The 60181-nt window shown below is 34.6% G+C and overlaps 1 protein-coding gene across 2 annotated transcripts; it reads right to left on the bottom strand.

The window, feature by feature from the left end:
- Positions 1–271: 271 nt before the first annotated feature.
- On the bottom strand, positions 272–43626 carry LOC118191755 (E3 ubiquitin-protein ligase MARCHF3-like). 2 transcript variants are annotated; one of them, XM_035362605.2, is made up of 6 exons: positions 43344–43626; positions 25586–25969; positions 21049–21176; positions 12063–12283; positions 794–1001; positions 272–366 (listed from the first exon to the last, which is right to left on the bottom strand). In XM_035362605.2, exons 2-6 carry the CDS (start codon positions 25962–25964, stop codon positions 346–348), a joined length of 957 nt encoding a protein of 318 aa, XP_035218496.1. In that variant the 5' UTR covers positions 25965–25969; positions 43344–43626; the 3' UTR covers positions 272–345. The 2 variants fall into 2 exon arrangements, with proteins under 2 accessions (XP_035218496.1, XP_035218495.1); XM_035362604.2 differs by lacking the exon at positions 272–366 and having other exon boundaries at positions 451–1001; positions 43344–43625.
- Between the last annotated feature and the right edge of the window lie 16555 nt (positions 43627–60181).

Below are 60181 nucleotides of genomic sequence, written 5' to 3' on the forward strand. Positions count from 1 at the left end.
TAAGCTGTATTGTGAGAAAATACAATTGCTGAATACGAATTCCTTTCTCGTACACAAATTAGTAAAGATTAAATTTCGAGGCATTAGCTGCATTCGGTGGTAAAATGTTTTTGTTAAATTTTAAACTTTAATATTCAGTATGAAGTGATTAAAAAGATAGCGATTATTAAATTCATTGCATCTAAACATATATAGTTCTGAAATTCTAAATATTTGAAAATTCTTACAATACTTTTTGTTTATTCAATTTTTAATACAAATTCAGTTTTCCTTGTTTCAAATAATCATGTTTTTTTTTTTTTTTTTTTTTTTTTTTTTTTTCCATACTTTCACATCCGTTTCCAGCTATGAAGTGGTTTCTGGTATCTGAAAAGTAGAAAACTGTAAAATCTATTACCAGAACAACAATTAATAAATTTGAAATTTATTTTTAATATCTTCGATATGCTTTGTTTTTCAGAATTTATATAAAAGTAGCATTTTGCTTTGTAATATAAAAATTGTTTATTACTAAAAAGAAATTTTATAAATAATCCAACATTTTAAACAGAAATTGTAGGTCATTATTTGATAAAGACAGTTTCTGTTACCTGAAAGTATGTTTAATGCTTTTAAATAGCTTTAAAATCTCGCAGTTTCAGTATAGATAGAAAGGGCATTAATAACCATTTCACAGAAATAGAACAATTTTAAAATTATTTACAGAAGTAAAATTACTAAATTAAATATTTATTTCCGGACGCTCTGATAAAGAATAAGGAAATCCAGTAGAACAGGTTAACTGTTCACTCACATTTGTGAAAACCGCTGGCAAACTGGTAGATAGTCTGTTTTCCAGAGTAGATATCCGATTTGAAGAATTTTCACGGGCTTGAGGAATAACTTGAATACCCTGCAAATTGTTTCCGCAACTGTCATCGTCTGTAGATACTCTTTGAACTCTCAGCAATCTAACATTTTGATTCCTGCTACGCCATCTCATGTAACCTTTCAAGTGATATCTGGGAAAGAATAATGAAAGCACATTAAAGTAAATATATCCTAAGAATATATCTTACACTGAATGAATTTACGTAAGTTTTACTGCTAACAGCTAAATAAATGTATCTGAAACAGAGTTTTCCAAACTTTATTGCATCACTCTGTCTCCAGTTTGAGACGGTTATTTGCAATATCCCTTCTGCTTTCTCTTTAATACTTACATTTAATATGGGATTAGTTAAATATTAATTTATGTAATATTTTTTATTTCTTTGCAAAAATTTGCCAATAAAAATTAATAAAATTAATATAATATTTTCTTTGTAATGCAAATACAATGTTGAAATAATACAGTTGTAATAATACAGCATCATGCTAGATAAATAATATCTAAGAGATGGTGCTGGCGAATTTTGTTTAAATTTCTATCAGTAAGATTAAATTGCTCATCAGATTAAGATTTGTTAACAGAAGCCGTAACACCATAATTATGTAAATCGCCTACATGTTTAAGAGCATACAGGCGATTTCTCTTTGTAAAACGTTAGCACAGAGTACTAAGGTCTCATTCCACTAAATACGATGTTGAGATTATTTGAGGGAAGACCTACAACGCATAATTTGTTTTTGTACGTAACATATTTCTTAATTTTTCTCGTGGATAAATTATATCTTATCTTGCTATGTTATAAAACTGTTGCCGAACCTACTGACATCTAAACCAGTAGACAGTTCAAAGGCCTTAAAAGGAGCGAAATTACTTCCTTCAAGAAACTCTGATCTACAAAAAAGACTATATATTAATATGAATTTCAAGATAAGGATACATGTTAAAAAAACTGAACGTGATTAAACTGCTTAAGATAGTAGCATACTTTTTTTTTTTTTTTTTTTTTTTTTTTTGTTCAAACTGATTTCATTCTCATATAGGCCAGATGTGGATAATAAATGCGATTATTACAATGTTGAAAATGGTAAGGGATATAAAATTCTTTGCGAAATTCATTTATAAGACTGATTTGTGAAATAATGCATTCAAAGAATTTAAATATCCCCTGAAATTATAGACTTTATATTAAATATAGCAATGTATATGAAGTTTCAAAATTTTATATAATGAAACAGAAAATATTTATATGGGGTAGAAAATTTCTTTCTGCACAAATTGAGCAGATGGAATTTTTCTTGCGATGAATTTTACGTACAGTTTCTTTGGCTCTGGAATTTATCCTCACGGCTTTTATTTTAAAGATAATCGTTGCAGTAAATTATACGCTTTCAAATTTTAGGAAGTAAATGTTTAAGTACATTACAGGTTAGTACTGCGACACAAACAACATTTTAGTCAGCATTATGTCCTTATAGCAGTATTGAACTAAGTAAATGCTGACTGTGAAATTAGGAGAAGACATCAGAATAAACTTTACTGATTATTATGTAATATTTTGTTTTATAAAATGATAGTAAATTATTCTGCAATAGATTTTACTGTCTTTATTCTGGAATTGGGGGAAAACTGATTTTATATTGATGATGATTCGTTCTCTATGCATTTGTACAGTAGTTCTCTGCACAGTTATTATGGTAGATTAAAATAAAGCACACAAAATCCAGCTACCTAAGGGAAGAGACGCATTCGTGGAGGATTTTCTAAATAAAATTTGCTCGGTTACTTTTGTTTCAAGGGCAGATCACATTTCCATGAACGCTAAAGTTTGGAATGAGATAGGGATATGTAGAGTCTAAATAGCTACATTCTTAAATCTCGTGTTGCATGTTTAGATTTGTTTTTCTTGCGGAAATACGAATTTTCCATCTAGTCAGGTGATTAGTTTTTTTTTTCTTTTTGGAAGTTTTACTGTATTATAACCAAGTAAATCATATTGTTTATACCATTAATTAATACATGCTTTTCGACTCTGCCGCGGTCAATACAGCCTCACTCAATCGCGAATCCACCTGATTGTTCAACTGTCGGAATTAAATGATTTAGATCAAGAGCTGTGTTCGGTTTCCTCCAATCCTACCATTAATTAATTAATACAAGCTTTTCGACTCTGCTTGGCCCCGCTGAAACCTTATATTATCACAGATCCATTTCAACGTTTGACTGCTAGAATTAAATGGATTAAGTAAAGATAGAGTGTTTCATTTCCTTCAATCCATATCATGATATTCGTTGTCAAAAACATTAAATTTACACCCATCGCTGAAAATGATTTCACTCTTTAATTAAAATTTACGCGAAAACAAATTTCTATCTTTAATTAAGTATCTTTTCGGTAATAGTAAAATCTCTGAAAGTTAGAGAAGGATTTCTTTCTAGCTACTGAACGTAAGGTCTGTTTAGTGGGAGAGGCTATGGAAAGGGATACCTTCGGAAATGGCCCACAAGCGACTGAGCAGTAAAGTCGCTGAACACAAGTAGTTTGTACCTGCGTTCGATTCCAGATTAAAAGGCTCGCTACAGGGGTGTTTTTGCATAGGCACTTATTTGTAACATGGATATGAGCTATTCCATTCCTGAAGATAATTTTTTTAGATAATCAAATTATCTAAACACATAAGCCTAGTCAAATTTGTATATTTTATGTCTGTTGTTTCTACCTTGATTTTGTAAGTCCTAACATGTGGAACCGTGCTATACAAATAGTATTTCATTGCAAACAAGTAATTGTATTCCTTTATATATGTTGTATGCACCTATATGTATGGCTTTTATGTTTATATATATTTTATGTATTTATCAGCGTTCGGGAATTATATCACCTATTCTAACATCGCGATAGTATTATCAAGCTGTCCTTCCAAATGTGAAATGCAATTAAATCAACAGCCCTTTTTTTGCCAATGTAATTAGTTTAATATTTGAAATAAACTCCGATCAGTCGTCTCCTGGCCTCAAGGGATGTTTCGGCTTCATAGATAGTGTTAAGCGCGGAAGAAATATCTGTTTTACAATATTAGTAACCAGGTGACCGCGTCCTCCGTCACTTGTCTGTTGCTTCCAGTTTATCAAAATTAAATGGGAAGTTTCATACGTAGGTAAATACATGCTAAGTTTTTAGAAGAAATATATATCTAGTAAACTATCTAAAATGTTAAAACAGTATTAATTCTTTTCATTACTTCGACAACAAAATGATTTGAAAGCATACATAGTGGACTGCATAAATTTGGCCATAACAGAGTTTTACAAGAGTTCTTTTCTTATATAAAATAAACTGATCAATTGTATCCGTATAGAAAACTCCACTCAAAAATGACAGCCATTCTATATAAAGAGCTTCATGTTCTTTAGATTAAATGCATTAATAACTGCTAATCAAGAGAAATAAAGGATATTTTAAGTTTTCAAAAGACTAATTTACCGAAAACTGTCGATTACCTTCAATGGACTGTATTGATTGAACAAGGCAAAACACACAAAAATTACCTGGAAAAGGGCAAGAATGCCTTCATGAAAGATTTCCCAAGGAAGACGGTTTGTATTCATGTTACACATAGGCAAATATAATGAAACCATATGTAAAATGCCTATTTAGATGCATAAATCAGAACTCTTCATGAAGTGCTTTGTTGCTTGAGCAACTCATCATGTTGTAGATGTGATTACCTTCGAAAATATTTTTAAAATTAGTTGCCAAGGCCCTTTCAATGAAAAAATTAACTTGCGTTATATTAGAGATCTAATATGGAGGATTTTAATTCTCATGTGTCGAATTTGTTAGTATGATTCCACAAATTTTTATCGTAACCTTGAGACACAAAAGAACATTGCGTGATTTAAAGGAGGAAAGGCTTTTGGCACGTTTTAAAATGTATTTAGCATACGTTAATGTATTCTGAGTACCGCACGCTGAATTCTGAAACTGTGAATACATGTGCGTTGCTTTGCCTTTTCCGCAGATTTTATCACTTTTTATTATTTTTAGTTTGAAGTCCATGACTTGAATTCGAAAACAACCATTTTTAAGTTATAGAAGTAAATTTTAAAAAATTCACAGGCGTTATTTATGTTTTCATCGTTTTCCTCATATTACTACCGGACATAAATTATTCTAATATACTTGTGCTTAAAATTAAGTTACCCCTTAGAAAAGGCATATTAAGCTAAAAAGAAAATAGCTACAAAATTTGCATACATAACAGCTGCACCCACGCTCAAATTAGCTAGCAGAAAAAATATTGCATACCAGCATTCTTTAGCAAGGAAATGTGTTAAGAACGGCTTGTTTTGTGTAGAAGCCTTATCTCCGCATTACGGATTTCAGAACGAAAACTGAAATAATCAAATTCTGAGAGTTTAACTGGACCGGTTAGATATTTCAAGTATTCACACAATAGCACTTACTAATTTATGAAACGAATTTTGTGAAACATTAAATGCGTAAAAAAATGCTTGAGGACTTATTTACGTTTAAACCTCAAGGTAAAACTCAGATGCATGAATTAAGGATAAATATGTTTAGACATACATCCCCGATATTCCCTGATACATTCCTGATTTATAAAGGCACTCAACTTTTTGCCATATTTATTAAGTTAAAAATGAACATAATTCGTTGAAATTAAGTACAGTTGGACCTCGGATCACGGACGCCTCTCTTCATGAACAAACAAATCTCGAGTGACGAACGTTGTCTCGAGTTATCAACATTCAAGCCAGTAACAAATAACTTTCAAAGGTATTTTGAGGTAACTACTGTCACAGAATTAACATTTAGGTCTTCTAGAAACATTTTAATATTTTCCGATGCTTAACACACATTAACAAAAATTGACAGCTAGTGACTTACCGGACTATGAACTCGGCCTGGAGGATACTGTCAAATTGTGTTGCAGACAGGTATTTTTAAGGGCTTTGGGCACTCGAGAGTTTTGTTATCTATGATATTGTGTCTTAAGGTCAAATTGTGTCACAGGCAGTTATTTTTAAGGGCTTTGGAATTCAAGAATTTTGCTATCTGTGATATTGTGTCTACATAAAACTATGAGCTTGGAAATTAACACTGAAGAGTTACTAGAGGGACTAGAGGACCATAAAAATGAGCTCAAGAAAGATCTAAGCTGTCATACTTTTAAAAGTAATAACAAAAGGCGATTGTGAAAAAGTGTCATCGGAGGAAGGGAAAAAGATAACCTAAGTTTTCGATCACCAGACTCGCATAAGCTCCCGCCCAGACGGTTAGGGGAGTAAACCGCTGAGTTGGCTTCCGACCCATGTATAGATATATCCATGCAGAATTAGTTAACAACTCAGCGGGAGTTAACCACTAGCTGCTAGGCCGCAGCCCTGAGCAGCCCCGGCTGAGCAGACGACATTTATAAAATGCAAAAAAGAAATGTACATGTGCATACAAGGCACTTGAAGAAGAGTACAATCAAAACATATGTACATACATATAAATACTAACTCAGATACAGATATATATATACACACTTACATACATGTATATTCCTAAACAAATAAAAGTATACATACTCACTCATATTCATATATACATATACGTTATCATGATAGTTAAAGTTTACATGAAGCATGCCATTCAGGTACGCGTGATCCTTAGTATAAATTAGGTACCATTAATACAAGTGTGTGTGTGTATTTAATTATGGCAAAGCACACTAGGGCTATCTTTTTAAGGGGAGGGATGCCTTCGTGGAGGACTTTCTAAGGGAACTGGCTCGTATACACGTTACAAATGGGAAAACCACGAAAACACCCATGCAGCCAGCCCGTTCGCGGGATTCGAACTTCGGACCGAACTACCAGTGTTCAGTGACTTTACCGCTCGGCCGCTGCTACCCCGCACCATTAATAAAAGATATAAACATATACAGATACAGTACAGCATTCAGATACAGTACAAACTTTATGTATGAAAACCTGGCACAGTATAAATACAAAAATTACATATTGAACATACATATCACAACTCTGTTGCTGACATATTGAACTAGCTTATATTGTTCTAACGTGCATACTGCTATGCTTTGCAAAGCAAGTAATCTATCTTCAGGTTAATAAATGTTCCAGTTCAAGAAGAGTTAATGCCATACTGAAGGTGCGATGTCTATTTCTAAGAGAACTGCTGCCTCGGGTGCGTCCCAGGTGGTGCGCTGCTCTCCTGGAGGGTAATAGTGGAGGTTGAACCACCATGATGTGCCCGAAGGGGGAGTGGACTAGAATGAGATTGAGTTCTCGATACGGGGAATGCCTTAAACTTCTTCTTCTTCTTCTAAGAGAACTGTGCTTAGAAATGGCATTGTTAGAACCTAATGTGTGTTAGACACGACTCAAGTTTGTACTTTATGGCTACTATCTTCCAGCGTCAGAAGATTGCTAGTACATTAGTCAATTATTGTTTTCAGTTTCCGCTGGGCAACTCTGTTACTTTGTAGATTCTGGAACCAATTTGGCCAGAAGCAGACTGCGATACCGAAAGACGCGGGTTCGAATCCCGGAAAAGGTATGGATGTAAATTGTCTGTCTCTTCATAGGAGGTAACCGTGGCCGCCTATTAAGGTGCCTTCATAATAAAATGACCACCAGTTCTGGTCTTAGTAGAGGCGAAAGCCTAAGAATGTCTAGTGCCCACCATTATATATATACTGCTGGTTATCCAAATTGCAACACTAAAAAGACAAGAGATATCACAACAAAATTTATTTAGTAGATAACATGTTGACCAAGTATCAAATGATTAAATTTATAGACTTCTGTGAAGTGCGGTTCCTTCCAGAATCAGTAGCCAGAGTAGCCGCCATTGTTGGAGATCACCGCTGCCACACGCCTCGGCATTGATTCAAAGAGACTGGATGTGTTCTTGGGGTACAGCAGACCAAGCAGCTTCCACACGTTGCCAAAGTTGATCTGGTGTGGCAGCGTGGGATGTAATCTGGGTCAATCGTTCAGCAACCATGGACCATATGTTTTCTATCGGCAAAAGATCCGGAGAGCGAGCCGGCGAGGGAAGCAATTCAATCTGGCGATTGACGAAGAACCCTTGGACAATGCGTGCCACGTGTTGTCGAATCATTATCCTGTTGAAATATGGCTGTGGGCAAGCCCTTAAGGTAAGGAAGGGCAACTGGCTCCAACCCCTCGGAGATGTAGCGCTGGCTGTTTAAAGTACCGGCAATGCGTACTAGAGGAGTGCGAGAGTGATATCCAATACCGCCCCATACCATAATACCCGGTGCAAGACCAGTGTAGCGTTGCATAACGCAGCTGTTCAGCATCCTCTCTCCACAGTGTCTCTAGACTCGAATTCGACCATCGTGGTGTTGCAGACAGAAGCGTGACTCGTCAGTAAAGACAATTTCATTCCATTCTGCCGTCCACATCCTTCTTTCATCGCACCACTGGCGGCTGAGACGTCCGTGGTTCTGCGTCAAGGGTAGAAGAAGCAGTGGATGTCTTGCGGACAGACCACTCTGCTGTAAACGGCGTCGAATGGTACGCGCAGACACTGGATGATGCGTTACAGACTGAATGTGCTGTGTTATGGTTCGTGATGTGACTGAGCGATCCATCACTGCCATGCGCACAATGTTCCTGTCATCACGTGAAGTGGTGCACTGAGGTGGATGCGATCGAACACGTCGGTCCGTCGTACCCTCCTGCATCCAACTGTCACATATCCGTATTACAGTTGTTTTGTTTCGTCCAATACAACTACTGATTTCTCTGAAAGATAATCCGCACTCTCGGGTGGCCGCTATCCTTCGTCTGTCGAACTCGGATACTTGATCAAACGATGATCGCTGTTTACTACGCGGCATAATTAATCGTTTTTTTTTGAAAAAAACCAAAAGATAAACACAATTGCCGAACTTGAAATCGTCGAAAACTCCAAGCCTTAAATAGCGCTTTGAAGTGGTGCCACAGGCGCGCGTGATATGCATCTGCGCTGAAATTCTAATCATTTGCATATCTCACCTCCGCTAATGCATGTTGTAAATTTCATGTTATTTGCATGCTTCCTTCAGGGTGTTGCACTTACGGTGGCCAGTAGTGTATATATATATATATATATAGATATAAAGATTCGTGTATGTTTAGGAAAGATACAAAGTTTCACGTAATGATATCACTGTGATAAAGCAAGATACAAGAAAGTAGTTTTAATGACAAATTTCCCTTTAGAGATATTTTAAAACGTGGACAACAAATTCCGCTGAACAAATTTTAAGTTAAACGGGGGACCAGTGGAACTTAAGCAGAATCAAGTGGCGCTAAGAAACAAAGAAATTATAAAATGTGCTGCGGCAAAAAGACAATTAACAGCCGTTTTGTGGAAGAAAACGTTTCATCTAAGCAATAAAATCTCTTTTCTTCTCTTCATCATCAATTTCCAGTTATATTGAGGCCCACAAGGGGCTAGGCCATGAATACTGGTTGTTCCGACCTAGTTTTCGAATAGAGACGAATGGGCTTGGCTGCATGGACGTTTTCGTGGTTTTCTCTATGTGTAACATGGATACGAGACAGTTTGAAAGTCCTGTACTAAGTCATCCCTCATCCTAGGCATGCAGTCCTAATGAACTATCTCGATAACTCGCATAAACGTTTCTAAAATCACAAAAATGGTATTCACCAATATGGAGACATCTTCAATGACTACTGGACTCTACTGGAACTGGAACGCACTTGGGTACAGGTATCTCTCCGAAAAAACTCCACTGTTCTACAGCACTAGATCGCACGTTTTAGCATTTCCTTCATACACGCGGTCCTTTCAGGCAAAATTAGACTGTTCTTGTGCAGAGAAGGTCTCCTGATTACTTACACAAAATCTTTAACAACACTGCCTTTTCTGGAACTTCTCATGGACGATCCAGAACACTCACACAAGAGGATGTACGGAAACTAGCATTTGATGTTAGCTGAAGTCCACAGACGAGTTCATTCCTAAATTGATTTTCAGGAATAATACCAAACACTGACACTAATTACAATATTACTGTTGTGGTTAGTAGTCGAACCTGCTATCTAAAGCCCCTGTTGTAATGCAGGGCTGAATTGAACTCCCGACTCAAGTTATAAAGGACAACATGAATTTTAATGAAGAACATGACTTTAACAGGTGCGGTTAAAAACCATCTGGGAAAAACAATGATTTCTCAGTCAAGAAGTTTCAGAAAGTTTTACGACAGGAATGTGCTAGGTCAACACCACACCTAAAGTGGTCACAGTCCCCATGTGCAAATTCTCATAGTCCCAGCAGGAAGGTCCAAGCAGCCGATGCTCTTCCGAAATCTCCTTTGCTTATGGCTCCAAGAACTTGACTGACTCTCGGTGTCGCTAGTTCTCTGCTAAATTGGAGGGGGTCCTTCTATGGTAGGGAACAACAAAAGGAGAACACATTCTGACTCCGCTGAAAGATTTTCTATAGCAAGAAATATTGGGGTGACCTTGGACGGTGGAACCAGAATAAGTAACAATGTGACCTTGTTTCAACTGGATTGCTCCCTCTGGTATGAAAGCGGCGTGATTGCATTCAGAGTCTGATTCCCGTGGGCGAAACCAGACAAGTAACATTTATGCTACCTTGTCGCAGTATCATAGTGTGTATGTGATTATGGCAAAGCCTCGAGGGCTATCTGCCTCTATCATAGAAAAGTGTAAATTTTATAATTTTAACAAAGCTGAATTTCTAAATTCAAAAATACCATAATGTGAATTTTTCTTATTTACAGCATTTTTGCAATTAAAAGTGTATTTAGAAATGTATATTAAGCATGACAACTCAGGGAAGATAAAATTGTACATGAACTTGAATACGCAGCTGACTGAATGAAATTGTCAACCAAATGTCAGTTTGTGTTTGCTTCGCTGTGATTGGTCCATTCTGCTGCCATATTGGCATAAAGGTCCCAGTGTGCTTTGCCATAATATGCTATCTACGCTTATTCGTACGGTTACAGTAAAATTAAATTTTCGTCTATTTTAATTTGTTTAATACTATGTTTACTTTTTCCTCCTTAGATTTAGTGATTTACATTGTTTTTGTGCTTTGTCCATTGATTTTACGATGAACGCGTATATGAAGTAGGGCCGTAACTTTTAAATAAGCAATCATCTGTGGTTCAGGGATGGATTAAGCCAATTCGTATTAACTTCTATGAGGAAAATAGCTTCGGATGACCATAATTAATTTTAGATGAATATAAAAGTGTACGTAATATTAACATAGAACGAAATTATTTAAATTAAGAATAATAACTTCGATCAACATAATACAGGCAGTTCTCCTTTAAATCGGGCTCTGGCAATTCATATTCTGGCGAGTTTTTAAACTGCCGATATTAATTTTTGGATCTGTCACCAGGGTGGCACTGTTATTAGTACGGATTTAAAAATCTGATTGCGCTGCAGCTGGAGTTCTGAAAGACTACTGGTTTCTCGTATTTGGCTGCATATAGGCCTTAATGTCAGCTAAGTGCAGAAGAAGGTGTTTGTGGTAATAAGCACCGGCATAAGTCCTTGTCTTTTTTGAAACTCTAGAGTTTGCGAAAAAGGTACAGAAACATCTGTAACGGCATAGTGTAAATACTTACCGAGGTTAGTACATCAACTATGCAAAACTTACCGAAATGAAGGTTTTTTTTTTCCCCTGTCTTTCTGATAAGGAGTTAAAGTGTTGAAAACTTTGAATAAGAACTTTGAAAATTAAACAATGCACTTCTAAAGTATTTTAAGTTTCGATATAATAAAGATGGTAGCTTGTCTGAGGATTCGTTTACAGAGCAGGCTGAAGTGTTTCATTCAGAAATGAAGCTAGATTACTACTGTGAATGTATTTTTTTGTTTATTTAAAGTGAATTTTATTTCGGATTTCACAGCAATATATATTTGGAATAATTTGACCAGTTCGAGGGTTAGACATATGTTTATTGCTAAATATAACATTTATTCTTCTTAAATGTGGATCTTTCTTTTCCGCCATTTTCTGTGGTTTGGCAGTCAGTCCTAAGACTGCCAGATTTAAGGAGAACAATCTGTATCAAACTCAAGAAAGTTTAAAATAATAAAAACCAGTATAATACTAGAATTTTTAAAATGAAAAACAAACCTGAAAGTTAGTATATTCCAGATAGAATACATAGTTACGAGAAAGGTTGCTAGCGCCATGAGACATCCTGCTTCAAGGCTGTTGCCCCACGCTACTTGTTTCTTAGCTCCTTCCACACAGAGGAAACTGCTTACGACTGCTAAAGGTGTTAGCAAAAGGAAACACGTCATGTCCCCCATAAGAGATCGACGTTGCATAAGGTTCTCATCACTGCGAATATACTTTCAAAGATAAGAAGATTATTAATACACGAATATTAGAAAAACTCTACAATAAAACTCGACTGAGAAAACGACTGTGCCAACTAGTCTTAGTAAAGTAATTTAGCATAACATTTTATTAATCAGGTTTCGAGTAAAATACGAACATTAATACACTAGTATTGTCTGGAAAAAAAAAGTGCTGTAATTCAAAAATATCGATGTAAAATTCTTATACAAATTTTAATCTGTTTCCAGAGAAACTAAAACTGTAATTTAAAAAATAAAGAGAACTGACTTAGATATGTAAAAAAAACTACATCTGAAAATTCAAGAGACTTATAAAGAAGTGTCGTAAAAGATGAGCTAAGCACAAAACTGTACGTATTTTTCCTCTAATATAGACTCGAGATTATTTTATATCTCTTGAAATTTTTGAATTTTTTCCGTTATAAGACAACATGCACTAAACAAAGTTCTACAAAAATTTATTTGTATCAACGCCTGATATTGACCACCGTTAAATTAACTGCGTTACTTTTTATCTCTTAATACAGTATTTTTGTTTTCAAATTCATTAGTTAGATTATAGCACGCAAGGGCTTATCTGTATAAGGAAAAAGGAATGCCTTCGTGGAGGACGTTCTAAGGGAAACTGGCTCATATTCATGTTATACATGGGAAAAATCACAAACTCATGTTCATGCAGTGAGCCCATTCCCCGGGATTTCAACCCGGCTCGACTGCCAGTGTTCCCTGCACTTACCATTCGCCTACTGATGGACATTTTTGTTTTCAAAGTAAGTTTTGTAAGTAACAAAACGTTCACGAAGTATATCATTCTACTTCGTTCTTTGTTTATTGAAATACCTAAACTACCAGATGTATTATTTCTTAGGTTCAAAAAGTATGGTGTTCGAAATAACCTGATGACGGAAATGTGCGTTTTTTTTGGAGAAGAATCAAGTTAGCTCATACATCTTTGTCCATGCGTGTTGTCCTATAACGGGAAACATCCGAATTAACTTTCATTTACTGAATTTTGGCTGAACAATATGAATACATCTATATCCAAAATGAAAAACAGTGATATAGAAAACTTCGAATTTAAACGTATTTCAAATGTTCATATCTACTGTAGATTAAAACAGTCGTTACATTGTTTTATTTGGTTTATTTGAAAAGGGCAAACCACATGAGGGGGTACCTGCCTAAGTGAAGTAGTGCCTTCGTGGAGGTCTTTCCAAGAGAAATTGGCTCGTATTTACACGTTACACATGGAGAAAACCATGAAAACGCCCAAACAACCAGCCCGTTCGTCTGGAATCGAAACCAGGTTGAGCTACCACTGTTAGTGAATTTATCGCTGGGCTGCTGGTGGGCTTTAGAATCTTCTAAAAAACTGAAAAGTAATGCAGTCAAACTCTTGATTTACTGGAGTACTCTGGGAACGATATCCATGATTTTCTCAAAATTACGTTAATACGAGGGCAGTTAAAATATCTCAGAAAACACGAATGGTTTGGTTTATTGAGATTACAGCAAAGCACACTAGGACTATTTGGCTAAGAGAAGGGATGCCTTCGTGGAGGACTTTACAAGGGATACTGACTCGCATACACGTTACACATGAGGAAAACACGAAAACGCCTAAGCAGCCAGCCTGTTTGTGGGATTCGAATCTCGGACCGAACTACCAGTGTTCAGCGAATTTACCGCTCTGCCGCTGGTGCGCCTAGGAAACAAGAATGACCCATATTACAATTAACAGAAACATACTACACTAATGAAAACAATTAGACGGTGTTAAGATTTCGGATATAAACTGAAGTAAACACTGTTGTTTGTTGAACGAAACGTTTGTTGGCTGATACTTGATGCATAGGCTGCATTTATGAGAAAAAAACCTACGCATGGGACAAGGAATAATTAATTTTTCTTCCCAAATTTTCTTCAAAACAAACAAAAAAATGCGTACTTCGTAAATGTCGTTAAAACGATAAAAAACTCTGATTTCTCAGTCAAATGAGTTTTAACAAGCGTTACGGTTTCCGTTGACCAAAAACAACATTGCAAACTCGTGAGTAAAAAGGTTATGAAGGGGAAACTGAGATAGTCTTTTCTCATTCCTATAGATGAGCTGATTCCACAGCTGGGCTGTTTTTAGAGGTGATGAGCGACAAGCAACTCTTCTCTCTAGAGCAGTGTTTCCCAACCTTTTTTGTGCTATGCTCCACCCAATCCTCTCTAAAATTTTTACGCCTCCCCTAGCAGCATATACATAATTTTTAATATTTAAAAATTGAAATATTCACGAAAAAAACTTGAATGATAGCTTTTAGGAAGAAATTACTACGAAATTTTGTGAGCAAACACAGTAAGTGAACTTTCAAAACATGGAGAACTGAAATTCAAGAGGTGAAAGTTTTTTATTTTAAATATTAGCAATTTTTATTATTTAAATTTAGCGAGTTCCTTGCGCTTGATACTTGCTGCAAAGAAATTTTATGTCAGGTTCCAATTTAGATAACTTGAGTCTCAAATCCAACCCTTTTTTTTTTTTTTTTTTTTTTTTTTTTTTTTTTTTACAGCAGCAAATCATTTATGGCACTAAATCTGCATTCAGAAAAATATGAAGATGGTAACAATAGTTCTCTTGCAAATTTTGTTGCATTTGGATATCTGATTCTGGTTTCCTCACAAAGCTATGTCATCCTTTTATATTAAATAACGTTTTAATTAACTCATCATTTTACATTTCTGCGAGTTCTTTTTTTTTTTTTTTTTACTGCATATTTGAAATATCAGCCAAATCCACTAGCATTGGCTGCATCATCCAAGTTGGAAAATCAATTTGTTTTAAGTTACAAAATCTTTTAAATCAGCTGATAAAAATTTCATATGATCGACAATAACAACTATAGTGGTAGTCACGTCACATTTTTGGAGCCAATGAGACTTTTCGAAATTTTTGTGGTAAATAGTATATGCCTGACATAATTCAACAAAGATAATGAAACCAAATATCTTCCTTTTGCATACACAAAACTCGAAATTTTGCATACACAAAACGACTTGGGATATATATTAAATTTATAGTATATAGCATTGTTCTAATATAGGTATTTTGACACAAAACTCGAAATTTTTTTGAAATGACATGCTAGATTTTTTGAGTATTTCGATTCTACGGCTCAAATTACGCCTAGATAGTCAATTTTGAAATTTATGGAGAAATTTAAAAATTTATATTGGCGCATTTTTTTCAGTTTGCTAAGACTAATTCACTTGGCGAACTTCTTAATTTATAGCAACCTATTTTCCTTTCCTTGTACAGGAGCGGGAAAAAGTCATCGTTCATGCTTTCAAATAATTTTAACAAAGTACGTAAACCGCATTTTCGTTATTATCACTAATAATAAATACACCAAATTTAAAAACGCGCCAAAATATAAATTCATGTATATCTTAGGAAATTTTAATTAAAAAACGAATTTTTTGCAAGTGAACTTAGAAATACATCTACTTTAAGAAGATGGCAAAAATAATGTAGTGTACAATTCAAATTTTTTTCATAAAATTTATAAAAATTATTTAAAAATACAAATTTAAAAATAAATAAAAAATAGACGAATTTTATTTGGAATGGACTAAATTTTGAAATATGAAAGGTTGGTTTGGTTTATTAGATTACGGCAAAGCACTCGTGGGCTATCTGCCTTAAGGGAGGGATGCCTTCGTGGAGGACTTTTTAAGGGAAACAGGCCCGTATACACGTTACACATGGGGAAAACCACGAAAACACCCATGCAGCCAGCCCGTTCGCGGGATTCGAACCTCGGACCGAACTACCAATGTTCAGCGACGTTACCGCTCGGCCGCTGGTGGGCACTGAAATATGAAAGGAAGAATCAAATAAGTTTAATAAATATATATCAAATTCAGTTAACATTGAAGAGCTAAAATTTTGAGAGCTAATTTTTTAAAAACTATTGGGGCGATTTTTACAAAACTTGACGGTTTGGCTTAATTTGAGTCGTAGATAAGAAGTATGGAAAATAATTGGCATGTCATTTCAGAAAATGTCCGATTTTGTGTCAAAATACCTATACTAGAACAATGCTATATATAAATCTGATACATATCCTAAGTCGTGCTTTCGGGACATGAAAAAAGCAAGTTGAATTTCGTCAATCGGCCCAGTAGAACGAAAGATACAGAACTGTCCCCCCTTTTTTTTTCGCAGTGTATCAGTAGCTCTCAAAAGATGCTGTTGCGAAAGAGTCACGTTCATACTGCGGTTTTATCTGGCCGGTTAAATACCGGTTATCTTTTTGTGTTGCTGCACTTTAACGTTTCTTAACATTTCCGTTTTCGAAAAATCGATTCCATAGCCTGGAAATTATACTTTGGCATGCTTCAAGGACTTCCGCTAAAACAGTTTGCATTTAACCCGCTTCTACTTCCACAGACTAACAATTCAAGTAAATCATGTTGTTCAGACATAGTATTCACTCCTACGAAGCATTCAACACATGACAATTGTTTCTGATCTTCTACACAAAGCATACTCCTCAGCTAAAATACATAATTTTCGACATCACGGGGAAAATGTGCGTATTCTGAAGTTTGTAAACGTGAGGATGTTTCAATTTTGACCTCCTTTCTTTCATTTTCTATTAAAAAACTAGATGATTGCTTCATATCAGTTTCACAATATTCCCTAATTGTTTTTAGCAGTGTATTAACGTGTATTTTCAGCCAGTTTAATGTGAAGAATAAGTTTCTCAAATAAAATAAATAAATAAAATTAAAAAAAATAAAAAATAAGGCGTCACTGTAAATAACAGTAGAATCAAAGATACTAGAAATAAAGAATTTAAAGTATAAATGGCGTTAAATAATATTTACAGTAGAACTTATTGTCACTGTGTTCAAACTTTCTTCTCTCTTCATGGTGAACCACTCTATTTGTTTACATTATTCTTGTATTTCGATAAGAGTCAGTATGAAACTAAAGATTAATAGCTATGTACTTGATTTATTTTTATGAATGAACAGTATATTCTTAACGGAAATTTAACAATATTCCAGATTATGTGGCCTTGGCTGTGCCACCCAGCCGGTATAGTGTTTAGCATCATCGCTGACTGCCGTGCCGAAGTGCTCGGGTTCGAATTCCGGAGAAGGCATGGCTTTTTTAAATGTATAGTGCCTGTGCGAGTCATTTTTGCATTTGGCATGGAGACACTAAATATGCGGCGAGTCGAAAGTCCTCTCGAGAGGTTGGTGGTAGGGAAAAAGGGGGGTGAGAGACCCTCAATTTCCCCGGGGTGCCCTCTCAAAATTGGGGCAAAATTGAGCTAAATCGTAGTGTCACCTGTAAGGAGCTCAAGGCTGTTGCCAACGGTCGGCGTATCTTGCGCTCCTTGCCACGAGGAATTTCGTGAGCTTTGGCTGACTATAGGTCAGACAAATGAGCATTAGCATATGATCTAACGTTATCAGACGTTTTCTATCGCTGTTATCCCATGCAGATTTCATAGACAGTTTTGTTTTGCATTGATGATTTGGGATTGTAATTTTTTCAACGTCCTGCAACTTCATTTTTTTTTTTTTTTTTTTTTTTTGGAATTAGGTTTTAGTAAATCTGCAATTATATAAACCTGGTAACTGAGAGCTGTCCATAGGATTTGGAAATGACTGGCTGGTGAGTTAAGGCAAAGCTCAAGAGAGCTCTTTAGCTAAGGAAAAAGATGCCTTCATGCACGGCTTTCTAAAGAAAAATGACTCATATATACTTTACGCTTGTGATCTACAAATGGAATTTCTATTCAAAATGCATTACAGTGAGAGATCATACTTTAAGAGATGTTTTAATTATCCATACACGTATGAAGAAATTTGTAGCATTGAAATATTACTCTTTTTAACGAGAGACTTCTTCACAAGTACAACAGCCCCTTACAGGCCTTGGCTGCTTCAAAAATGCGCTCCTTCCACCACTTCTGTCTGCAGCGATTCCTCTACAATTTCTTATTTTTTAAGTTTTTTTTAATGTTATCAAACCATGTAGTCAGTGGTCTTTCTTTAGATTAGAAGCCGTCAAGAATGTCAAGATCTTACTGGTATTATCTTCCGATATTCTCCAAACATGGACCGGCCATCTTCATCTGTTACTACGAGTGATTGTATTATTTGTGTTTGCTTATAAAGCATGTACAGTTAAATCTTGCTTTCCAGCGTCCCTGTTCCTGTACTGGGCCTAAAATTGCTCTGAGGATTTTTCTCTGAAACATGTTCCAGAGAGCATTGTATATCTTTATTTGAAGTTCCACTTGCATGAAGTAAAACAGTTAGTATTAGTGTCTTACATATTCGTAGTTTATTCTGCGACATATAATATTAGATCTTAATTATCTTCTTAGTCCAAAGAAGCATTTATAAACCCTTTTAATTCTATCAATCTCTGCTCTTAGTTTTGTCATTAATTATGGTGCCAAGGTATTTAAATTCCTAAACATTTTCGAAGCTCTAGCCGTTAATGTACAATTGGTTACGATAGTTTACCATGGCGAGTGTAATTTTCATGAATTTGGTTTTATCCTCGTTGACTGAGAGGCCTATATTTGTGGCAGAAGATTCAAGAGTTGACTTTTGTAACCGCTTGCCTGCGAAAATATCTAATTTAAGAAGTTTACGTAAAATTTGATATTCTTTAAACATTGTTCTGAAAGACTAATGCTACTTTAAACACCTTGCTAAAAAAGTAACCAACTGAAACCGAGTAGCATTAAAAAGATGAAAATTAGCAAAGGGAATCGGCATAATGATGAAGGAGAGCTTTTCTGCGCACTCCCTTAATTTCGAACGCAATCCTTTTTTGACTAAATCTTCCTTGAAGGAACAGGATAGCAGCTTATTTATCTCAGCAAATCCCAAGCAATGAAATCCATCCCAATAATAATAAAAACTAAATAAATGAAAAAACGTAATCGCGCGAGGTTATGAAGTCAATTATTGCCAACTGAGAAGCCAAATCAAACTGGAGGCACTTGAGGCCGAAGAAATACGCCCCCCCCCAAAAAAAAGCGCTAACCACATGAAAAGCACCTGATTTTATATCTTCTAATGCGAATGTAAAAAAATACAACTATCCATTTTCGGGTGTTCTATTTAGCGATTAAAAATGCGTCCTTCTTTGTACAACATTGTTATAAAATTATTCGTTGATTTTAAATCAAAATAAGCTAACATAATGGCATTTATTTGATATTCATTAGATTCTTTTAAAATAATTTGATTTGAAAAAATCTGAAAGATTTAATTTGTATAGACAAATCCAAGTTTCCTGAAGCTTAAACACTTAGCCCTTGAATAGTAATGCTGTCTCATATTATGTTAATGGCAATTGAACGTAATTTTGGTTGGCACCTATATTTTTTAAAATTTCTCCTTTCTTACACCTTTAGGACCGAAGTATCAGAAAAATTATTATTTTAAAAGCTTTATGTAAATTTAAGTATTATGTTTTAAAAAGAGAGGAAAAAATAAGGGTAGTACATATCTTGATATAAGCCATTTTAAAAATAGAATTGTATTTCTAGGGTTAGAAACAAAACGAAATTCAAAATAGCGATTTATTTTTCATCTAGAATAAATTTAACAATGATATTTTCCCCCAGATTACAAATTTTGACACTTTCTGACTTATCCCCTATAACCGCTTTGGGCACTTTTCCGTTTCGCCGGCACAAATCTCGCCAAGTAGACTTTATTAGTGAAAACACACAGTATACACATAAAAAGTGTTGAAAGATGTTAGTTCTAAGAATTTTTTATTTTGAAGGTATAAATATTTTAATATCGTTTAAAATTTTGTAAAAAAGCCAATAAATAAAGACAATAAATTTGTAATAAGACATTAATTTAAGAATTTACTATGCTTTCATCGTACAACATCCTTATTCGCCGGTTCATATCACGTTACCCCAAGTGATCTCATCTCACGTAAACTACGCTACAAAAATCTAATTCTCTCAGTAATTACCTACAACAATTTCAAGTTAAATCTTAATTTGGAATACAAGTTTAAATGCAAGAATTATTTCAATTCGTACGAATAGCTTACTCAGAAATTAAAGCTGCAGTGCTTTACTTCGCTAGTGCATTCTCATTAGAATTGATGAATTTAACCACTGACTTTGCCTTTTCTATATTTTCGCCATCGGGTGAGTGATGTGATTGCATCCCAATTGACTTAATTACCGCCCGCGAATGGCCTTAGGGGATAAAATCAAACTATCTGGTAAAAATTCTATGTAATTGTATGCCAGTATTGAAAGGCTTGGTTTGGTTTATTTAATTATGGCAAAGCACACTAGGGCTATCTGCCTAAGGGAAGGGGTGCCTTCGTGGAGGGCTTTCTAAGGGAAACTGGCTCGTATACGAGTTACACATGGGGAAAACCGCGAAAACGCCCATGCAGCCAACCCGTTCGCGGGATTCGAACCTCGGACCGAACTACCAGTGTTCAGCAACTTTACCGCTCGGCCGCTGGTAAGCCTCCAGTATTGAAAGAAACAATCAATCTGATAAGAAATGGCTGAGACTTGTTTTGAAAATGTAAAAGTTAAAGTAAAAGGTTACCAGCGAGGATATTTCGTTTCGCATCGGTTGTACCATTACTGGCGACTTTATCGCTTGCGTCGGCAAAACAGAAAAGTACCCTGCTTTGCAGTACAATTAGGCATTATTTAAAAAATGTACGTAAGGAAAATAGTTACCTCTAAAACTGACTTTGGAGAACGAACCGTGGCAAATGTGTAATTGCAAATTTCACATTTATCATTCGTCTCGTACCTTGTACTAAGCCATCGTTCCATGCAAGTAAGATGAACCAAGCCCACTGTTCCTATAAATAAAAGCATAAACTACGCCAGAAATAATAAAAAAATAATAAAGGCGTATTTAAAAATTTTAAGTGGCATTCTGAACTATTCAGTACGCCTTCAATGACATCAGCTTCACTAAATTTATTTTTCTTTCCTATGTTAATTAAAATGTTACGATATTTTGTAATTTATTTCCATGCTTTCGTAAAAGTTCCAAACATACATTATGTTCGGATTAGTTCAGACGCAAATATTTTAAATTTAGAATAAAATTAGGAAATACTCAATTTACTAAACTTCATTAAAGTGTAACAATAAAATGCTGGATGAAAAGGGCTAAGAACAAAATGCATCATAATATACATCTGCTACTGTTTTAAAATGCAGTGAAGATACGTAAAGTGGATTCGTAAATTTACAGTTGAAACGCACAAGATATAAAAATAAGGCTTCGTATTTATAACTTTCTTTTGGTTCATATGTCCACGTTTTTTAAAAGAGAGAGGCGAAAACTAACCTCTTTATCGTGTAAACTATAAAGGCATGTTTCCCTACTTTGATAAAAGAAACAAATCCGGTCTTTACATTTTCGTACTCACCAAGTAAAGCAATAGGTAGAGCAATAATTGTTTTTTTTATGGAGGCGTTTTGGACTCATAGTGGTATTATTAATTTTTCTCTGCTTTAAATATTTTTTTTTGTTACATTCTTATCAAACGACTAAGTCGTTGATTAATCTTTCTCTCTAATGCTTCAAAGCATTAGCTATGTCAACCATACTCCTTTTTGAAACTAAATTAAGATTAGAGTAAAAATTGTCTTAGAAACAATAATGAAACGTTAAACAGTGCGATACACCTTACCAAATAATTAAAATAATTCTCTAGATGGAGCTTTAAAAAAATTTAAAAATTCAGCCGTATTGTTTCGGGGCTGATTTTTGTTCAAAGTCATGTCTAGTAAAATGATTAGGCTAAGTTATTCGAATATGACAAAGACATGAGGCTATCTGCGTGAAAGGAGAGGGGCCCTGAAGGATTTCATTTAGCGGTTTTTAACACTCGGGCTTAGGTAACTTAGGAATCCTTAAAATCAGCACAAGAGAAGCATATTGGAACGGAAGAACATAGCAAGACATTTGGCGTGTTTTCTGCAAAATACTGAACATGCTGGTCTTTAAAAAATTTTGTGTCGTTTGGTTTATGTGATTATAGCAAAGACTCGAGGGTTATCTGCCTAAGGGAAAGGAGGCCTTCATGGAGGACTTTCTAAGGAAGGCTGGCTCTTACACATGGGAAAACCACGAAAACGCCCATGCAGCCAGCTCGTTCGCTGGATTCGAACCGAACTACCAGTGTTAAGCGACTTTACCACTCAGCCGCTGGTGGGCCCGAAAAAATTCTCTATAGTATCTACTTTGTTATCCGAAAGAAAATTAAAAATGTAGACGTTTTATTCTTCAGCCATCTTTGGTTAGAAAGTCGGCATCCTTATTTTTCTGGAATATTTTAAGCGCTGAAAATCCGTTGGAAAGTGATCTCTCAACAAGAAAGATTTCATTGATAAACCTAAATACTGGGTCTTCCATGTTTAACAATTCTTTTGCATGAAATTCAATTAGACCTCTACAAGAGCCTTAAAGATAATAATGAAACACTGGAAATGCATTATTAATTAGATGATTGAATTAACACAGGCACATATAAAGAATCTTAAACGTGCTTTGCCTTAAATGATTAGTTGTTTAGTTGATTTAATTAAGGCAAAGCACATGTAAGGTTATGCTCTGGAGAAGGAATTAACAGTTTAAAAGGTATTTTCTTCCTCCTTTCCGCATGCCTTCGTGGTGTAAATGGAAGCATACTCGACGCGTATTCGAGAAGTCCAGGGTTCGCGTCCCGGCGAGGGTATGGCACATTTTCACGTCCCCAGCATCAGAAACCCTAATGATTGTGCAGTGGCGCCCGAACTAAAAGGTGGTGGACGAAAATTCGTCACCACCAAGATTTGGCGATTGGGTCCCTTCATCCCCAGTCTCCCTTCAAAAGGGTAAGTATATAATGTATTTTCTCTCTCCTTTCCGCATGCCTTTGTGGTGTAAATGGGACAAACTTTCTCTTCTCAAATACTGCATGTGAAGAAAAACATAGACACTACTTACAATCACCTCATTCAACCACTGGGACCTCTGACCAGCTATTAGTATACAGTGTCTTTAACGACTCGGAAACTTACGGATTGGATTGGATTATTGTAATTTGGCACAAAACCTGTCAAGGTTATCTGCGCCAGACAAATGGTAACAATGCAATTAGTCATTTGTAAAAACTTCCAGCTTAGGTAAGAGACAGATTACAGTCTATGATAAAAGCTGATATCTTAAAAAAAAAAAAACAGGTTAAAGTCTATTATAAAAGCCAATATCTTTTAAAAACAGAAACAAATTACGATGATGTGCTTTTCCAATTAAATTTTTTTTAAGTCCAGTTCTGAACTATTAAAATGTTTTTGGCGAAAATAATTAAAACTCTGGCATTCCACCAAGATATGATGGACTGTCAGATCTGCGTTGCAGTTTGGGCAGCTGGGATTCTCTTCTCCCTTCAGAAGATACTCATGGGTCAGGCGACAATGGCCAATTCTCAGTTGAGTCAAGAGGACATCTTCCTTTCTATTAGCCATACATGGCCAGTATCCAATGGTGGGTTTTACATTTCTCAGCTTGTTACATACTCTGTCATCCCATTGCTTCTGCCATTTGCTGAGGATTTTGTTTTTGACAAACCCTTTGATGTCTGCTAGTGGAATCTGAAGATTGTACATTGTGGTTGCAGTTTTATAGCTGCAATATCTGCCAATTCATTCCCCTTAATGGCAACGTGTCCAGGGATCCACGAATATAGAATCTGGTATCCCCGAATTTTTAAAGAATGATTCAACTTTAGGATTCTGATTGCAACTGGATGAGTACATTGAGCGTGATTTTTCAATGACATTAAGGCACTCATGGAATCTGTGTAGGTAATAAATTTTGTGTACTTTTGTTTTGAAAGGTAAGTCAAAGCCAGATGGATTGCAGTAAGCTCAGAAGTAAGCACAGAGCAAACTGTATGTAATCGAACCCCTACTATTGTTTTTCTGTGACGAAAGCAGCGCCAACATGATCCTGGGATTTTGATGGGTCTGTATATAGAGGGATATATTTCCTATATTTGTTTCTATGTTGAAAAAAAATCTGCTTGTAGATGATTTCATTAGTTTGTGATTTATTCCAGTGTCGAAAAGTATCCAGAGAATGGATTCTCCAATCCTCCCAGGGAGGAATTCCAAAAAAATCCTCCATCTGTAAGACAAATTATACTCCTCCACCAAAGCACTCATCCGCAAGCCGAAAGATGGGACACATGATGGTCGTGCCTGATATAAACGGGAGTATTGGTCATTAAGCAATATTGACCGCGTAGAATTTTCGGTTTGTGATAAGACTTTGAAATAATGCTTAAAACAAAGATTTTCACGTCTTAACCGCAGGGAGGTCTCGTTACTTTCCACATATAAGCTTTCCACTGGAGAAGTTCTAAAGGCACCAGTGCATATCCGAAGTGCATGGTGATGTATCGGATTAAGTTTGGCTAATACTGAAGGCCTTGCCGACCCATAAATGATTGATCCATAATCTAGTTTCGAACGAATGAGAGCTCTATATATAAGAAGCATTGAGCTTCGATCAGCACCCCAAGAAGTATTTGACAGTACTTTCAGAATATTCATAGTTTTTAAACATTTCTTTTTTAGATATGTAATATGGGGCAGGAACGTAAGCTTATGGTCAAATATCATTCCTAGGAATTTTATTTCCTTTTCTACAGGAATCGGCACATCTTGCAGATAAAGTTCGGGGTCAGGGTGAAGAATTTTCTTTCTACAGAAATGTACACACACAGTCTTTTGAGTAGAGGAAACTTACGGACCCACGAGGTATGGCGCTTCAAATAGAAAATCCAGAACGAAGCTCCTATCTTTCAGTAAAATTCTTATACATAAGGTAAGATTCCCATAATAATGATTAATATCATAATCTAAGTTTTATGACCCAATCTAAAGTTTTAAATAAATTCCTTTTCTTTTTTTTTTTATCAGTCTTCTTTTAATCTAAATTAAACTTTTTCTCTAGCTTCCTGCATTCGCATGAAGAAGGGAAAAATCCATCATTTCGTTTTGTTAAGTTACTTTTAAATTCTGGCTTCTAAAACCCTTTGCCTTCAATTTCCAATGAGAAACGAAAAATTACACACGTTGTTCAAAAGAAATATTTTTTTAAAGAAAATCAGGAATAAAAACAAAAATGTTTCCATGTTTACAGAAAAATGATTTTGGATTCGTTCCCTTCTTCAAACCGGCAATTGAATTATCAACTAAAAAACTATACCTGTGCAGCGACAAGGAGAAACTAAATCTTCTTTGGTGTCACCTTCATGACAAATTCGACATATGGGCCCACTGCTTGCAGCTGGAGATTGAAACTTTGTAGGAATCTTATTTATAGGGCTTTCAAATGGAGACAGAGAATTTCTGTCTAATTGCTCTGGAGTAATGTTATAGACATACATATGTCCTATATGGATGTTTGGAGGTGTAAAGAGGCTGGCTGTTGAAGATTTAAAAGGGCTTTTTCCTGGTGTGGAAGCTCTCTTCCCGTTAGTTTGGGAGTTAACAGAATCATTACAGGCTTCTCTTGTAAAGCAGGTTGATGGATGATCTTCTGATTGTTTAGATCCATCCGAAGATTCTTTTCCTAACTTGTCCATATTTCCTGAGAAAGAAAAACTACTTTTAACAGTGCATTATTCGAAGAATTACATAACTACAGTGGGTAAAAAAGTATTGGCAATTGCCTATAATTGATCATATTACCTAACAAAGGAAATGCTTGGCAATTTGAGCTGGGCATAACGAACACAGGAGGTAATAAACGCACAAATCTAATGAAACCTTCAATTTAATATGCCCTTTACACAAAATATACAACAAAAACGTATATTTGCATGCCAAAAAAGTATTGACAAATTTCTAACTGCTATGCAAATTTTGTTATGTTGAGTCATGTGTTTAGATTGATAAGTATAAAGTTTGCAGTGCTACTTCAAAACTTTTAAAATGTTATTTTGCTAATACAGCTTCAAAGGTCGAAGGAGTTGGATGTTAATGATAAAAAACATGATTATTAAGCTCAGAAATGAGGGTTTAATTTATCGTGCTATAGGAATACAACTGAGCATTAGGTTATTTACTGTTAGAAGTGTTGTAAAAGAGTTAAACGAGACAGGATCGATGCAAAATAAGATTAGAAGTGGACGGCCTCGAATATTTTCTGCAAGGGAAAAACGTGCCATTATCAAAGAGGTAAAGAGAAACCCTAACATAAGTGCACCTCGGTTAGCCAAAGATGTTGTTAATACTTCGCATAAAACTTTCAGAGTACAGACTATATGGAATGTGTGACATGGAGGAAGTTATTATGCAAGGGCAGCTAGAAAGAAACCTTTCATTTCGGAAATAAACAGCAGAAAGAGATTAGATTTTGTAAAATCTCATATTAATTTATCAGACGAATTTCGGAACAGTTATTTTGTCCGACGAATCAAAGTTTACCATTTCCGAGAGTGATGGACGACAATGTGTGGAAAAAGTCAAGCACCGAAGTGGAAAAACAACATTTAACACCGACTGCAAAACATATTGGAGGGAACGTCGTAGTTTGCGGCTGTATGGCAGCAAACGTAACGTGTAACCTGTGCTATACGTATATTAACATATTGTACCACAACATGAAATTCAATGCCCAAAAACTTGGCTTAGGAACACCATTTGTGTTTCAATGACACTAAGGATACAGTGAACCTCGCTTGGCAATAGTTACTCTATAACGCTCCTCGCCACTTAAAAACGCCGCCTCAATTGTCTGACATAAATTTAATTGAAACTTTATGGCCCAAATTGGACCTAGAATCCAGGTGTAACTACGCATATACATTCTTTGTCGCTAAAACTCAATTCAATTCAATATATAAAGAAATCTCACTTACCTGTCAGACGCATTCTCGTCTTTTATCATTTTCTACATATTTTATTGACGACACAAATAGAGGCACATATCAACTTTGGTTAATGTTTCACGTTGGTGTTACATCTTTTGCAATCATCAAGGTTCTAAACTATTCCGAAGAATTCAAGCGCACACAGGGCCATCTGGTGCAATACAGTTTCTACAGACTGCCCCCCCCCCGAATGACCAGGGGTTCATTCAAGCACTTGCATTAATACAAATTTAACAAAGGAAACTTTTACAATGTAAAGTTCAATCAATTCACATATTAAAGAAACTACGCTTATTTACTATATAAACAAATCATTCATCTTTAAACAATTTGTAAGTTACCTACAATAAAGTATGGTAAAGATAATAAGCTGGCAACTCAATACCTGTACATACATTAAAACTTTCACCACATATCAGGAATAATCCTGTAACTATAATACAGATTAATAAACATATAATAAACAATTAAATTTATTCATTTATTTCAAGATTATATAAAAGCTGCACAGGTCTTTTAATAACTGATGTACCTGTTTTAATTTCACAAGACCTTACTTTTCCATCTCTGCCAGGAAATAGTGTTACAACTCTTCCTAATTTCCAAAAGTGTCTAGGTAGCTTTTCATCATGAATTAATACAATATCATTAACTTTAAATTCAGTAATTTTACCTGAAGGTTTAACACAATGAGCAGATCTCAGCATTAATAAGTGTTCATTTTTCCATTTATTCCAAAACACACTTACCAATCTTTCTCGATAATTAAATCTTTTAATTAGCATTTTCCTATTAACTAAATTAAAATAAAAATGAAGCCTGATAAGAGGCAAACTATTCACCATGCGCCCCAATAGCATATGAGCTAGAGTTAGAGACATAGGTTCCTGTAATTCAGAATAAACATAAGTTAAAGGACGAGAGTTAAGAACACCTTCAATTTCAATAATCAGAGTTTCTAATTCGTCTCGAGATAAAGTAGTTTTTCTGAGAGTTTTTCGTAAAGCAAGTTTTACAGATTTAATTAGTCTTTCATAAAAGCCACCCCACCACACAGCTTTATCAGCGATGTAGCACCATTGGATTTTGTGGGAGGCGTAAAAGTCTTTTACTGTTGGATGACTAATGACAGTCCACAAATTTTTAAGTTCAAGTTCTGATTGTTTGAAAGTTTTAGCATTGTCCGTCAAAACTTGAGAACATAGACCTCGACGAGCAATGAATCGTCGAAAAGCAAGAAGAAATGTTTCTGTGGTCATGCTACCAACAAACTCTAAATGAAGAGCTCTCGTTACTCCACAAGTAAACAACACGATGTAGTTTTTATCATCACTGTCTTTGGTATAAAGTGATCCACCGAAATCTATACCTACTACAGAAAAAGGAGGTAATTCTTCTGTTCTATTTACTGGTAAAGGAGCAGTAATTTGCACACTAGGAGAAGAATTAAATCGTTTACACAAAATACATTTTCTTAAGATATTTTTAACAGTTTGTCTTCCTTTAATTATCCAGTATCTTTCGCGTATTTCTATCAAAGTTTCAGAAATTCCACCGTGAAACACTTTGCTGTGTGCATCCCACACTAATAAATTTACAAAGTGATGTTTTGAGGGCATAATAATTGGGTGTCTTTGAAGGTAAGAAAGTCTTGACTTCTGAAGTCTTCCACCAACATGCATTATCCCGTCATTATTAAGAAAGGGATTCAGTTCTAGAATAGAGTAAGTCTTAGAAATTGTTTTACCCTGTCTCAAAGAGGACAGCTCTTCCGCAAAAGCTTCACTTTGAACAGTTTTTGTCCCGATAATTTCAGCCTCGTTAAGTTCTTCAGGGCTTGGTTCACCACATCGTTTAGTTTTAAATTTAAGGTTGTATATAAATCATAGTATCCAACTTGTAACACGGTATAATTTTCTTAAACTACTATATCTATTCAAATCCATTAAATGTGTCAAATTCGATTGCACTTCGCACACAAAAGACGATGCTTCTTCCAGTTTACTTCTTTTTTCGCAATATACTTCTGGAGAATTCTCTAGACAAATTTCATAGTTAGAGCCTTTTGGCCAATCCCTTTTCTTCAACCGAAGCCATTCTAGACCTTGCATCCAAATCGAACTGGACATAAACTTTTCCACAGTAGCTCCTCGAGATATGAAATCTGCAGTATTATCCTGCCCACTACAGTGATTCCAATCAGCAGGATCAGTTCTAGACTGGATTTCGGATACACGATTCGATACAAAAGGTTTCCATTTTGAAGCTTTCCCTTTAATCCAATGAAGAGCGATTAAGGAATCTGTCCACATATATACCCTAGGCACAGGAAATTTAAAATTTGTTTTCAAATATTGGAAAAGTCTAGAAGAAATAACAGCTCCTATAAGTTCAAGCCTCGGTAATTTCAACCTTTTAAGCGGTGCGATTCTAGATTTCGCAGTGATAAAACTTGTATAAATACAATCATCACTTGACACGTAACGGAAGTACGCAACTGCTCCGAAAGCTTTAGGAGAAGCGTCAGAAAATATGTGTAGTTCTAATTCTTTCAACTTCCATGCTATGGAGAAATATTTTCTTTCGATTGTCAAATCTTTCAACATATAAATCTGAGAGCACCAATTATCCCATTTTTTCTTCAAGTCAGTTGATAGCTCATCATCCCATCCTAAACCAAGTTCCCATATTTCTTGCATTAATAATTTTATGAGAACAATAAAAGGTGATGCAATTCCCATAGGATCAAATAACTTCGAAGCTGTCTGAAGTACACTACGTTTTGAATTCTTCCTATCACAGGTCATGTCCAGTAGAGGTTTTACATCTAAATTAAAAGTATCTTCTTCGGTGTTCCATATTATGCCTAAAACCTTGAAAGGACGTTCTTTAGTTTCTGCCAAATCAGACAAACCTCGTTCACTCCATAAATTTCTCAACTCATCCGAATTAGTATTAAATTTTCTTAAATTCATGTTCGCATCTTTAAGAATTTTTACAGCGCTCTGTGAAAGTTCTAAAGTTTTCTCTATTGTTTTTGCTCTGTAAAAAAGACCATCTACATAAAGTGCCGAGTCAAGCATTTCACAAGTTTCGCTTTGTTCAAGTTTATATTTTCTAATGTGGTATTTAATAGTCGCAGCAAGGATAAATGGGCTTGATGTCACTTCAAAGGGAACGCGAGTCATTCGTAAAATTTTGTAAGTTTTTGAATCACTTTCACCTGGAAACCAGAAAAAACGTAAATAGTCTCTATCCTCTTCCGCTATTCCTATGGTCAAAAATGCTCCCTGAATATCACAGCTGAATGCATATTGATATTCGCGAAATCGCAAGATTACATCCAAAATTCTGGGATTCAACGGTGGCCCAGGATTTAAGCATTCATTAAGAGATTTGCACCCATTACCTTTTGACGATGCATCGAAAACCAATCTGACATTCGTAGTGTCCCTATCCGATGTTACTACAGCTGAATGAGGCATATAATAAGAACCATCTTCTAAGCCGAAAGGATATTCTTCAACGATATTCAGTTTTAATTGCTCCTTAACTATATTCTTATATTCATTATAAACCCAATCATTTTCTTTCATTTTTATACTTAAGTTACGAAATCTTCGTTTTGCTACCGCGAAATTGTTAGACAAGTTTTCTGGTTTACCGTCCCAGAATAATTTAGTTGTATACATTCCATTTTTATATTTTAAATTACTTTCGAATTGAGAAATAAATTCCTCTTTAAATTTAAAATCTCCACTGTGAGTATCATTTATCCCCAATGAATCTAACTGCCACAACTGCGTTAGTTTTTCATTTAATGCGGCGCAACATTCAACTTTCATAATAGAAATATCCCGATTCGCATTTAAATCTGATGGAGGGATTCGACCTTGAACAACCCTTCCAAACAGAGTATCAATCAAATACAAAGATTTGTTTAATCGCTGTTTTTCTCCCGTATGAATATCCCAAAAATACTGTGCTCCAATAAGCAGAGACAATTCATTTCCTGACGATTTACTTAAGTTTGACAACTGAATGTTCTTCCTCGAAAGTATTTGCATTAATTTGTTATGTGATACTTTAAACTGCGATCCAGAAATAGTCAGTCAAAAGTGCTTCAATCGTTATTTTCTTGTCCGAATCACATAAATTACTAAGTTGAAAACCGAACTACGTCATACGTTTTTTGTATTGGCACTCTAGAGCCGAAAGTGTAAACAGCTAGACTTTCTTGTCTAATTATGGGTAGTTTCATTTCTACGACTCTAAAACATCTCTGTGACGCATTATCTAACAAAATATTAATCTCTTTGCTTTTATTACTTCCTATTAATACTGCCGAGCAAGTTTCAAGTAGTATGTCGCAATCATCTGATTCATTCACACATGCTACAGAAGACACAACATTTAATTTATTCGCGTCTACTGTCTGACGAGATTGCAAAGCTTGGAAAGAAGAATAAACATTGGGTTGATCGCAAATCAATTCATGATGCATAAAACGTTTACAAACTCCACAAATAGATTTCTTTTGACACTGCTTATATACGTGCCCCTTCAAAAAGCAAGCATAACATATACCATATTTTCTAAGAATTAATTTTCTTTGTTCTACCGATAAGGGACAAGAGGTAGAATCGTGCTCTATTTTCGGTTTTGTACAAAATATACATTTTTTCACATCAACAATAAATGCAGAAGTAGTAGGAATGTTCGAATTTAATTTATTTTTCCCGCTATAATCAACCTTGGTTTTATTAAATCTCCTATACTTTTGATTAGGTTTTTGTAAAGGATTAAATTTAGTTTCCAATCTCGAATCTGAAGTGTTTAAATTAAAGTCTCTAATTAAGTACTCGTTACGTTCACGACACTGAATTTCAATCTTTAAAAATTCCAATAAATCAGATATTTTATTTTCATCTTCGGAATGTGTTTTACGAGAAAATTCTAAGGACAAATCTTTGGGTATCGATTTTAACAACACTGGATACAATAGACAACTGTAACTATTAGGATTAATTCCGTTATTTTCTAATCCTCGAATATGTGTTTCGCATTCTGAGTAAAGTCTACGCAACGCTACAATGTCATATGATTTTCGTACTGGACTTAAGTTTAAAAGTCTTGCCATATGCGCATCGATAATGATATCTTTTCGACCAAAGCGTTCTTTTAATATGTTCAAGGCAATTTCATAGTTTTCAGAGCTTAATGCTAAACCACGTAGAGCTACCTCAGCTTCGTCTGTTAAGTACGATTTTAAATAACTAAACTTCTCTACATTACTAAGATTCACATTTTTATGGATAGCTACTTCAACCTGAGAATAAAATTCGTTAAACCTTAATATATTGCCATCGTATTGAGGTATCTGCAAGCGAGGGAGTTTTACTGTATTCTGCTGCTCACTTCTGGTTTCTACAACATTCGTTCTTTCAGTTTCGCGAACAACTTCGCTTTCTTTCATTTTCAGGATTCTATTCGCGCGAATTTTCCAAGTAATAATATTATCTTTATATTCTTGCTGTTTTTCAATTTCCTTTTCTATTTCTTCCGTTTTGCACAGTTTTAGAATTTAGTCGTTAAGATACTTTAAATTAGCTTCTTTATCTAAAAGTTTCGCTAAAAGTTCATCAATTAAATCAACTGATCTTTCCTGTTTGTTTATTTCAGTTTCTAACAGTTTCATAATGTCAGTTGCCGCGCGTCTGACATGTGCTCTAATCTTTTTTAAAGCTTTAATATCCATCATAACAATTTAAATTATTCAATTCGCTAAATACGTTTTTCAGTATCCAATTCGCAATTTACTTTATCTAAAGGTCTCTTCCGGATTATCGGCACCAAAAAGATTTGTAAATACGCATATACATTCTTTGTCGCTAAAACTCAATTCAATTCAATATATAAAGAAATCTCACTTACCTGTCAGACGCATTCTCGCCTTTTATCATTTTCTACATATTTTATTGACGACACAATTAAATATATTTACAACAAATAGAAGCACATATAAACTTTGGTTAATGTTTCACGTTGGTGTTACATCTTTTGCAATCATCAAGGTTCTAAACTAGTCCGAAGAATTCAAGCGCACACAGCGCCATCTGGTGCAATACAGTTTCTACACCAGGAAACATAAAATTTTGTGTAAAGATGAACTTAAGCGTATACTCCTGTAAGAATGGCACAAAATTTCCAAGATGACTTTTTAAAAAACCAGGACTTTGATTTTTTTGTATGAGAAATAGATTACAAGCTGTTATGAATGCAAAAGGTATGAATACAAAGTACTAAATTTTGTTCCCACATTTTGATGTATGATCTTGCCAATACATTTTGACATCCAAATTTACGTTTTTGGTGTATATTTTGTGTGAAAAGCATAGTAAAACTAAAGTTTCATCCAAAACTAAAGTTTTGACATCCAAATTTACGTTTTTGGTGTATATTTTGTGTAAAAGGCATGGTAAAACTAAAGTTTCATTAGATTTGTGCCTTTATTGCCTTCTGTGCTCATTATGTCCACCTAAAATTTTCAAGCGTTTCCTTTGATAGCTAGATTGATCAATTATAGGCAATTGCCAATACTTTTTTTACCCACTGTATGTGCTATCTGTAAAGATTTTTCGGTTCAGAACAACGTTTAAAAGCATCTAAATACTTTAAATCGACTTTCTTAAGAATACATGTAACTTAACACTGGCAGACATTTTCATTAAAAAAGAAATCTGAAGCGTTTTGGAAACTTTTTTGTTACAGAGGCTCAGCCGTCAAGTTTGTGGCAAAGCTGCAAATGTAGTCTGTTTCTAGCGCGTCATGGTTAACACTGTAATGACATCGGTGTGAATGAGAGGTGAGAAGGAACATCAATCTGGAGCATTTATCGCCTAGATTTTCAGTTGTTAAGCGGATGAACTGGCATCTGCAAGTTAATCACAAATACAGTGTTACTCAAATCCAGACAGGGGATGCCATGTGTGAATAAAGATCAGCACGGTTGAGCGTTAAACGTTTTACTAAGCTGAGTGTTAAAACACTTATGCAGTCAGTTGAGGCTAGTTTATGTTTTAAATGCGGTACTATGGATTTTTTTCCTTCTCTCATGTCAGTAATAGGACTGTTAATGTCGTTAAGCACATCTACATCTCTTTAAATTCTCTTTCCGCCGTGTTAAAAGGCAATCTGCACAAGGTTTTCGAGGTTTTTCCCGTGTGTAATAGAATGGCAGTTACCCTTAAAATGTCCTTAACGAAGGCATCCTTTTCCAAGGTTCCACTAGCGGCCGAGCGTAGAGTCGCTGAACACTGGTTAGTTCGACCTGGCTTCTATTCCAAATGAACTGGCTAGCTGCATGGTGGTTTTCGCGATTTTTCTCATGTGAAACGTGAATACCAGTCAGTTTCCTTTAGAAAGTTCTCCACGAAAGCAGCCTTTCCTTTACGCAGATATTCCTAGCGTGTTTTGCCATAATCAAATAAACAAAACCAACCTTATCCAAAGCAGGTGACAGGTGACGGAGGACGGGGACGCCTAGCGTATAACATAGGTAAACAACAACAACGTTTAAAAGCAACTTTTAGTAAAGTAACACTGTAATGACACTGTAATGTCATTCTGCCTTAGCGTTTTCTGATAATTACATAATACGATTTAGCCATTTAAGATTCAAGTTTTAAGCAGTTATACCCAGCGACAGCGCAGGTGTCACCCGGAGCCTTAAACCACTCAGCCACTGGTGAGGGGTTTAGGGACGAAAAACCTTTTAGGAGATAAAGGGCAGCGGAATTTGTAAGAACCGTAAAGACTACATCAGGGGAACCGAATTTCAAACCGGTTTTGATTGCTAATTTTCACAAGCGCCGCAAACTTTTGATCACAGGGAAACTTCGAAATCCTCCTATAATATTTAGAATATGTGAAACTTTGAATTATTTTCCGTTACAGATTAAAGAAACGTAAAATTTGAAGTAGGAAAAAAATTTTATATTTCGCATTTTAGTTTTTTCCCCCTCTTTGTTACTTTTTTTAAAATCAGACACCTGATTGCTATTTGAACTCTCATCTGCGTCTGACTTCTTTTCGTGGAGCTTCGATTTATGAACTTTTACATCCAGTCTGCTGTTATATGACCTTCACTTCTGAAGCTTGTGGCTATTGAAAAATAGCAAAGCACAGTAGGGCTATATATGCCAAAAGAAGGATGCCTTCCTAGAAGACTGTCTAAGAGTTTGGCTTATTTGACTATGGCAAACAACACGAGGGCTCTCTACCTAAGGGAAGCGATGCCTTCGTAAAGGACTTTCTAAATTAAACTGACTTCGTAAAGGACTTTCTAAATTAAACTGACTTCGTAAAGGACTTTCTAAATTAAACTGACTTCGTAAAGGACTTTCTAAATTAAACTGAATTCGTAAAGGACTTTCTAAAGGAAACCGTATCCACGTTGCACATGGGAAACTCACGAAAACGTCTATGCAACCAACCCGTTTGCCTGGAATCGAACCCTGGTAGAGCCACCAGTTTTCAGCGACTTTACGTTCGACCGCTGGTTGGCCGATTTTCCAAAGGAAACTGGCTCGTACTAATACGAAAACCACCCACGCGGCCATTTCGCTTGTCTGAGATCGAACCTGGGTCTAACTCCCAGTAAGTAGAGATCTTAACCACTCGGCGACTGTGGGGCTGTTTGAAACCGATGATATTACGTGTATATAAGGGTTCTTTCATTTTTAGTGTATTTGACTACTAAATTGATAAATAATTTAATTTTCTTATTTTGTTCTTATTTCTGTAATTTAATTAGTTAAGGTTTGAATAGAATTAGAACTTTTCCCCAAGAATCATAGCAGGTCAAAACGAGAGACCCTGTTTTAAAATCTATAAACTTATACTTACGCATAATAAATTGAAACCACGAAAATCAAACAAAGAATGTTGGAATGTGTTTTCTGTTTAAAACTAATTCATTAAAAAAAAATAATAGAATACTTCGTGAAAAATTTTATTTAACTCGTATCAGTGTCATCTACTACACCGTAAAGAATTCGAGGAAGAGGTATTCTATAAGAGATTTTGCCCAGGAGTTTCTAGTTTTTTTAAATCAGAAGAATCCGTGTTCCTGCTGTAACTGAAACTTGGGGCTAGTCATTTTAAAATGAATGAAAAAGTTAAACGCTTCGGTAACTGCACTCATGCTGTTCGAAGATTGAAATGAATAAAAACTATTAACAGTCATTCTGCCTTGGATAAGTTTGTCAATGGAAGGAATTTATTTGACGTCACGTTTCTTGAATGTTGTACATATAAAAGTGTTGACACGAGTAATTAAAGACAGTTTTCCCCGACGCATCAGAGCAATTATTTAAAGCATTTAATGAATGTATACGTACATAAAGGCATATGAAAGTCTATCTTCCATGTTTGATTTGCCCTCTTGATGACGTAAGCTTTAGAATTAAAAATGTTAAATTAAGAATGAAAGTTTTATTAACCTATTGTCTTTTATACACTGCTGGCCATTAAAACTGCAACACCATGAAGGAAAACAAATATAAAAAAAGATACTTAATGTAAGCAAACAGTATGGTATGAAGACAAAATGATTAAATTTGTAAGCTGTTTGAGGGCTTACAGTGGTGCGAAATTAGTAGAAACAGCTGCCACCCCTAGCAGTTGAAACGGCCCTTATCCGGTTAGGCATGGAGTCGAACTGGGCTTGGATGACAGAAATGGGCAACTCATTCCATGCTGCTTCCAGTCTATGCCACACTTCATCCGCCATATTAGCTGGAGAGGGATGGCGGGCTGGTCTCTCAGCAATGAATGACAAGATGTTTTCAGTTCATGACAGATTTGGAGACCGTGCAGACCAGGGAAGCAATCAAATATCCTGTATATCGAGGAAATGACTAGATGCTATGCTATGTTCAATCGCTTTTCTCTACGCTATGCCCACCTGCTGTACAGGTCATGTTATGCTGTTTATTTATTTATATTTTTGTTTGTTATAAAAATGTTTTGTCAATATATATGCTATGTTCATATGCGGGGCTATGTTCTGTATGCCGTGTAGGCTATATGACGCTGTGTATTTTATGCTGTAAATCTGTGACGTCAATATGTTATGTAGCAATACTATGTATGTTATGTTTATGAGATGCTATGGTATGTCGCTATGTCCACCTTTCGTGTAGTTAAGTTACGTATTTAATGCTTACGTGTATTTAATGTAAATATGTAATCCTTATGCTCTGATATGTGATATCATGTTGCAATGCTGTGTCATGTTATGTCTACGCTACGTTATGATATGTCGCCATGCAATGTCCACCTGTCGTATAGGTCATGCCACACTGCGAATTGTATGTTGTAAATATGTAACCTCAATATGTTATGTCGCTCTGCTATGTCCATATGCCCTGCTATGCTATGTTGCAATACTACGCTATGTCTTATTTATGCTTAACCATGTTATGTCGTTATACTATGTCCACCTGTTGAGCAAGTTACATTACGTTGTGTATTTAATGTTGTAAATATGTTATGTCGCTATGCAATGACTATATTCTATACGTCACGTCGAAATGCTATGCCATGTCATGTCCATGCTGAGCTATATTGTGTCGCCATGCAATGTCCACCTGTCATATAGGTAATGCTACGCTAGGTATTTTTATGTTGTAAACATGTTATGCTTTCGATGGAGCGGGTTCCGGATTATACCCGATTAGTTTTTGAAAGCCGTCCGGATGTCCGGCCCTGCTGTCACCAGTGTATCGAGGAGGGGCAGAACAAGACGTGCAGCATGTAGTCTTGGATTATCTTGTTGGAAGATGGCATTTGGCAGGCCTCAAAGATAGGGCACATCCACTGGACCTAAGATGTCAGAAATGTACCAATTTGCGTTCAAATTACCGTCGATCCGAACTAGAGATGTGAGTTTCCTGTACCCTATGGCTGCCCCAACCATCCCACCAGGTGCAAGACCCTAGATTATTTAGATTACAACAAAGCATAGCAGAGGTAGCTGCCTAAGGGAAGGAATGTGTTCGTAGAGGACTTTCTAAAGGTAATTTGTTTGCATTCGATTTAACAAATGGATAGTAGAAATGAGTAGGACACCAGAGACTTCACTATGGATCGCACAATTAACGCCCCAACCATCTTTGGAATTAACTCCAACCTATAGTGCTTCATACTGCTGAGTTTAAATGGAAGAAGTGATGGGCTGTTGTTTGGGTCTAGACTCCTTTGATGTAACAGTTGGCTATTTGCTATACGATGTGTTCCATAGTACATGTTCATCTGGGCAAATTCCTGATTTTTTCAATCGTATAGTTGTGCAGCCGTTCAATCGTATATTGTTCAGTACACTGTGGATGCTGATTGAATTCGGTATTTCTTGGCAAAAACCGACACATTCTCATGCAGACCATTACGTTTTCAAATGCCCTCTCACAAAGGAACTCTACCTGAAAGTATCCTTCAACATTGACATGACACTTAGACGTCTGTTAATAACACAGGGATACATCCTGCGGAAACTCAAAATTATGGAAAAACAAAGCCATTACTTTGCACATGGGGGGAAAACCAACCAAGCAGCCGACTCATTCGTCTGGGTACGAACCTACGATGAAGTACCAATATTCAGCAGGCTTTTAACCACTTGGCCACTGTTGAGACCGTTCAACATAAGGAAAACCACAAAATCTGGCACGTAGCCAGCCCGATCGCTGGGATTTTGAACTATCGTAGAATTACTAGTGTTCAGAAATTTTACCACTCGACCGCTGGCGGAGCTCAAAGCAATAAAAAATGTCATTTTGTAAAATGTGATAGCCGGTCTCTGGAAATCTATTTTTGCAGTGATCCAACAATGCGCTGGCGCATAACAATCATCCATTGATAAAACATTTGCTATTATTCCAAAGCCAAATCCATTATAATAAATAAAATTAGGTAAATCTCATAAATAAAATGTTAAATATCTTGGTTTTTAATACGCAATTAAGTTAAAAATTATTGGCATTAATGTAAAAAATAAGAGACAGTTCTGGCAGAATTTCTTGTGAAATGCCTTGAAGATGGTTAGGTTATTGGAATAGTGCGAAGTTCGTAAAAGCTTATTTGTCGAAGGAGAAGGATGCTTTCTTGGAGGATTTTCTTAGTAAAATTGTCTCGCATTCTCGTTACACGCAGAGATAACTACAAAAAGTAACCATGCAGTCAGCCCATTTCTCCTGCGTTAAAACTCTTGTCGAACTACCAGCATTAAGCGGCTTTAACCATCCGGCACTGGTGAAGTAAACTCCTGGGGGAACGATTTTAAACCTGACAAAGATAAAGCTGAAAAACTACTTCTTTAATATTCGTTCAAAAGTGAACAAATCTATGATTTTTCATAAGAACTGTGGAAAATTTGAGAGAAAAAGAAGTAACTCTTGAATGTAAGCAATGAATTGTTCTTAATATAATTTCGAAATACCACAAAGTAAACCAAGAATAGAGCACCCATAGCATTTCACTGAACACGAAGAAAGATGGATTGTTAGAAATATCTATAATCCGAAAACCAAACTGACTTTACAAATTCAAAAATGTACACGAAATCTATTAATGAAGAAATTGTTAGGAATATTTTTAAGTATATATAGCTTTTATGGTCGAATAGCTAGAAGAAAACAATTTCTCTAAAATGAATCGTGAGGTACAATTTCAATTCGTTAAGATCCATATTTAAAAGGCTCAAGGTTTTTGAAAATTGATATTGTGTGGTTTTCCTTCCATGTTATGTAAATACTAGTCACTTTCCCTTAAAAAGTGCTCTTTCGCAAATAGTTCTTGTGTGCTTGTAATAGTAAGAATTGCCCAATTGGAATATTTTGCAGCTTAATAATATATGTTGTAACTCATGTTTTCGGCAATAGGATAGACATTTTAAGAAATATTAAGTGTTAAGGACAATCTCGCCTTTTTTAAGATGGATGATATCAAGATTTGTTACATTAATATGATTCTACAAAGCTGATGATTTCTGTCTAAACGAAGGGTTGCCTTCCTGGAGAACTTTTTTAGAGAAACTGGCTTATATTCATTCACATTACACTTTGGGCTTGCTGGTTATGATTTTAATGGAGCGTAATCTTGAAGACTATGATGCGCCAAACCTATGTTACACATTGAGAAAAACCACGAAAATATTCATGACACCATTTCACCGGGATTTGAAATCGAACTGAACTACCAGTGTTCAGCTATTTAAATAGCTTAAGTCTTGACAATGTTAAAAAGCTTGCACTCTAACACCAACGTTCAGCCAATGTATATTCAACCAATGTTCTGATTACAGATTTTTGGAACATTGCTTTATATGGATTATTTAAATTATGCCAAAGTATTCGAGGACTATCTGCTGAAGATGACTTTATACAGGACGTTTTGAGAAACACTTGCAAAACTATGACCACTTCCATGCAGCCAGCCCGTTCGTTGGGTTTTGAACACGAGTCAAAATACCAGTGTTAATTTGTTTTGCGGCTCGGCCAGTTGGTGGGCTGCAAAATTCGTTAATAAATCGGACAATTTCAAAAGCTTATACTGTACAAATTAACTTATACAGATATTCAGAACATAGGTTGAAACTTAACTGTCACGGAAAAAATTGCCAATTTAAAATTAAAAAATTCGCCTACTTTGTAAACGAAGCGACTTCGCACTAGATTACCATTTTCGACAGATGTATGGATACGTTACGTGAAATTTTTATAATTTTCTTCGTAATGTAAATACAGCATGAAGGCATTTATACCCATACACAGATAGCTTTACTATACCATGAAGCACAACATGCAATACAATCTGATTATTCAAGTACTTTAGCGTATGATTTTCTAATGGGATTAGTTGAATTCACATTACCTGATGGAAAAGTAGCAGTAGTTTTCAATTAGTTCATTAGAGGCTCCAGGGCCATAAATTTAGGAGAAAATGATCATTGACCAGGATCTTTGCCTATTCTGCCACTGGCGAAGGTTAGTAGTAAGAATGTTCATTTTGATTATTACCCCCCAGTTACATAATAAATTCGTCAATATCTTAATTCTGCATCTTCCCCCCCCCCAGTAGTGAATAAGTATTTTTCCGTGAAAGCAATTCCACGTATTTTCGGCGCGTTTTGGCTTATTTCTTTCCCTAAGCATTTGGCTTAATAGTACGCGAAACGGTATGATCGGGAACAGCAAAAATCATTTCTAATTTAATGACAAAATACTACAGAAACCAACTGGAGGCAAAGGCCTTTGTTTTATTTGGGGCAGGTGAGGGGGTAATTAGTTTACTACAGTTTCTATAACCTTGTTGTTTTCATCGATTTTAATGTTGGTTATGATTATTTGAATTTGGCAAAGCACGCGAAGGCAAGAATATCTTCATGGAGGACATTTTAAGGAAAACTGGCTCCTGTTCTCGTTACTTATGGGGGAAAACACGGAAATCAGTCATGCAGCTAGCAGCATTCGCCTGAATTCGAACTCGGGACGAACTACCGGTATTCAGCAGTCCCCGCTCGGCCACTGGTGAGATCGATTTTAATGTTAAAATGAAATAACAAAGAACTGGCGTGTAAACACTTATGGAATTATTCCAATGAACCGTTGTGTTGCGATAAATATAAAAATATAAAAGCCGTCCGGGTGCCCTGTCCTGCTGTCACCTGTCACCTGTGTTGCGAGCCATTTGAGGCAAATTTTGATTTATTAAACTCAATAGACATTATTAAACTCCTGACACCGTGAGTAAATGAATCGTACAACAATAATAAAAGGAATGCATGATCCAAAAAAACCCTGTTTGTGTTCCGATTTGTTTTTCTTTCTAGCTTGTGCGCCAGTACGTCGGAAAAAGCAAAGGGCTAGGTAAAAGAAATTTCAGTATTAAGGTTTAAAGGAAAAGTACCCTAAAAATAAAGTTAACTTCTTATTCTTTATAACTCTCTATTCGGAAATCATCAGATGGAGATTCCAGTTCCAAGTAAAATTCGAGGTAAATTCAATTTCAATTTATTCTCCTAATCGCTTGCTTGTGAAAATTTTACATTCTTTACGAATACTCACAGACTGCTGGCGTTTTAAGGCTTTGATCTAACCAAATGAATCAAAATTTAAACACGAGAGCGTTAAATGTTTCCCATTTTTACACTGAACTGAAAGTATCGATGGTAGATGGCAAATAGCATCTTGGAAATGTTTATAAAAAAGATTTAGCTCCTTTAGATTCGCATTTACCATTCATATTTAATAAAATAAATACATATAAATTTCAAACGGCATGGAGGCGGTACTTCATAATACGGAAATGAGAAATCACCCCTTGTTCGATATTTTCTGCTTTATTCATAACATCAACTGAAAGCTTGAAGCTCAATAAAGGTTGGATCCTAGCAGAGCCCACACCCTTGGCGCGCCCACTTATATGGCGCGTATCGATGTGTACATGGACAAAGTCAAGGGAGTCTGCAATACCAAGTTTGTGCAATTCTGGGATTTTTTTTAAGTGAAAATAGGTCGATGTGTACATGGATACGGAGTTTGTGCAATTTTGTTACTTGTTATTTTCAAGATGGCGATTTTGAGAAACGCGCGAAGCAGAGGGCTATTCTGCACTTTCTCAGTTTGTCGATAAAGGGTGTGAGCTCTCCTAGGATTTTACCCTTAATAAATTTTTTAAACAATGCTACATTTTTCTAAAACATACAGGTGCAGAGCCTTAGCTCAGCGTTTTATAATAATTAGTTATCCACCTATGAGCTAAATCTTTAGACTGTTATTATCCCCAAAACAACACAGTATTTGGATGACCAACTGCTTCGAAAATGATAATTTGCGACACATATCTTAAGAGAGGAAAATTAACATTATTAACTAAAACTATATTCATATTGTGGTATAGTATTATTATTTTTATACATACGTATCTGAATTGTATAAGGCAGTCAAGTAAATTATTTAGGTAATACCTTGCTTAAACCCATTAGTTGAAAATAAAAAAACAACATATACAAAAATATTCATCACTCACCCAGAGATTTTTGAGATTGCGGATTATAAACGACACAGTTGAAAACTTCGGAGAAAATGCAATATTAAAATTCAATATAACGTTAACGATAAAATTGTTCACAAACTTTGAACTAAAGAATTAAATATAAAAGTTATATGTAAAACATTAACAAATATAGGGAAAAAAGGCAATTCTGTTTTTAAATTTCACACAAAATAATGCAATAAAACTTATAAAATCCAACAGAAAGTTAGTGTTAAAACTACTTTAAACTCGAAGCCTATGAATTAAAGTAGAACTGATTTCTGGCTTAACCGTTGAAATTTGCCATTTCATTTCACTTCATATTAGTATAGTTTTCGTGCGCTTTGTTTTAAGGGACTAAAACCTAAAACCAGTCATATTTAGCTTAATAAAAATCCCTAGTACCTTACTCTTTTGGTGGCTTACGTGTCAAATATATATCACTAAATATAACTGTAAATTACTTTAAAACTATCCCAGGATGGTACAATAATTTTTATCACCTTCGGTATAAATTACAACCTGTGCAAGAACTCAGTGCCCGTGACAAGGTAGGCATTCAGAAGTATAGCACTTAACGAACCGTATTAAATGACAACTCTCAGTATATGCATTCCTATTGATGACTGATGAAGCAAACTTCCATTTGACAGACAAAGTCAATAAACAAAACTTTGGATACTGAGCACCAGAGAACTCACAGGACACATGTGTAAAGCCGCTGTACTAGCGAAAGGTCATACTAGTTTGATGCGGTATCTGCATAACTAGAGCTCTCAGTCCATACGTTTTTGAAACGCCGGATGGTTAAGCAAATATAATAACAGGAAAATGAAATTCGCATATGGTGTACCAGTTTGTCTTTCGGCTCTGCGACACCATAGTGTGACATACGAGAAATGTGGTACCAACAGGATGAGGTCACTACTCACATGTGCCATCTTAGCATGAACACATTACGGGAATTCTTTCCACTTCATATTGTTACGAAATGCACAAGCGCGGTGAGATGGCTTCCCCGCAAAGCAGTTTTAAGGTTGCCATAAAATAGCAAGGAGGTCAGGGTTGCCACATTTGGCGACAAAATTGGCGATATACCATGGACGGTTGGAGAACCTTCTGGAACGAATTCTTACCGGTTTACCCCAGAATGTTCCCGAACACAAGCCGAAAGCTATATAAACCTTGCTGGTCCGCAGTCAGTGATTGTGTGCTCCGTCTAGCAAGCTGATAGTCAGTCATTGAACGAGTGTCTCGATGTTTAGCGCCGAGTTGGTCGTCGAGTGCATGAAGAGAGTCTTTTAGTGCATCGTCGGGTTTTGTCTTAGACTGTGCTGAGTCGAGATCTATACTCTTGTGTATCGTCGAGTGCATCGCGTGGAGAGTCTCGAGAGTACGTAGAGTTCCAAGAACCACCAAGCAGAGTCGGGAGCTGTATTCTAGTGTTTTACTGTGAAGCTATCTCCACCGTGATAGGGGCCCACCAGCGGCCGACAACTGAAGCTCATAAGTGGACTGCGAATCCCACTTCTGACACCAGTTGTTACGTTATTTTCTTCCTTAACGTTCGTACAGGGTTCGTAGATTTGGGGTGAATAACGACGACACTTGATGAAGTATCGAAACACACTTTATTTACCAATATTAATCAGGATAGCTCCAAAACACTTTTACAGTCGTCGAAAATCTACAATAAACACGCTGGAACAATCAGCGACACATCCTCCAGGTTATCAGGCTATCACGGTGGAGACAGCTTCGCGGCAAAGCACCAGAGTACAGCTCCCGACTCTGCTTGGTCGTTCTTGAAACTCCACGTACTCTCGAGAATCTCCACGCGATGCACTCGACGATACACAAGAGTATAGATCTCGACTCAGCACGGTCTAAGACAAAACTCGACGATGCACTAAAAGACTCTCTCGACGCACTCGACGACCAACTCGGCGCTAGACTTCGAGACACTCGCTCAATGACTGACTATCAGCTTGCTAGACGGAGCACACACTCACTGACTGCGGACCAGCAGGGTTTATATAGCTTTCGGCTTGTCTTCGGGAACATTCTGGGGTAAACCGGTAAGAATTCGTTCCAGAAGGTTCTCCAACCGTCCATGGTATATCGCCAATTTTGTCGCCAAATGGGCGATTTCTCGCCAAATGTGGCAACCCTAAAACTGCTTTGCGGGGAAGCCATCTCACCGCACCTGTACATTTCGTAACAATATGATTTCACTTTTCGGCGACATCCAGAGGCCTGCAAGATCCACCAACTTCTACCTTTGAGGATGTTTGAAGGATAAGGTGTTTGTTTGTAACCAGAGTGATGAGCGTGGAAGAACTGAAAGAGCGAGTCTAGGAGGAAACTGCGACCATAACTGTCGATGTTCTTAATAGTGTCATTCAAAGTGTTCGTAATCGTTTTGTGGAATGCATTGCTAATCTACATAATCATTTTCAAGACACAATGTTTGACAAATAATTGTACCAAATGCACACAAAACGAAGTAAAATCTATGCAGCATGTATCTAAATGGACAACTGCTGCAAAGAAAATAAATATTTGCGATTGCATTGTATATTATTTACCAAGCATACTATTTTATTACTGCATTATTTAATAGTTATTAGTATATTCTATTACTTATTATTATAAAATTAATTATATATAATTATATTAATATTTTATTGTTATTATTATATAATGTTATTAATATATTAATTATTAGTATATTATTTATTAACATATTATTTATTTTAGTACGAGTATATGATTTGTCGAGTATATTATTTTCAAAGCAGGTAATCGAAGCTGCTCTAATTTTCTAGATACTTCATTAACTGAATATTGTTGTGTAAATCTACAAGTAAATACAGTCAGATAGAGACTGTATGCAATTCTATACATTAGATTATTCTTCATCCTCCATCGAGTCATCAAATCGGCAGCATAATTTCGCACTCATGAATTTGCGCTTTGCGTCTTTTATATTTTTCACCGTGTCCGTTAAGGCAGTGGCCTCAAACTTGTTGCCCGTCGGCCACATGCGGCCCCAGAAGCAATTTTATGCAGCCGCGAAGATATTTCAATTATGAATTTGTTGCAAATACAGTGTTACAAATATTTAAAGATTTTAATTACTTGCAGGGCGAGTTAACATTATTTTCATTACCACTGAAAACTAACATGAATAAAGCATCAGAAAATCTATAAATGAAGCTAACTAATCTATAGTGTGATATAAATATTCAAAGATTTGAAGATGAGATTTTATTAACTTTTATTCATACTTGTCAAAAAGTAAATCAGCTCAGTTATGGATTTTTGCTGTTCGGGAATATGCTTATAAATGAGCGGCCATTTTTCCCAGTTGGTAATTAATAAGAAAAAATCTCATGTGGTCATCACATAACTTTCTTGCATGGGCTATTAAATTATAATTTTTTTTTCTGCACTTCATTTAAACTTGTTTCCTCGAATTAATCCAACTTGAATAACCGATCCCTCAAGGCAAGCTGCAAATGATATAAAAAATTGCAAATTTTGAAATTAAATATCTTGGTCAATTTTTCTCGTAAGAGATCAAACTTGCCGGAGACCGCATCTGAAGTTAGATTTCGCTATTTGCCGAAAATGAATTTTCTGTTTAAATTTGACGTAAGGCTTTTAAAGGGGGTGGGTATATATATGACATATAAGAGACATTGTGTATATATATTTATGTATATTTTGGTATTCTCTTACAGAGGATTGTACAACTAAATATTATAGCAGTTCCATAAACAAAATTTCAACGTTCTGTGGCTAATCGTTTTTGAGTTATGCGAGATACATAAGTATGTAAGTACAGACGTTTCGAAAAAATCCCTTTTGAATCCATTTAACAATCCATTTTGGAAAAAAAAAAAAAAAAAAAAAAAAATAGAGTCCTTTATTCTGTGCGCATATACAGTACACTAGGGAGTAGGGATACCTAGACTTGGGCATTAAGATGGCCTTACACGATTATAATCAAGTGGCTCCGTCCCAACGCAGAGGGATACAGCTGCGCCAAAGCTCGAAGCCGGCATCGCAGTTCGAAGGCCACGTTTATCAAGAGTTCATAAAATGAATATCGTTTCTTTAAACTTTAAAAGGAAGGAAAATATTTTTTCGCGCAAGTAAATTAATTAATGGATTAGTTATTTTGATAAAAAAAAGTACTAAAATACGAGTTTAAGTTATCGCGAAAAGTCAGAGAAGAAACTTTTTGTCAAAGAACGTTTCTTCTTAGCATGTGCTCCTCAATTTTCTGTACACATCACAGAGGGCAAATTCTCGCCATCAGATTCCGTCGCCAAATCCCTTGGCGAATTTTTCTTCTGCTTTCCAGCGGCGTAATAGCAAACTGGTTTACATTACGCCTATGGGACCTTTCCTTCTTTACATGGATGTTCTTTGGTCAGGGTTAATGGAACACCAAGCCGGGAAGCATTCACCAGTAAGGAGAACGAAGATACATCATAGACCCCAGTGTTTACCAAGGGAAGCCACATCCCCTACGACAACCTTCGGTATCTCACCATGTAACACCTCACAATCAAGGGGCAGACAAGACTGTAACAGTATGGCCCCTGCTGAATCTGAACCTACTTGTTTTGATACATGCCCTAGCCAGAACGCCAGCAGTCCTCCCCCTTGTTGACCTCCGGGGAGATGTGCGTACCTACAAAGGTCACACAAAAAATCGTCCAAATGGATTTGGTACTCTCAAAATGGATATTTCCGTTGAAATAGGATACCCCAAATTTTTGGCGATTGCAATACATTTGTTACTTTGTGCATGGAAGTAAGGAATCCGATTGACAGATGTGCATGCTTGATCCGTGAAGAAGATAATTTCTAGTAATTTCTCTCCAAGGCTAGAAACTTTATCAGAATCGAAACGCAATCAAGTGTCAAGCTGCAATAAGAAATAAAAGAAGTTTATAACTATTTACATACAAATATAGGAATTTTTATTTATGTTTCGAAGAAAAATTTAATAAATAAGGAAAAAAGTTTAAGTTGTTATTATTTATTTTTAAGTTTTGTCCCACTTGGCAAATTTTCTCTGAAAAGTTAATGTTTTTCATAATTTCTTGCAGATTAGTTATTTAAAGATTAAATTAAATGTTTAGAATTATTTTAAATAAACGCCAGTTAAACATTTTAATATTCAATTGTCAATATATCAAAGTGTATCCATAAAAATGTCTTGCAGGTACCAGACTTTGATTTCAGGTAGAAAATAAATATAAGTTTGAATTTTTTCCTTTTCGATATTATCATTATTGTTTACGTACGCCTGGAAAATACTGAATCAGCGAAATATAAAATTTATTTAGAATAGTTGAAATTTTATTAAAGAATTCTGACCCGTGAGCGGTTTTCAGATCGTGCATGCGGTCTGCGGGCAGTTTGAGACCACTGCCTTAAGGAATATATTTTAGGTAAGGAATAAGTCTCAGGTAAAAAGTCGCAGGCTGTTATAAGTCTGAAGAAGAATCAAATACCTTCTAAACATATATAACTAAAAATAAATTAAATACTGAATATACTAATGAATTAAATATTGAAATACTGAATACTGGATTTAAATACTGGAATGAATTAAATACTGAATATAATATAATGATTAGAATAATAAAATATAAATATAAATTAAATACTGAATCTATTTTCTCGATAGATAATTTCTGTATTTTGATTACATGGAGGAGGGCTATCTGCCTAAACGGAACAATGCCTTCGGGGGGAAAGTTTCTAATTGAAACTCTCTTGTATACATGTTGCACATAGGAAAACATTAAAACTTCTACATGTCAGCCATTCACCGGAATTCAGAACCAGATCGTGTTAAGCAGACTTATGCATTCAGCCACAGCTGGGCATTATTTGGGAAAAAGTGTTTTTAAGAAAAATAAGCACACGTTTACATAGAGTAAATCATCCATCTGGCAAAATTTTGCCTTATATCTTGAAAGCAACCACAATCACATAAGGAAATGCCCAAAATAAGAGGTTAGAGATGAAAATAAATGGAAAAGTGTTGTTTTTTCAAACTATAAACATCAGCTGTGATGATGACGCAAGATTATACATCAAGAATATGAAAGGAAAAGTTTCATAGGGATTGCATCATACCCTGGGCTTCTTTTAACTGTAATTTTAATTGCACATTGTTTATGAGGTTTTGTGAAATAACTCTTAATAGAGTTAATAGTGGAAGTCTTATAAGGACATTTTGGGTTATTAGGAACAGTTAGGCGATAAGCCCTTTGTGGTTCATATTTGTGTTATTGTGACATTCAGAAACAATATATAAATAAAGAGAAACCTTCGACCAAAAAGTACTGAAAACAGTAATTAGAGTTCCCCAAATGAATGTGAAAAGTTGTTACTTTTGAATGCTAAAATGACTTTTTGTGGTCTTGTAAGCTAAAAGTGTTCAAACTAAATATTAATTGCAAAGGTTTAATATGCTTGTTTTTTTAAAAAAGTAATAATCTTGTTGACATTAGTGGTTCTTTTTAATGGGAAACTTAAGTCAACTATGTTCTCACCGGGTTTCGAGTCATGGAGTTACATTATGAGATAACGCTTTAAAGAATGCAATATTCCTTATATTTTGCTCCATAAAGGGAGACTGGGGAGATCCAATTGACTAAATCCAAGTGGAAAGAAACTGTTGTTCGTCAAATATGTTTTAGTGACACTGCAGAGAAGTTTCAAATTTTTCGTAAAGAAACTCAGAAAATTATCCAAAGCCTCTTTGATTTTACGCTGAACCGTATAATACTGTTATTTTTACCACAGGGGACGCTCAGAATAGTGACTTCTGCATATTCTGTACCGCAAAATTACTTAAAATTTTAATCATTTATTACTTACATTATAATGTAATTGCAAAATAAATGCGTTTTTGCTTAGCATATTCCTTCAGAATGTAGGAATTTTAATCGTCAGCTGTGTATAATCTCAACTATGTAGTTTATAAACTGTAAAAAGTTAATGTATTAAAATAACAAATATAGTAATTACAGCATCTTTATGAAAATAAAAAATATTTATTAGCATTTGCTGTAGTGAGACTGGTGCTGCTCTTTTCTCACTAAATAGGCACTATCTTAATTCAGTGTTTGAAACCTGTTTTACGAAACTTGATTCGACATAAACTAATTTTGATATTTACATTTTATGTAGGAAACAGTAAAAAACTATACTGAGCAGAAGAGAAGAAATTTATTGCAATATTTTTTCCTCCCAAATGCTATATTTCTGATGCACAACTATTTAAAAGCGATTTTCAAGAAATCAACACATGATAATTTGGCAAGCTCTCCTGCTCTGAAAATGACTAGAGCTTGATTTATGGATTCTTTTCTAACGAAGTTTATGATGAAATTAATTAGTAAATCAAATTTTAGTTTGAAAAATTGACTTTTGAACTCTCAAAGATTTTCAAAATAGTCTATGAATCGCTGTTTTAAATAATTGTCATCATTAAGTTATAGAGTCTCGTTTTTTCGTTAACATAAACTAACGATACCTAGAAGATTGAACAACGAACTTAAATGTAGTTAGTTCAGCCTAAATACTCACAGGATTATTTAACGCGCAGAAAGGCTCTGACTCGTAAAGGTCGGCGTAAACAAGCTTAATGATTAGAAGCACTCAACGCTACAGAAATGTAATCGTTAGAAATTCAAGATAGCAACGTGGCCTTCAAGCAGGCATAACATGCTCTAAAATCACCTTCTAAAACTTTCCCTTAAATGCTACTTCTTTCTACCTCATTTGAATACACGCTTACTAGATTATAACATTCTGGAAAGAAAGCATGGTTTGAAATTGAGAATCAAAGGAAAGTTGCTTTAAAAAAATAACTCTTAGATAAATTAAATGAATCCTCACAAAGTATAGACGAAGGCGTTTTAAGAAAATTGCACGACAAAGTAATTCTCGAATGGTTAACTGTAAGCCTATGATTCCAATTTAAGAAATTAATCAAATAAAGTAAGCTTTGAAATTGTATAAATTTGATTACTTGACATGTTTTAGCTAAAATATGTAGAATTTAAATTTTTATACAACCCTTTGAATTTGTTCCTTATCATAATGAAGATTTATAGGAGGGGAAAATGTTTCAAAAATACGTGAAAAGTTTTTCTGAAAATAATTTTAAAAATTTTATGCAGGAAATTACTTCATCGAATGAAATGACTATAATTTTAGATTCAATATACAATTTCAATAGATAAAAAAATTCGAAATTGAGCCTATTTACAAACGGTAGTTATAAATCCAAAATTCTGTATTAATGCATCTTTGAAGTGAAGGTAGCTCTCAAAAATTTGCCTTCGGAAACTTAAAATGTCTCGTTGTCTTTAGAGATATTTGCACACTGTTCCCAAAAACTTTAGTGAAGGCTATTTTGTGTAATTTATATCGTAAAAGAGAATTTTTTCCCCTTACTAATTCACATCTGGAAATTTCATGCTTGAAACTGCAATGAAAAATTATTTGATTCATTTCTTAAAGCGGGACAATGGGTCTACTATTTGTCGTTCAAGAGTTATTTAGCCATGAAAGTCTTTCAAAGAATCCTGCATAATAAGTATATAACACTACATACTTTACCCTTGAATCGCTACGGAAAATAATAATTAATATGACATTGAGTAAATAGGCAACTCGCTGTTCATTTCCAGTCACATTAATAACATTTTCTGCAGTTCATTCGTATGCACCATAGGGAAAGCGTCCTGTAGCTCAACTGTTCGAACACTCGATAGAAATTAGCTTATTTGTTTGCCTTGACAGTTATCTTGTTATCAGGCAAGAAAAAGTACGATAAATAAAAGCCCTAGTTATTATACTTACATCTTTCCCTGGTCTTTCACGAGCTAGTTCAGGAATTGTGGGAATTACAGGAAACTACTTTAGTAATTGGACATATTCGTACCAGATTAGTAAAACACTATGAGCGAAAGATAAAGTAAAATAAGATGAAACTGTGTATTAAGGAAATTGAGATTTATTGAAATATGTTGAAGGCATTATTACAAAAATCTTGAAAAGATGATTAGAAATGCAATTTGTCTTCCTTTTCAGAAAATTTGTTTTAAACTTCGATGAAACATAGACAGAAGATATATGCTTACATGTAAATATTTTGTAAATTACCTAGTTCTACTGTAAGAGCTCCTATCATTAAATGCGCCCCAAATTAGAACACTAATTAGAATATACTGCACAATAAAAGTCTGTTGAAACTTGCAAATACATCTTGATTTTAAATTTTTACAGAAAATCAAGATTTAATTGATTCCTTTGTTGATCCTGACCTTCAGTTACTACTAATAATGGCCGATTAGATTTACTGCTTTTCCCTTGAAATAATATTCGGGAGTCCATCGGTCAACTCAAAATACACCAGGAAAAATCTTCTGCAAACAAAATTCTAGTACAGAAGAAAAGAGCAGTGTGATAGACTATTTAAACAGGTTGATAAGCAGACTGAATCCCCTCCTTTATTAACCAGGGTTAAATAGAAGGACTAGGTCATTCCTTTGTTCGACTCCTCGCCGACGCGAGCCTGATGGAGGGGGTTAACTGGAAGTAAACTGACGTGTCTGTGTTGCACCTGCTTTGATTTCGCGCGTTTGAAACTGTAGTTTCATTCAGTTGCGAGACGATTTTCTGGAGATCGCATATCCCAAATTAATTTTAATCATACATATTTATTTTCTAATAATGCAAATATTTAATAATTTATATATATATAATTTATTTATTAAAGAAATATTGATTATATTATCTCCTAAGATTAATTTTAGTAGAATTATCTTAAAAGAGTGAAAGAATTTAAGATCATACAACATTATATATATATATAGTTTTAGTCAGTTTTCCTTTTAAATTCTATATTTAAAGTATCCTTTATGTAATATAGCTTCTTGTGCTGTAGCAACGTGCCGTAACATTTATAGAAATACGAAAGGAAGAGATATTGTATTTCATGCTTTCCCAAAGGACAATTTGCTTTTGTCGAAAGAATGGATACATAAATGTTGAAGACAGGATTCTATTAATGTGAAAAACGCAAGAATTCGCGGCGAACATTTTCTGTGCAGTGATTATGAAGATGACATGAGAAATCACTTGCTTGGATTGCCGCAAAAGAAACTATTGAATGCAATACTGTGCCGAAAGTAAATTTATCGTGTGCAGTAAACGAAATAACACCAAGAAATCGGAGACATTTGAAAAGAAAACTAATGCAGAGTGTTTTTGAAAGACTACACGAATTAAGCCCAAAGAAAATTTATTTTGAGGCCGAGAACAAAATTGAAGCTGACAATAATAAATCAAATGTGAATGATTTTGAAATAAAACTCACAAGTGGCAATGCCCTAATTGACAATATCTCTGAATGACCTAAGTGTAAAGATAAACAAGAATGTATTGATAATTTGAAGAACAAAATAATATCCTTAGAAAATTGTAGTAAAATATTGAAAAATAGAGAAAAGAAAAATTTTAGAATGTTTGCTCAGCGACAAAGAAGGTGGACGACATCTAGAAAAATCCCAAACAACGAAATTTAAGAAAAAAACAGCACAGATCGGAGAATTTGGATAAACGTCTAAAGCATATTTTTACAAAGACGCAGATTAACGCATTGCTAGAAAAGAAGGAAAAAAATCAGGTGGACTAGTGAAGATATTTCACGTTGCATTGTCATAAGAGCTCTGTAGAATACGTTTCTTAAATAGAAATGCATATGTTTTTTCCCAAAGAAAAGCAACCCAAAAGGCAAAAGAGTAGATTGCTTCAAATGTGGTAACCAATAAATAATATTTCAACAACTTGTAGTTGTATTGTGACTGTACAAGTAAGCATATATAACATGTTTTGATTTGAAATATTTCTAGATGACATTTTAGAAGTTAATAGCGTAAAGCATATTTCAAATGAGAATTAATTTTGTTAATTTTTTGTTAAAGTTATTTTTATTGTATCCTGTGTTATTATTGATTTGATTTTGTGCTAGCTTAGCATTCTACATAAAATATAATAGTATAACATTAAAGTAATTGGCAAAAGAAAACCTGACTCCTTAACCCCCACTTTTGAAAAATTAAATTATTTTTTTAAGTACTGTGAGTAAAGTTGTTTTGTCTAAATTAAGATAACAATCTTAATGCATTTATTTAAATGCAATATTGATGTAAGCCTAAGTTACAAAATTATGAAAAAATATATGTTATTATATTGAATCGGGAGAAAAATATGCCAATGTAAAATTTACAATTAGGCTGAAACTCAAACTTAGATTAGCAGAAATTTTGGAAACTATGCCAATTTAAGGTTGTTTTTTGATTAATTTTAAATAGCTTTTATTATAGTTATCTTAAAAGCAGTAAGTACAGTTCTCTTAGTTAACATGCAGATAAAGAAATGATTAGAAATAAACAGGCATTTATAGAAAAAAAATCACTCCAAATTTAAAAAAAAAGAGGAACTTTATGCTAAGAGTAGCGCATTTTATCTGTTATTTTAAAATTGAGTAAGTACTATTAATTTTTTTAATGTTCAGTGTAAAATGCATACTGCAGTAACATTGTCTCTTCTAAATTATAGCTATTTTTCACACACAGCTCATTTTAAACACTGGTTCTTCAGATTTAAAAAGCTAATTTCTATGTTGTCAGTTGCATCTCCGCGCTCAGTGTCATCATAGCAACGTCATCACTTCCCACTGCCTGTTTCAGGGGGAAAAGCTCTATGAGCTAGCCCTTCTCTTTTAAGCCCTGTTAATTAACACAAAGACCACTTAGAGAATAAACTAGTTAAAACCGGTTTATTTTCACTAAATCAGACAGTCTAACATGTGAGTTTGCATGTTTGAGCTTAGATATTTGCCCTTGTGTATACTCATAATATCACTTAAGATATGAAACATTTTAAAAAACAGAGCAGTAACCAATAAAAAAAATGTGAGATTTAATTAAAGTGAAGAAAAAACATTTGGGTTTGCAATGCTTGCATATACTGAGAGTTTTAAAGTCATGTTTGACAACAAGTATAATATATTACACATTTTGCTTACACTAAAATGCTGTGAACTCTTCATGGTTACTTTTATTACTCACCATATGACATGTTTGAAATATTAAGTAAAATTTGATTAGTCAGGAATAAATATATGAAAGTTTAAGAAGTCAACAGTTTTCAGTATTTGAGTTAATCATATTTTTCAGTTTTTAAAGACAGAATGCGTTTAGTTTCAAAGTTGATGTCAACAATAACTTCATATCCTGTAAAGATGCGGCAGCACCTGTCAAGAGCAGTTCGAAAAGGAGACTTAAATGCTCAGAATCAAAGCGGTATAAGTTTGATTTAATCATACCGTTTCTACACGCTTACATTTTACTCCTTTTACTAGTATTTTACAGAGGTTTATATAATGCACCACAACACTGAATGTAATTTACGATGTTGCAATAAAAAATAGCTTGATATAGTTTGACCACTGAAATGTAAAATTAATCATAGAAAATTGATAGAAACTCAACAACAAGAAAGTATTATAGAAAAATGTTGGATGTTTTATCTAATAAATAAATTGAATGCATGAAGGACTTAGAAATAAAGGAGGAAACCCACATAAATTAACAACTTAGACTATTGATTGGAAGAGAAACACGACAGTGTGAAATTTGAAATTAAGCAAAAACACAGCTTTAGATTGCCGTAGGTTCTGATCAAAACTCTAAAACCCTTTCGAAGAAGACTTTTATTTATTTATTTTAAATTTTGATTTTTTAACCCTATTGCAATTTTCCGCACTATTTCGTGATTTTGGTGTTTACTATCCTTTTGTATTTTTCCATTTATTTTATTTTGTATGCCATCAAAAAACAAAATTATTTGTAAATTATGAAGGTTTTGAATTATTTCTAGTTCTGTAGTTTTATTCAAAATCTAAGTCAGTCTAATGCTTGTTTTATTTTATTGCCGTTATGCTTTATTTTAAACAACTTAATATTAGACAGCATGAATGTAAAAAAAAAATTACAAACACCTGAATAAGATTTGAAAATAAAGAACATAATGAACTGCGCAACATTTAGTACTTTAAGGCCAAAGGAACATTTTATACTATTGTTTAAGAAGTGATTTTTACCGAATACCACTGGTATTTCAACTCTCTATGTTAGGCTAATAGTTGATTCAAAGAGTACAGATGAACTGTGTTTCTCTTAGTAGAAAATGTTAAAAATAGCTCGATTATTGCAAAGGAACTAGATTATTGCAAGGATTTTTATTAAATAAATTAATTTAGAAGCCGAGAATAGGAATACATATTCTTTTATTTCAAAAGGTGCCTAACATGCTTGCCGTGACTATTCATTCCTGTTAAATATGAGATAAAATGTGTGTGATGTGGATGGATCATAAAGTTTGGCTTATTTGGATTTATGGCAAAGTATATGAGCTCACCTATGAAGAAAGATGCCTTCGTGGAGGTCATTTTAATGGAACTGGCTCGTATTTTAATTGCACGTTAGGAAAACCACTAAAGCCAGCCCCTTCGGCGGGTTTTGAACCGAGGCGGAACTATACCCAGGCAGCACGTCTCCAAAAATATACATATAATTTTGGTGAAATAAGGGTATGGTATTTTTTGCACGTTACTTTTACGAAATTTGTACGAATGAAAAAGGCTGAAGTTACTGTTGACTCTTGATCGTTATTTTCCACACGTTATTTTTACGAAAATTATACGAATCCGAATGTACTGATAAAACTACCGCCATGATGGTATATTTTATTCGTCACTTTTACGCATATTATACGAATCCGAATGTTCTGAAAGAAACTACTGCCTTTATGGTATATTTCATTCGCCACTTTTACGGATATTATACGAAGTCTAAAAAGATTGAAAATGAAGTTTATTAATTCAAAATATTTAGTGTATTTCTGGCATTTCACTTTGTTTTCCTTGTCCACGAACATGAAAAAAGGGGCATTCATATATGAGGCTAAAATTTTTCTATAAATTTTAACATGTGAGCTAAATCTTTACGTGCATTTTTACAAAAAAATATATTTTCTTAATTCAAACATCTTCAAAATAACTTATTTATTTTCTTATATGAAATTTGTTATTTTTATTCATATCAACACTTACATTAATTTACACAATTTAATTTCTTTTATGAAAATCCTATTACCCATTTAACTGGAATAAGCTGTATATTAAATTTGTGTACTTACTGAGTTTGGTATAATACTTGCCTTATTTTATTTAGCAAATGTGGGCAATTAAATTGGAATAAGACTAGCAAATCTTTCCTGTTGAGGAATAGAATAATAAATACAGCAGAAGATGCTCGAAAACGTTTAACTTCTTGAACAATAGTTTAATGTAGACCAAAGGATCATTAATTATAATCAAAGATATACTAATATTTTTATTTAATAATAATAATAATAACTCTACGAAATTGCAAGCTGAATCCCGATATTTTACATATATTTAAGTTCCTTTAATCTTTGTTATAAAAATCATATGAGGCTAATTTTTTTTTAATTTTGTTTAATAGTAATTTTTATATGAGGAAAAAAATTAATAAATAATGTAAATAAATAATTATATTATATTTTATATTTTTCCTGAAACAGTTAAAGACATTCTTAATATGGAGATCTACAGAATAAGTACAAGGGTCCAGTTAAATGAACTCAAAATTTGCATAGTTAATTTTACGCTAACTTTTAAAATTTAACCGGATTTACGATTATACACTGAGCATGCGCATACACAGACATTTCTATTTTTCGTAGAAAAATTTAATTATTACCTTAATACAGAGATGCTGTGAATATAAATTTATATAATGCAAAAGTAAGTTTATTTCATAGGCTAATTTAGAGGCTTTCTTAATATGTTTAATTATTAAAAAAAAAAAAAAAAAAAAAAGCGTTGCAATTCTTGTTCACTGACCAATGGCAAAGCAGAGACTTTCTACTTCCGGTTGTGGCGGGATATTTGTGAAGTCAGCACTCAGCAATGGCGGTCGAAAAGAATGGTAAAGTCGCAAAGAATACTGTTTGTTCGTGGATTGGCGTTTGTGACTGAATCCATCGAAGTTACTAATTATTTGAAGAAAGTAAGTGAATATTTTATATTTTCAGTGTTTAATACTCGTACTTTCTTCACCTATATAAAATTTTATAAATAACGTCTGTGTAGGAAATGTGATTTTCCATGTGTTGTTCTTTTGTGTACGTGCCTAATGATTCATTTTCAGGATTTGGTACTGTTAAGTTTTGCACTAGTCTGTTTCTTACTGTTTGTGTCACTCCTTTTTGTATGTGTCTCACCTTTTTATAGTTATATTATTTTTACTCAAACGTTTTAATATTTATCTTAAATCATACTGTAATTAAGCAGGAAATACAGTGTCTCAAAAAAGTGATGGGACACTTGTGCTTTACAAAAGGAAACTGTAGTAAAATAAATTTAAAAAACAATAAAATTTTATGTTGGTGTGTTTCATACTTAAATTTAGTAACAATTATTACATAACATACATTTTCTCAAAATATTAAAATATTAATTTAATAAAAATGCAATTGTTTAGAACGGAGCAAAAAATGGCACACATAAGTGATGGGACACTTACTTTTCCATCAAATATTTATCCAAAAATTTTACTTTTTAAAAGGTTTTAATATTTTGTTGGATTTCCTTTTCCTTTTAAAACATGATTTAATCTTCTTGGGATGGATTCCACTAATTTTTTTGTGATTTCTGGAGTGATTTTACCCCATTCTTCTTGAAGCACCGATTTTAATTGTTGTTTTGAAGAAATGGTGTTTGCGAATTCTTGCCAAATATTCTCTATGGGATTTAAGTCTGGAGATTGTGGTGGTGTTTTTATTATTTCAGGACAGTTATACAGCAGCCAGAGTCTAACGTTCAAAGCAGTGTGCTTAGGGTCATTGTCCTGGTAGAATTTAAAATTGTTATGAAGGTTCAATTTTCGTGCTGAAGATTTCAAATTTTGATTTAAAATGTCACTATATTTGTAGTGATCCATTATACTGTCAATAAAAACAAGATTACCAACTCCAGCAGATGACATACACTCCCATACCATAACTCCTCCTCCACCATGTTTTACTGTTGGCACCAAGTTCTGTTTGCGAAATTCTTCCCTGGGTTTTCTCCACACCAAGATTCTACCGTCAGAACCAAATATATTAAATTTACTCTCATCAGCAAATATAACTTCATTCCAGTAATCAGAATTCTTATTTATGTTGGATTTTGCGAAAGCCAGTCTGAGTTTTCTATTATTTTCACTTACGAAGAATTTTTTCCTGGCTGCTCTACCGTGATATCCAGCAGATCGAATTACATTTCTAATAGTCTCAGCATTAACAATTACTCCATATAATGCTTGTAAATCAGCAGCAATTTTAGGAGCACTCATTCTTGGATTTTTTTTAATATTTCGAACGATAATTCGCTTTATTCCATTGGATAGTTTTGATGGTCGGGCAGGTCTTCTTTTATCCTGGATCATATGAATCTTTTTATATCGTTTAATGATATTGAAAACTGTTGAAGGACTCAAGTTAACTGTTTCTATAATAGATTTTTCACGTTCAATATGCAAATTAATAACTAATTTTTGAATTTCAGGCAAAGTTTCTTTTCGTTTAGCATTTATACCTGCACAGAGCTAAAAAACACAAAAATTCCAAAACAAACTGGAGAGAAATACTGC

This window comes from Stegodyphus dumicola, chromosome X1 (genome assembly GCF_044657685.1).
Source record: "Stegodyphus dumicola isolate Sdum_Otavi_A_Nest chromosome X1, ASM4465768v1".
Classification (NCBI taxonomy): domain Eukaryota; kingdom Metazoa; phylum Arthropoda; class Arachnida; order Araneae; family Eresidae; genus Stegodyphus; species Stegodyphus dumicola.

Bases quoted from the DNA above. Each gene is read 5' to 3' on its own strand.
- LOC118191755 (XM_035362604.2), bottom strand. From the start codon at position 25,964: ATGGACAAGTTAGGAAAAGAATCTTCGGATGGATCTAAACAATCAGAA. The intron at 21,177-25,585 runs GTATAGTTTTTT...TTTTATTTATAG, and splicing joins TTCTCCTTGTCGCTGCACAG to GAACAGTGGGCTTGGTTCAT. The intron at 12,284-21,048 runs GTAACTATTTTC...TATCTTTGAAAG, and splicing joins CTCCAAAGTCAGTTTTAGAG to TATATTCGCAGTGATGAGAA.